This window comes from Podarcis muralis, chromosome 7 (assembly GCF_964188315.1).
Source record: "Podarcis muralis chromosome 7, rPodMur119.hap1.1, whole genome shotgun sequence".
NCBI lineage: Eukaryota > Metazoa > Chordata > Lepidosauria > Squamata > Lacertidae > Podarcis > Podarcis muralis.
This window is the reverse complement of record NC_135661.1, coordinates 87,487,628-87,557,958: the sequence shown is the minus strand read 5'-3', so window position 1 is coordinate 87,557,958 and position 70,331 is coordinate 87,487,628. Positions and strand designations below refer to the sequence as shown.

Sequence of the window (70,331 nt, the reverse complement as noted above, 5' to 3'; positions counted from 1 at the left end):
ATTTTGCCAAAGCCCTGAATACCAGAAATCCAGATTATTAGGTCAGGGTTCATAAATCTGTGGCAGGAAGGAGCGATTTGTTGCCTAGGGGGCTCAATTTACCCCCACCTGACTGCTTTATGCTAAGCAACCACAGCAATCGGCTGACTCCGTCTCTCCAGTTCATTGTGTAGAGTGTTCTAACTCGTGGGCCTTGCAGGGCAGAAGGCAGCGCTGGAATTTCTGAAGCGAAGGGAGGCTTTTGGAAAGGAGAGCCCAAGGACCCATGAGCATGTGCAAAGAGTCAAGGGTCACTTTTCCAGGCAGGCATAAGCCTCAGTGTGGTGCAGTGGTTAAGAGCAGTGGACTCGTAATCTGGTGAACCGGGTTCGCTTCCTCGCTCCTCCACCTGCAGCTGCTGGGTGACCTTGGGCCAGTCACACTTCTCTGAAGTCTCTCAGCCCCACTCACCTCACAGGGTGTTTGTTGTGGGGGAGGAAGGGAAAGGAGAATGTTAGCCGCTTTGAGACTCCTTCGGGTAGTGATAAAGCGAGATATCAAATCCAAACTCTTCTTCTTCTTCTCAGCACGTGCCTTTTTTGGGGGAATCTGAGTTTGCAAGAGGCACAACCTAAGGTCAGCCAAATGTGGTAACGCCCTTCCATTGCTCCCCTTCTTCTTCCCCCGCAGCTGTACAACATTTTCCCGGAGATCATGGAGAAGATCCCCGGATCCCACCACGCGGCCAGCAAATGTTCCCAGGGGATCATCCGCTTCATAGAGGAGAGGATCCAGATGCAGCAGGCCTTGCTGGATCCCTCTGACCCCCACAACTACATCGACTGCTTCTTAGTTAAGATGGGTCAGGTAAGGAATGAACTTCCTCATCTCCATCATCTGCCCCCCCCCCTAAAACGTGCTGTCTGCAGGTTTCAGAGAATGGTGGAATTGGAAGGGACCCCAAGGGTCATCTAGCCTGACCCCCCCCCTTCAATGCAGGCATCATAGCTGACCTCGATCTCTTGGCAGGAAAAGAATAATCCGGCTTCTGAATTTTGCATGGAGAATTTGGTCATGGCCACCTTCAACTTGTTCTTCGCTGGGACGGAGACGATCGGCACCACCCTGAGATATGGATTCCTCACTATGCTGAAGTACCCCCAGATTCAAGGTGAGGGCAGAAGGAGGAAACTACAGACCAGGCTGTCCCCAGGTGTGTCCACTGTCGCATGCTGACAGCTTCTGGGAGCCACAGGTGAGAGAAGACTGTTGGGTAGGGACCAGAGGTGGACAAAGTTGTTGGAATGCTGCCAGGGAGACGGAGGCATCAGGCAGGCCCCCAGTTGGACGATCTGGACGATCACCGGTCTCCCGTGGAACAGCATCACTCAATTAGCGACACGAGCCTCAGGTAATTTCCGAGACCTGTGCACACTCTGTCAGCAGAGTGTATACGTAATCCACAACGGAAGATGCAGACAGAGAGCATATTTACAGCTTTATTCAACGTACAGTGGTGCCCCGCAAGACGAATGCCTCGCAAGACGAAAAACTCGCTAGACGAAAGGGTTTTCCGTTTTTTGAGTCGTTCCGCAAGACGAATTTCCCTATGGGCTTGTTTCGCAAGACGAAACATCTTGCGAGTTCTTGCGAGTTTGTTTCCTTTTTCTTAAAGCCGCTAAGCCGCTAAGCCGTTAATAGCCGCTAATAGCCGCTAAGCCGCTAAGCCGCTAATAGCCGTGCTTCGCAAGACGAAAAAACCGCAAGATGAAGAGACTCGCGGAACGGATTAATTTCGTCTTGCGAGGCACCACTGTACCCCAGAAGGAGTAGGATGTGTCCCCAACCAGAGATACTACCACTCCCCTATCACTCCATACGCCCAAAAGGAGGGAAAGCCTATGGCATCTGGTATCTCCAAATGGTCTCCCATCCAAATGCTAACCAGGCCTGACCCTGCTTAGCTTCCAAGATCAGACACGGTTGGGTGTGTTCAGGGTAGTATGACTTTGATTGGCTGGCTAAGCCAAGTGAGGGTACCCTATGGGTCTCAAACCCTCGGTGAGTTAGCAGCTTCCCCTGCAAGCGAAGGCAGGCTCTGGCAGCTGGAGCGGACAAGATCAAGAGTGGGTTCAATGGTCAAATAGGCAGTTTCTGCATGTGCTTTAGAGGGAACTAAGGGGCATTGAGGGGATGCGGGTGGCACTGTGGGTTAAACCACAGAGCCTAGGACTTGCCAAGCAGAAGGTTGGTGGTTCATATCCCCGTGACAGGGTGAGCTCCTGTTGCTCGGTCCCTGCTCTTGCCAACCTAGCAGTTCGAAAGCATGTCAAAGTGCAAGTAGATAAATAGGTACCGCTCCGGCGGGAAGGTAAATGGCGTTTCTGTGTGCTGCTCTGGTTCGCCAGAAGCGGCTTAGTCATGCTGGCCACATGACCCGGAAGCTGGACGCCGGCTCCCTCAGCCAGTAAAGCGAGATGAGCACCGCAACCCCAGAGTTGGACCTAATGGTCAGGGGTCCCTTTACCTTTAAGGGACATTTAAATGACTTCTGATGGGTGGGAGAAGGGAATGCTTGCTAAAGAATGACAAGGGGAGAGTGTGTTAGATCACTGCCAGCTTTTGATACTGGGTAGTAGATGTTTTTGAATTCTGGTGCTGGAGGAGACTCTTGAGAGTCCCATGAACTGCAAGAAGATCAAACCTCTCCATTCTGAAGGAAATCTGCCCTGAGTGCTCACTGAAGGACAGATCGTGAAGCTGAGGCTCCAAGACTTTGGCCACCTCATGAGAAGAGAAGACTCCCTGGAAAAGACCCTGATGTTGGGAAAGATGGAGGGCACAAGGAGAAGGGGACGACGGAGGACGAGATGGTGGGACGGTGTTCTCGAAGCTACCAGCATGAGTTTGACCAAACTGCGGGAGGCAGTGGAAGACAGAAGTGCCTGGCGTGCTCAAGTCCAGGGGGTCACGAAGAGGCGGACACGACTAAATGACTAAACAACAACAACAAAGTAGCTCACAGCCTACTTGAAGTTGGACATTCCTGCCCTACACAAATCAGGAGTGAGGTCCCTAAGATGGTTGTATGGCACCTTGTACGTCACCTTCCTGCAACTCCTGCAGCCCAGCTGGTGCCAAACGTCTTGCTCTGCTTTCCTTTGGACCACATCAGGAAATCCGAAAGGGGGGTCTTGTCCTCTGGGCAGCCCAGGACCTCCAGACACGCTGCCCAGGCTTGCGCCCTGGGGAGGTCACTTTGGTGCTCCTAACACAGCCGTTTGACTTCACCCCGGTGGCACACTCCATTGTCTCTCAAGACAGTCAGATGCCAAGAACAGATCAAGCTGATGATGGAAGGCAACTGCCCAAACTTAAGTGCACTCTTCTCCATGGAGGGCTGGGTGGACCATGTACACCACCTTTATTTCCATGGAGAAAAAGGTGATCTATGAATGCAGTAAGATAAGTAAAGGTAAAGGTAAAGGTACCCCTGCCCGTACGGGCCAGTCTTGCCAGACTCTAGGGTTGTGCGCCCATCTCACTCAAGAGGCCGGGGGCCAGCGCTGTCCGGAGACACTTCCGGGTCACGTGGCCAGCGTGACAAAGCTGCATCTGGCGAGCCAGAGCCACACACGGAAACGCTGTTTACTTTCCCGCTAGAAAGCGGTCCCTATTTATCTACTTGCACCCGGGGGTGCTTTCGAACTGCTAGGTTGGCAGGCGCTGGGACCAAGCAACGGGAGCGCACCCCGCTGCGGGGATTCGAACCGCCGACCTTTCGATCGGCAAGCCCTAGGCGCTGAGGCTTTTACCCACAGCGCCACCCGCGTCCTGCAGTAAGATAAAGAAACAGGCAATTTCCACCCTCAAGGGAAGCCCCAAATAGAAGTGACTGCAGTAGTCAAGATGTGAGATTAACAGGACATGTAGTTCCGTCCTGGCGAGAGTAACATCATCTAGAAAAAGGTTACCGTATTTTTTGCTCTATAAGACGCACCAGACCACAAGACGCACCTAGTTTTTGGAGGAGGAAAACAAGAAAAAAAAAATTCTGAATCTCAGAAGCCAGAACAGCAAGAGGGATCGCTGCGCAGTGAAAGCAGCAATCCCTCTTGCTGTTCTGGCTTCTGGGATAGCTGTGCAGCCTGCATTCGCTCCATAAGACGCACACACATTTCCCCTTTACTTTTTAGGAGGGAAAAAGTGAGTCTTGTAGAGCATGCTCTGGTCCATGGGGTCACAAAGAGTCGGACACGACTAAACAACAACATAGAGCAAAAAATACTGTATACACACAGTTCCCAGACGAGAGGGATTTGTGCCCATGGCCCCTCCATCTTGTCCTCCCTCCATCCCGAAAAATGTCCCAGTGAAAGGGTGTCAAGAGGGAAAGGCACGGTGCTATCCTGATTGTGAACAGGTGCTCAGTCATAGAATGATGGAATTGTACAGTTGTAAGGGACCCAGTTGTAAGGGACGCGGGTGGCGCTGTGGGTAAAAGCCTCAGCGCCTAGGGCTTGCCGATCGCATGGTCGGCGGTTTGAATCCCCGCGGCGGGGTGCGTTCCCGTTGTTCGGTCCCAGCGCCTGACAACCTAGCAGTTCGAAAGCACCCTCGGGTGCAAGTAGATAAATAGGGACCGCTTACTAGCGGGAAGGTAAACGGCGTTTCCGTGTGCTGCGCTGGCTCGCCAGATGCAGCTTTGTCACGCTGGCCACGTGACCCGGAAGTGTCTGCGGACAGCGGCCTCTTGAGTGAGATGGGCGCACAACCCTAGAGTCTGTCAAGACTGGCCTGTACGGGCAGGGGTACCTTTACCTTTACCTTTTTAAGGGACCCAAAAGGTCATCTTGCTCAGCTCCCTGTGACACAGGAATTGTTCTCTTTTCCCCAAGAAAAGCTCCACGAGGAAATCGATCGAGTGATTGGGAGGGACCGGATCCCAGCCAGTGAGGACAGGAACAAAATGCCCTATATGGAGGCTGTCTTGCACGAGATCCAGCGATTCAGCGATATCATACCCATGAATCTTCCCCGCATGGCCAGGAAAGACATCCACTTCAGGGGTTATGTCATCCCCAAGGTAAGATTCCCAGCAGGGGTGGAGGGATCAGGATCCGGCCTTTGGGCCCTCCATGCAACTGGTCTGAAACTCCTGGGTCAGGGCGGGGACAGGATTTGAGCTCAGTGCCTCCCATGTCACACCTGGACTTGCCTTGGAAAGGCATTTATCCACAGGAGTCAGTTCTCCACCTGTGAAATGGGTATATTTCAAAGCTCCCAGGAAGCTGCCTTATCTGTCTGCCAGGCTGCTTGTCCTTCTGGAACTTTTTAATACTACTAAATGATGTAAAGTGCAGGGAAGATTTTGAAACAAAATCAACACTGGGTTTCTCTAGAGTTGGAATGCTGTGCTTGACAGGCCAATAATCATAGAATTAAAGAGTTGGAAGGGACCCAAAGGGTCACAGAGTTCAACCACCTGCAATGAATTAGTGGAATGAGGTCTGTGGGGGGCTAACTTTGAAGGTGACTAATCCAGAATGCGGCAGCTAGACTGGTGACTGAGAAAGGCTGCCGGGAACATATAACACCAGGCCTAAAGGATCTTCGCTGGCTCCCAGTATGTTTCCGAGCACATTTTAAAGTGTTGGTGCTTACCTTTAAAGCCCTAAATGGCCTCGGTCCTGTATACCTGAAGGAGCGTCTCCACCCCCATTGTTCTGGCTGGACACTGAGGTCCAGCTCCGAGGGCCTTCTGGTGGTTCCCTCACTGCAAGAAGTGAGGTTACAGGGAACCAGGCAGAGGGCCTTCTCGATGGTGGCACCCACCCTGTGGAACACCCACCCATCAGATGTGAAGGAAATAAATAACTACAGTGGTGCCTCGGGTTAAGAACTTAATTCATTCTGGAGGTACGTCATTAACCTGAAACTGTTCATATATATATATATATATATATATATATATATATATATATATATATATATATCATTTATTAATTTATTTAACATAATTATTACAAAATGTAAGCAAAATATTGCAAATACATACATATTTTAAATAAGCACACATATATAAAAAAGAGAAAAAAGAAGAAAAAAAGAAAAAATAGAGAGAGAAAAATCTACAAATATCTCAATATGAAAATATTAATAAAATTTCATTGATTGACCTGAAACTGTTCTTAACCTGAGGTACCACTTTAGCTAATGGGGCCTCCCGCTGCCGCCGCACCACTGGAGCACGATTTCTGTTCTCATCCTGAAGCAAAGTTCTTAACCCGAGGTACTATTTCTGGGTTAGCAGAGTCTGTAACCTGAAGCGTCTGTAAGCTGAAGCGTCTGTAACCCGAGGTACCACTGTATATGATTCTCCCAGGGGACCTACATCTATCCTTTGCTGAGCAGCGTTCACTATGACTCAGAGGAGCACTCCAACCCTCAAGAATTTGACCCGGGGAGATTCTTGGATAGCCAAGGCTGCTTCAAGAAGGTGGAGGCGTTCATGCCTTTCTCAGCAGGTACGTGGGGGGGAGCTCCTTCCATTCCAATGGGAGGGGAGGGGGGAGTGGCGTTGGTGGGTGGTCTCTCTCCTATGAGGTTCATTTCTGGACGGTCCTTCTCAGGAGGGTCAGAGAAAGGAAAGTTCTGGTCCTACTTGACTCGGCTTCTCGCAGGCATCTGGGGGCCACTGGGAGAACAGGATGCAGGGCTGGGGGGGGCTGATCCTGCAGGGCTCCCCTGCATTATACCTGCCATGTACAGCATGGGAGAGCGGCTGGGTTGACAACTTAACGACCTGTTGCTGCACACCCCATTAAAAGAATACATTACAAAAATCCCACCCACTGCAAGGGGCCACAGATAGAGGCCAAAGAGGAACATTTTTGCCCGGCACCTAAAGATTTATAATGAAGGCACCGTGTGAGCCTGCCTGTGTAGAGCATCCCAGAAATGGGGAGCCACTGCAGAAAAGGCCCTTTCCCATGTTGCCACCCTCTGCACCTCTCATGGAAGGGGCACTGTTTCAACCATGACTCTTCCAGCGTATCTTTTCACCTATCAGCCATTTAACACTTTCTTTTAATGCCTATGTATCATATTACAGTATTGATGTATTACAGTATTTTAATATTTTTTGGGAAGCCGCCCAGAGTGGCTGGGAAAGCCCAGCCAGATGGACGGGGTATAAATAATAAATTATTATTATTATTATTATTATTATTATTATTATTATTATTATTATTATTATTGGCTATTGATCAACGTACCTATGAGTAATTGTTCCCACTAAATCTGTTTGAAAGCCAGTGTGGTGTAGTGGTTAAGAGTGGTAGACTCGTAATCTGGTGAACTGGGTTCGCGTCTCCGCTCCTCCACATGCAGCTGCTGGGTGACCTTGGGCTAGTCACACTTCTCTGAAGTCTCTCAGCCTCACTCACCTCACAGAGTGTTTTCAAAAAATGCTTTATTGGTTTTAAAACCGTACAACAGAAATAATCCATAGATGTTAAAGGCGAAATAAAAACATACCATGGTTCATTCCTTTTTTTCTTCTTCTTCTTTTTATTGATTTTTAAAAAATAAATTTTATTAGTATTTTCCAAACAACAACACCACGAAAGATATCAAAAAATAACAATACACAACACACAAAAACCAGCATTTCAAAACTAAAGAAAGCAACAACAACAACAAAAAATCCATATCTTACAAGTTAATATTATAAACACTAAAACAACAACGACAAGACATTGACTTCCACCAATCCCAAAGCACCTCCTTTATCTCTCATTGTGTCTTCCTGTTTTCCTGTTTTCTTTATCATCTCTATCCTAACATCTAGATATAAATCCTTCATTCCTTAATTAATACTTGTTTCTAAAGGAAATTCCTAAAGCACCCCAAGAATGAGGCAGAAGAACGGAAACTTCTTTCACGGGGGGAATAAATTCGAGGGTGGGTTTCCTCAGAGCGCTCCTTCCACCTGCCCGACAGATTTTGCGTTTCTCTCTTGGCAGGGAAGCGCATCTGCATGGGCGAAGGGTTGGCCCGGATGGAGCTGTTCCTCTTCTTCACCACCATCCTGCAGGCCTTCACCCTCCAGTCCCCTGTGCCCCCCAGCCAGATCAGCCTCGCACCGGTGGCCGTGGGCGTTGGGAAGCTGCCCCCAAAATACCAGCTGTCAGCGTCCTGGCGCAAGCACTGATCTCACCCTTCCTGTGTTGCGGCGCAAGACGATATCGGTTTCTGTCTCAGTACCTCTGCACTCCTGAGAGGTTGGCCGTAAAGTAGGAAAGTCCTCTCTTTGAAGGCCTGCCCGTGCAAGGAGGAGGAGGAAGAACCCAACTCACCTGGTGGACTTGAACTGTTTTGCAAAAACGTGCTTCTTAGGCAACTGTCCATACAAAAAGGCAATGTTAGGAGAAAATTGCAATAAATGGTTGGTGAATTTTCAGGAAACCGATATGGAGGGCACCAGGTTGTGGAAGACTGGATTGGGGATTTGATTTTTCCTTTTAAAAAATTCATGTTATAATGTACATAAAACAGAGAGAACAGTTATAACAGGAGATGGGAATGAAAAGATGAAAAACAAAATTTTAAGAGAGGCACATGGGTCAGCATAACAAAGTCCAAGCAAAAAAGACTGACTTTCAAGGCTAGTTCCAGATCTGCCGGGCTGGGGAGAAGGGTTCTCTTGAGAAAGAGGCATCCTTTGTATAACAACAACAACAACAACAACAACAACAACAACAACAACAACAACTTATTATTTGTACCCTGCCCATCTGGTTGGGTTTCCCCAGCCACTATGGGCGGCTTCCAACAAAGATTAAAAATACATTAAAATGTCACACATTAAAAACCTCCCTGAACAGGGCTGCCTTCAATATATGCAATAAAGGAATGCCAAGTCATATGCCTTGTCAAAACTCTCAAATGATTCACAGCTTTCTTCATTATCGCTATATTCGACGGTCACCTCCAGACTGGATTATTGTAACTCGCTCTACGTGGGGCTGCCCTTGAGACTGACCCAGAAACTCCAGCGGGTGCAGAATGCTGCAGCGAGACTCCTTACGGGGTCTTCGCTGCGAGATCACATTCACCCGGTGCTATACCAGCTGCACTGGCTCCCGGTGGAGTACAGGATCAGGTTTAAGGTGCTGGTTTTAACCTTTAGAGCCCTATACGGCTTAGGACCCTCGTACCTACGGGACCGCCTCTCCTGGTATGCCCCACAGAGAAACTTACGGTCTTCAAATAAAAACATCTTGAAGGTCCCAGGCCACAGAGAAGTTAGGCTGGCCTCAACGAGAGCCAGGGCTTTTTCGGCTGTGGCCTCGATCTGGTGGAACGCTCTGTCACAAGAGACCAGGGCCGTGCGGGACTTGACATCTTTCCGCAGGGCCTGCAAGACAGAGCTGTTCCACCAGGCCTTTGGCCAGGGCACAGCCTGACTCCCTCCTTCGGCAATCTTCGTGGAGCTCTGGCCCAATGGCTGCCAGTGGCTTGAATTAATTAATTTTAGAATGAATGATTTTAGAGTGTTGTTTATGCTGTACTTTTGTACTGTTTTATTGTTGTTAGCCGCCCTGAGCCCGGCTAAGGCTGGGGAGGGCGGGATATAAATAAAATTTATTATTATTATTATTATTATTATTATTATTATTATTATTATTATTCCACAGTGAGCGTTGCCAAGCACCCAGTGTAAGATTTTGTAATGACTATTTGGTCATGAGTTAGACCAAACTGCGGGAGGCAGTGGAAGACAGGAGTGCCTGGCGTGCTCTGGTCCAGGGGGTCACGAAGAGTCGGACACAACTAAATGACTAAACAACATTTGAGCTGCCAAGATCATACATAAGACCAATTCCTTTGGCAATGTATCTGCATTGGTACCATCAAAAATATTCATGTTTTGGAGACAAGTTACACAGGAAATTTCAGAGATTGTAGGCACACCAGTGAATCTTGATGTCTGGTTCTGTTTATCATAAATATTCAAAGCTTGCAATGCAGAACTAGTTTGTAAAACTCTTTTTCTATATTTGTTGGCTGTGGATAGGTTGAGCATTGCTCAAGGATGGAGAAATAGGCCAGACTTTCCCCTTCACATTCGCTTTCAGAAGGCTCTATGTATCACAATTTCAGAAATGTTTGTTCATTTGAGGCGACGCGGGTGGCGCTGTGGGTAAAACCACAGTGCCTAGGACTTGCCGATTGTATGGTCGGCGGTTCGAATCCCCGCGGTGGGGTGAGCTCCCGTCTTTCGGTCCCAGCTCCTGCCCATCTAGCAGTTCGAAAGTACCCTTAAAGTGCAAGTAGAGAAATAGGTACCGCTTTCTAGCGGGAAGGTAAACGGCGTTTCCGTGTGCTGTGCTGGTGCAGGCTCGCCAGATGCAGCTTTGTCATGCTGGCCACGTGACCCGGAAGTGTCTGCGGACGGCGCCAGCTCCCGGCCTCTAGAGTGAGATGAGCGCACAACCCTAGAGTCTGACAAGACTGGCCCGTACGGGCAGGGGTACCTTTACCTTTACCTATGTATCACAATTTCAGAAATGTTACAGTTACAGATAGGTAGCCGTGTTGGTCTGCCATAGTCAAAACAAAAAAATTTCCTTCCAGTAGCACCTTAAAGACCAACTAAGTTAGTTCTTGGTATGAGCTTTCGTGTGCATGCACACTTCTTCAGATACACTTCAGAAATGTTTGTTCATTTGAGGCACCACCCAGCCTACGCTGTCATGTATATTTCTGACATATTTTAAGAAACAAACTCAGGGTTGGCACGGATTATAACCTGATATCCACTAGTACTAGCCATCTCTGGTCCTGTGAGATGAATAATCTTATTTCCTAGTCTGATTTCAGATTGAACCTCTTCATGTTCTGATGTTGTATCCAGACATGGATCTATAACAGCAAGTCACAAGATGACTATTTTTGTTTTGTTTTGTTTTAAAGCACAGCATGTGACTTTTGGGCAGGGTGCAGGACTGGCAGAAGTTCTGGCAGGCCCCGTCTCGGCCTCTTTTCCCACTGACCCTGCATCTGACTTGGCTTCCTCCAGCGCCTTGGCAGCCAGAAGAGCAGCTGGGCTCTGCTCCCAGGTGAGGCTGGTCAAAGATTGACGGAGATGGACCCCGGTTGACATCTATTGATTCTTTCCCCCGAAACGACCTTTAAGCTGGATGATTAGCCATCCATAAATTGCACAAGGCATTGTAGATTCAAGGGCTCAGTTGCTTGGCAAATAAAGGAACTCATAGAATCACAGAACTGTGGACTTGGAAGGGACACCAAGAGTCATCTAGTCCAGCCCTCTGTATGCAGGAATCACAGAATCCCTGACAGGTGACCATCCAAGCTCTGCTTAAGAACCTCCAAGGAAAGAAAGTCCTCCACCTTCCGAGTGCCAGGAGCCAGGGTGTTGGACAGCAATGAAAAAAACACAGTGTCAGTGACATCAATTCTTTATTCAAAGAAACCCAAGCCTAGTGTTACAACAACTCTTCCTTGTGGGTCTTGCCCCAGTGAGCTCCCTTAGACTCCTCCTCCCCTGGTTCCTTCCCAAACAATCTGAGACTTCTCCACCTTCTTTCCTTGGAGACTTCTTTCCTTGGAGGTTCTTAAGCAGAGCTTGGATGGTCACCTGTCAGGGATTCTGTGATTCCTGCATACAGAGGGCTGGACTAGATGACTCTTGGTGTCCCTTCCAAGTCCACAGTTCTGTGATTCTATGAGTTCCTTTATTTGCCAAGCAACTGAGCCCTTGAATCTACAATGCCTTGTGCAACTTATGGATGGCTAATCATCCATACACGGATGACGCTGTGGGTAAAACCTCAGTGCCTAGGTCCGGACTTGCTGATCGTAAGGTCGGCGGTTCGAATCCCCGCGGCGGGGTGAGCTCCCGTCGTTCAGTCCCAGCTCCTGCCCACCTAGCAGTTCGAAAGCACCCCTAAGTGCAAGTAGATAAATAGGTACCGCTTTATAGCGGGAAGGTAAACGGTGTTTCCGTGTGCGGCACTGGTGCTGGCTCACCAGTGCAGCTTCGTCACGCTGGCCACGTGACCCGGAAGTGTCTTCGGACGGCACCGGCTCCCGGCCTCTTAAGTGAGATGAGCGCACAACCCTAGAGTCAGTCACGACTGGCCCATACGGGCAGGGGTACCTTTACCTTTTTTAATCATCCAGCTTAGGGACATGGGTGGCGCTGTGGGTTAAACCAAAGAGCCTAGGACTTGCCAATCAGAAGGTAGGTGGTTTGAATCCCCGCGATGGGGTGAGCTCCTGTTGCTCGGTCCCTGCTCCTGCCAACCTAGTAGTTCGAAAGCACGTCAAGTGCAAGTAGATAAATAGGTACCGCTCCAGCAGGAAGTTATACGGCCTTTCCGTGCACTGCTCTGGTTCGCCAGAAGCGGCTTAGTCATGCTAGCCACATGACCCGGAAGCTGTATGCCGGCTCCCTCGGCCAGTAAAGCGAGATGAGCGCCGCAACCTCAGTGTTGGCCACAACTGGACCTAATGGTCAGGGGTCCCTTTACCTTTAATCATCCAGCTTAAAGGTCGTTTTGGGGAAAATAATCGATAGATGTCAGCCGGGGTCTGTCTCCGTCAATCTTTGACCAGCCTCGCCTGGGAGCAGAACCCAGCCATTCTTCTCGCTGCCAAGAGGCCAGAGGAAGCCAAGTCAGATCGAGCGTCATTGGGAAAAGAGTCCCAGACGGGGCCTGCAAGGACTTCTGCCAATCCTTTTTTGAATATTTATTGAATTTTATACCAATTAATGATACAAATCTCATTCATCATGCTATTTACAATTATTCTTCCTCCCCTCCTCTGGACTTCCCTCAACTCCCCCTCTGCTGAGTTATTTAGTTTTATTTATCATATCCTGCTTTTCCTACGCAGAAATAAAATCCCTTATCAGTTCTCTGAAATATCTGTTGCTCAAAAGAAGTTGTGAAAGTTTATTCAAATCCTGCCAATGAATCCAGTCCATTCTGTTGTCTCTGCAAATAAACTGTACAGTGGTACCCCGCAAGACGAATGCCTCGCAAGACGGAAAACCCGCAAGACGAAAGGGTTTTCTGTTTTGGAGGCGCTTCGCAAGACGAATTTCCCTATGGGCTTGCATCGCAAGACAAAAGCCCATAGGGAAATGCTGGCGGTCGGGAGCAAAGACTTTCGCCCACAGCCGGCCTTCAGAAGAGGACCTCTTCTGAAGGCCGGCGGGGGGCAAAAGTCTTTGCTCCCCCCCGCCTGCCTTCCCCCCGCCTGCCGGGGGCGATCTTAAAATGCTGGCGGGCGGGAGCGAAGCGTTCGCTGCCGACCCCCAGCATTTTAAAATCTCCAAGGGACAGCAGAGAAGTCTCTGTCCCGGGGAGGTTTTAAAATGCTGGGGGTCGGGAGCGAAGCGCTGCCGACCCCCAGCATTTTAAAATCTTCCCGGGACACGGGGAGATTTTAAAATGCTGGGGGTCGGCAGCGCTTCGCTCCCGACCCCCAGCATTTTAAAACGCTGTTCCGAAGGGGGGGGTGGGGACACCTGCCCCAGCCGCCCCACTTCGGAAAGCTGTTCCGAAGCGGGGAGGGAGGGCGGGGACATCTGCCCCAGCCGCCCCACTTCGGAAAGCTGTTCCGAAGCGGGGAGGGGGGGCGGGGACATCTGCCCCAGCCGCCCCACTTCGGAAAGCTGTTCCGAAGCGGGGAGGGGGGGCGGGGACACCTGCCCCAGCCGCCCCACTTCGGAAAGCTGTTCTGAAGCGGGGGGGGGGGCGGGGACATCTGCCCCAGCCGCCCCACTTCGGAAAGCTGTTCCGAAGCGGGGAGGGGGGGCGGGGACATCTGCCCCAGCCGCCCCACTTCGGAAAGCTGTTCCGAAGCGGGGAGGGGGGGCGGGGACATCTGCCCCAGCCGCCCCACTTCGGAAAGCTGTTCCGAAGTGGGGAGGGGGGGCGGGGACATCTGCCCCAGCCGCCCCACTTTGGAAAGCTGTTCCGAAGTGGGGAGGGGGGGCGGGGACATCTGCCCCAGCCGCCCCACTTTGGAAAGCTGTTCCGAAGTGGGGAGGGGGGGCGGGGACACCTGCCCCAGCCGCCCCACTTCGGAAAGCTGTTCCGAAGCGGGGCGGGGGCGGGAACACCTTCTGAAGGCGGGCGGGGGGCGAAAGTCTTTGTCCCCCCTGCCTGCCCTCCCAGGGGCTTTTAAATCGCCTCGGAGAGCGGAGAAGTCCTCCGCTGTCCCGGGGTTTTTTAAAATGCTGGGGGTGGGAAGAAAAGCCCTTGTTCCCCCTCCCCCCAGCCTTCAGAAGAGGTCCGGGGACAGACTGTCCCCGGACCTGGTCTGAAGGCGGTTTCCCTAGGAACGCATTAATTGATTTTCAATGCATTCCTATGGGAAACCGTGCATCGCAAGACGAAAAAACCGCAAGACGAAGAGACTTGCGGAACGAATTAATTTCGTCTTGCGAGGCACCACTGTAAATGGTTCCCAGACTCTTTGGAAGTCTTTTTTGTCCTTCTCTCGTAGTTTGTCTGTTAACTTAGCCAATTTTGCATAGTTCATCAGCTTTTCTTGACATTGTTCCTTTGATGGCATTTCTTCCGTCTTCCAATATTGTGCAATAAGGATTCTTGCCGCTGTTGTAGCACACATAAATAATGTTCTGCCAGTCCTGCGCCCTGCCCAAAGGTCCAAGGAGTTCCAAGGTCTGAGCAGGAGGCAGTCGAAGCCGAGACGCCAGGCCACGACGCCAGAGGCAGACAGAAAACAAGGAGCAAACAGAAGAAGTCTCTTTGGACCTCTGTCACACTGACCAGCTTTTGAAAACCCTAAACACGGAGATTTGAACTCCTGCCCACATGTTGAACCCTTGTCGCCTGACTATCCTGACTCCTTGGACAGTGGTACCTCAGGTTACAGACGCTTCAGGTTACAGACTCCGCTAACCCAGAAATAGTACCTCGGGTTAAGAACTTTGCTTTAGGATGAGAACAGAAACCGTGTGGCGGCAGCAGGAGGCCCCATTAGCTAAAGTGGTGCCTCAGGTTAAGAACAGTTTCAGGTTAAGAACAGACCTCTGGAATGAATTAAGTTCTTAACCCGAGGTACCACTGTATCATTAAAGCCCATCCCAAAGATTGATCCACGGGCATTGAAGACATATTCCTACATTTACAAAGAAGAGGGCTATCAATGGCTAAGCTCTTCAGCTCAAATCCTGATTGTGGGTTTCCCATAATGGGCATCTGTTTGGCCACTGTGAGAACAGGATGCCAGACTAAATGAAAAACCTTTGGCCTGATCCGACAGGTAGGCTCTTCTTATGGCACCTCCAGGTCCACGAGGCAGTTTATCTAGATTCCTAGATTCTTAGAGGTATTTGGCCACTGCGGGAACAGGGTGCAGGCCTTAGATGGGCCATTGGCTTGGTCCAGCAATCCCTTCTAATAATAATAATACAGTGGTACCTTGGGTTAAGTACTTAATTTGTTCCAGAGGTCCGTACTTAACCGGAAACTGTTCTTAACCTGAAGCACCGCTTTAGCTAATGGGGCCTCCCGCTGCTGCCTCGCTGCCGTGCAATTTCTGTTCTCATCCTGAAGCAAATTTCTTAACCTGAGGTAATATTTCTGGGTTAGCAGAGTGTGCAATCTGAAGCGTATGTAACCTGAAGCGTATGTAACCCGAGGTACCACTGTAATTATTATTATTATTATTAGTATTAGTATTATTATTAGTATTAGTATTAGTATTTATACCCCGCTCTCGCCAGCCAAGCCGGGCTCAGGGCGGCTATCACCAAGTATGTTGTTGTTGTTTAGTCGTGTCCGACTCTTCGTGACCCCATGGACCAGAGCATGCCAGGCCCTCCTGTCTTCCACTGCCTCCCGCAGTTCGGTCAGACTCATGTTTGTAGCTTCAAGAACACTGTCCCACCATCTCGTCCTCTGTCGTCCCCTTCTCCTTGTGCCCTCCATCTTTCCCAGCATCAGGGTCTTTTCCAGGGAGTCTTCTCTTCTCATGAGGTGGCCAAAGTCTTGGAGCCTCAGCTTCAGGATCTGTCCTTCCAGTGAGCACTCAGGGCTGATTTCCTTCAGAATGGAGAGGTTTGATCTTCTTGCAGTCCATGGGACTCTCAAGAGTCTCCTCCAGCACCATAATTCAAAAGCATCCATTCTTCGGCGATCAGCCTTCTTGATGGTCCAGCTCTCACTTCCATACATCACTACTGGGAATCAGGGCCGCTAACACCAAGTATAAAACAATTGATTAAAATACAACTTAAAAGCAAGATTAAAGTACAACATTAAAATGCAGCATCTTATGTTCTTAGGTATGAAAATGCAGCATTTCGTAAGAAATAAGAGGTTAGATTTGGTTACCGTTGTATATATGCTGTTTCTCAAGCCACTGAACGCAGAGCAAAATGGGCCTACATCTGGTCTTCATTGAGGGCTAAGCAGAACCAGCTTGTTTTCATTCCGTGTCTCTGCCAGAAATATTCCTCCAACGGCAAACATGAGGTTAGCAAATGACAGCGCAGGGCAGGCATTGTTTGCCAAGGGGAGCTTGTTCCAGCCAGTTAGAAGCTGGTCTCGCGGGCATCTATATAACATCCCCCTCCAGGCGAAATCACAGACACTGCGACTCTGCAAACTGCGGACGGCGAAATGGAGCTCTTCCTCTCCAGGATAGATTTTGGCGGGGTCTTTGGCATCCTCCTGGCCATGGTCGTCTCGTGCCTCCTCTTCCTCCACTTCTCGTCGAGAAAGAAGTTCAGGACCCTTCCTCCGGGGCCAGCCCCACTCCCCTTCATTGGGAACATGCACCAAGTGGACATCAAGGAGCTGATAAATTCCCTGAAAGAAGTGAGACCACGGCAGCCATGTGGGGGGTTGGAGGGTCGGGGGTGTTAATTTTACAATTTCCACATCAGGCATGAAAGCAGGATGGATTTGGGCTCTTCTTTTTTAAAAAATACATTTTTATTCGTTTTTAACACACAGTGGTACCTTAGGTTAAGTACTTAATTCGTTCCGGAGGTCCGTACTTAACCTGAAACTGTTCTTAACCAGAAGCACCACTTCAGCTAATGGGGCCTCCTGCTGCTGCCGCGCCACCAGAGCACGATTTCTGTTCTCATCCTGAAGCAAAGTGCTTAAACTGAAGCACTATTTCTGGGTTAGCAGAGTCTGTAACCTGAAGCGTATGTAACCTGAAGCGTATGTAACCCAAGGTACCACTGTATCAATTAACATTCATATAACAGAACTTTACATCTTATACATTATTATTTTTTTGGACTTCCATCAACGCCTCTGATGATTTTCCGTTCTGATTGCTTATTATGCATTTCTTAATTTCATATTACCTTTAGTTATCTTTAACTAATAATTCTCCTCATTGTCTTTTTTGGCAATATTTCAAATAATTCACCTTACAAAACTTCTTGCAAACCTACTAGCGTAATCTGTCCACCACAATTCCTTTTCAAATAGTCCGTAAATTTACTCCAGTCTTCTGAGAATCTCTGATCTCGCAGGTTGCGAATCCTTCCTGTTAGTTTATCTAATTCTGCATAGTCCGTCAATTTCATTCTCCATTCTTCTTTCGTCGGTAATTCTTCTTGCTTCCAGTTTTGTGCCAATAATATTCTTGCTGCCGTCACTGCATATAAAAATAACTTACACTCCTTTCTGTTTATATCCTCACCTACAATGCCAGGAGTTTGGTTCTTTGAGGGCAGGAGAAGCATAAAAAGGGGGTTTCAGCCAGAGAAACTGAGAAAGAGCAACGAAAGTGCCTCTGGCCATGCACAAAGCATCATTCTGTCACTGTAAGATCTTCAGAGCTAGTAGCAGCTCCTTGGGTACTAGGGACTAGGGTTTGTTGTTGTTGTTCTTGTTCAGTTCATCTTTTTATATTGTAATTTTATGTTGTTGACTGCCCTGAGATCTATAGGTATGGGTGGTATACAGATTTTAATAATAATAATAATAATAATAATAATAATAATAATAATAATAATAATTCTAAGCAGGCTTGAGCCCCAGTACTTGAAAATGAGCTCTTTCTGCCTCAGTTGCCTTTCAGTTCAAGTAAGAAGAGGCTGGGGCTGGAAGGGGCTGGAAGGGCCTTTTCTGCATTGCACGGAGACCAACTTTGGGGTCTTAGCCCAGGGGGAGAATGGGGAAAGGGAGAAGCTGTAAGGCTCAGCTTTCTGCCTGTAGGACAAGGAGGGGAGCGAGACAGAGGACTCGCCCATCATTACGTTTTGCCCTGCACTTTCTAGGCACAGCCTAGGAAAACCTGCTCTTTAACGATGAACAGAAACAAATGGCAATTCCAGTTTTTGGTGGATTGGTGGGTTTTCACGGAGGAAATGAGGGGCAAAAAAAATCCAAAAAACACTCTGACATGGAACTTTGAAACTCAGACTTGTGCCTAAAAATGCAGCGCAAGAGCATGTCTGGAGGAGCCCAGAGAAAGAGGACCTGGGACTTTCTACCTCCACAAATTTAAAACCGGCCAAGTGTCATGCTTTCGTGTGTAGTTTGCTCAGCAGCAAGACTAGTCAGCAGTCAATATGCAAGCAAATAAGTGTCGGCTGGGGGTGGGGTGGGACGCAGGTGGTGCTGTGGGTTAAACCACAGAGCCTAGGACTTGCTGATCAGAAGGTTGGCGGTTCGAATCCCCACAATGGGGTGAGCTCCCATTGCTCGGTCCCGGCTCCTGCCAACCTAGCAGTTTGAAAGCACCTCAAAGTGCAAGTAGATAAATAGGTACCACTCCGGCGGGAAGGTAAACGGCGTTTCCGTGCGCTGCTCTGGTTCGCCAGAAGCGGCTTAGTCATGCTGGGCACGTGACCCGGAAGCTGTACGCCAGCTCCCTCGGCCAATAAAGTGAGATGAGCGCCGCAACCCCAAAGTCGGCCACGACTGGACCTAACCGTCAGGGGTCCTTTACCTTTACTAGGGGTGAGGTGGGGAGGAATTTTATTCAATCACATTTAAAGATGAAACATCCAGATCTGTGCTTTCCAGAACAAGTTATGAACCGAATGACGGCTGTCCTCTCAAATTTGCACTACCATGAATTTTGCAGTGAAGTTCCCTGGCCAAGAAACGGGTGCAAAAAAATGCATGTCTGGGGACAGAGGGTGAAGTGTGAATTAAAAGGCAAATAATAGTGCAAATGACATGCGCAGACGCATTGCATTAGGGGAAATTGCATTGCCAAATTGTGTTTATTAGGCAGAACTGCAAACATGTCCACAGTAGGAGAAATTTGCACTAAAATGCTGAAGGATTTTCAGCAGGTATTTTTTTTATTTTTCTTTATATTTTTAAAGCATGCTGATGTGGAATGAAACCAGGCTGTGGAAGGCTGGATTAGTGTTTTGATTTCACACACACACACACACACACACACACACACACACATATATATATATATATATATATATGCAGGTTTTGGTGTCCTCGGGTGTCTTCCCGTGTAAAAGTTGGGGTGTCTAGGCGACGTTTCGACGAGGTCTCACTCGTCATCTTCAGGCTGGTGCTTTCGGCTTCTTGTTACTGGAACAGAGCAGGATCTCAGTGTTTGAGTTCCTATAAATACTGTTGAGGGGTGTGGTGTGTAGCCTCCAATGTTCTGGGCCGAGAGGAAGTTCCCAGGCTAGTGTGCCTTTTCTTCTTTTGTTCCTTAGTTGCTTGAGGGATATCTTGAGTGATTTCTTGAGTGATATCCTGAGTACCACTTAGGTGGGTCATTAGGTGTGGATTAGTTGCTAAAGCCTTTGTGTCTTGACCTCTTGAACTTTGTGAAGAGTTTTTCTGAGAAGATGGCTGTAGTTGTGCTCTGGCTTGGCTTCGTGTATAGGGGCGAGCTGTGGTTTTGTGGCCTGTGCCAGCCAGATCTGTGTAGGGATTGCAGGGGGGTGCAGCATCCGGAGGTGCCATCATGGTTTGGCTACTGGATGGTGTCTGTAATTTATCTGTGGAGAGGGTCTGGGTTTGGGTCTGGTGTGGTTGATTGGTGATGGCGTTCTGTGTGCCTCTGGATCTGGTGTCAGTTTTTGTGGGGAGGGCTAATTTCCACAAAACCACAGCTCGCCCCTATACACGAAGCCAAGCCAGAGCACAACTACAGCCATCTTCTCAGAAAAACTCTTCACAAAGTTCAAGAGGTCAAGACACAAAGGCTTTAGCAACTAATCCACACCTAATGACCCACCTAAGTGGTACTCAGGATATCACTCAAGAAATCACTCAAGATATCCCTCAAGCAACTAAGGAACAAAAGAAGAAAAGGCACACTAGCCTGGGAACTTCCTCTCGGCCCAGAACATTGGAGGCTACACACCACACCCCTCAACAGTATTTATAGGAACTCAAACACTGAGATCCTGCTCTGTTCCAGTAACAAGAAGCCGAAAGCACCAGCCTGAAGATGACGAGTGAGACCTCGTCGAAACGTCGCCTAGACACCCCAACTTTTACACGGGAAGACACCCGAGGACACCAAAACCTGCATACCTATACCCGTGAAAATCTACGAAAGCAAATATATATATATATATATATATATATATTCATAATGTACATAAAACAGAGAGAACAGTTGTAACAGCAAATGAAAATGACAAGATGGAAAACAAAACTATTAAATAGTTACACATAATGAGTACAGTTGCACATGGATTAAAATAACGAAATCCAAATTAAAAATATCAGTGTGATCATCGAATCTAGTTCCACGTTTGCCAGGCTTGTGACAAGAGCTGTCTTGAAAATGATACCTCTGCTGTATATGCAATAAAGGAATGCCAACTCACATAAAAACCATTTGGAGGTCCCAGGCCTTGTCAAAACCTCAAATTATGCATATTTTCCTCTGTGAGGGACATCTTGGGGCTGCTTTCCATTGAGCTGCCAAGATCATGCATAAGATGAATTATTTTGACAATATATTGGTATCATCAAAAAATATTGGGTATCATTAATTTTGAACAACAAGAAATGGTCTGTTTAGTAGTATCATTTCCATCAAGATTAAATTCCAAATTTCTCGCACCGATCTACATTCCCACCATAAGTGATCATATGTAGCAAGTTTATCTCAACCTCTCAGGCTATTAGGCAATGGAGAAGAAACCATTTTTGTTACATTTGCATGTGTGGTGCAATTTCAAGGAGCTTTCCCTAAGAAACAGGTTTTAAGGGTGGTTTTTTGGTTTCTGTTACTCTCCTCTTGCCCCAAGAAGACCCAGAAGATGAAGCCACGGCTGTCCTAAATTAGAGCTGCCATACACCTGAATTTCCCAGATAGAGCCATAGGAAACAGTGTCCAAGCGAAAAATGCTGAAATGTCCAAGAAAACTCAGGTGTATGGCAACCCGCAATGTCGATTTTGGCAAATTTCCTTAAAAATAGCTCAAAAACTTCATTTTTCTGAGTTTGCAAACCAAAAAGCTCAACAACTTTAGGGAAACTAAGAAAAGCTCAACATCTTTTGTGTCCAGATTTTCACTTTTTCAAATATGGCGACCCTATCCTAAACAACTTCCTGCTTCCTTCTCATCTTTGCAGCTTAGCAAGACCTACGGGCCAATGTACACCTTCCACCTGGGCTCTCGGCCTTGCGTGGTCCTCTCTGGCTACCAGGTTCTCAAGGAGGCTTTGATTGACAAGGCAGAGGAGTTCAGCGGCCGAGGAGACTTCCCCGCCGTCCAGATGTGGAGCAAAGGGAACGGTGAGGAAATGGGGGGGTCTGATTTCGAAAAGGAAGCGTTGCAGTAGCTCCCCAAGTAGGGGTGAGATTACCAAGGGGGTGCTAAGAGGCAAAGGGGCAGCAGAGGAGCCCCGGAAGTGGTGGTTTAAGACTCCTGGTAAGTGACTTTAAGGGACGCGGGTGGCGCTGTGGATTAAACCACAGAGCCTAGGACTTGCCGATCAGGTGGTCGGCGGTTCGAATCCCCGCGACGGGGTGAGCTCCCGTTGCTCGGTCCCTGCTCCTGCCAACCTAGTAGTTCAAAAGCACGTCAAAGTACAAGTAGATAAATAGGTACCGCTCCAGCGGGAAGGTAAACGGCGTTTCCATGCACTGCTCTGGTTTGCCAGAAGTGGCTTAGTCATGCTGGCCACATGACCCGGAAGCTGTACGCCGGCTCCCTCGGCCAATAAAGCGAGATGAGCGCCGCAACCCCAGAGTCAGCCACAACTGGACCTAATGGATCCTTTACCTTTACCTTTTTAAGTGACAAGTCAGAAAGGGAAGTCAGAGGCGATATGATAAAAAGGTAGAGTGGATGGTTAAGTCCAGTCAAAGGCGACTATGGAGTTGCAGCGCTCATCTCGCTTTCAGGCCGAGGGAGCTGGCGTTTGTCCACAGACAGTCTTCCGGGTCATGTGACCAGCATGACTAAACGGAGGACTGTGACGAGTGCCAGAGCGCACGGAAACACCGTTTACTTTCCCGCTGCAGCAGTACCTATTTATAGAGCCAGTGTGGTGTAGTGGTTAAGAGCGGTACACTCCTAATCTGGGGAACCGGGTTCGCGTCTCCGCTCCTCCACATGCAGCTGCTGGGTGACCTTGGGCCAGTCACACTTCCCTGAAGACTCTCAGCCTCACTCACCTCACAGAGTGTTTGTTGTGGGGGAGGAAGGGAAAGGAGATTGTTAGCCGCTTTGAGACTCCTTAAAGGGAGTGAAAGGCGGGATATCAAATCCAAACTCTTCTTCTTCTTCTTCTTCTAGTCGTACCTCTTGTTACGTCAGTCTCCGGTTGTGTTTTTTCAGGATACGAAGGCTGCAAACCTGGAAGTGTATACTTCCGGGTTTCGCCATGGGCGCATGCACAGAAGCGCTCTGTGCACCTCACGAATGCGCAGAAGCGCTCTATCGTGCCACATACGTACGCAGAAGCGGTGCTCTAGTTCCGGACTTTTCGGGGTGCAAATGGCACCCCGGAACAGATCGAGTCCATAACTAGAGGTACAACTGTATCAACTTGCACTGGTATGCTTTTGAACTGCTAGGCAGGCAGGAGCTGGGACAGAGCAATGGGAGCTCGCCCCTTCGTGGGGATTCGAACCGCTGACCTTCCGATCGGCAAAGCTCAAGAGGCTCCATGGTTTAGACCACGGCGCCACCATAGCAGGCTATAAAACGATGCCTGGCATGGAGAAATTGGGTAGAGAAAAGGCTTTCATTCCTCTCTGGTAACACTAGGATTCATGGGCACCTGGCGAAGTTAAATGTTACAGAGTTCAGTACACATAAAAGAAAGTCACGCAGCAACAGAGTTAAACTATGGAACTCACTGCCACAGGATGCAGGGGTGGTCGCCAAGTTGGATGGCTTGGAAAAAGGATCAGACATTGGAACAGAATTGGGGGAAAATGTTTAAAATATATTTCAGCAAAAAACCAGAAGCTGACTACTAGGAATCACAGATTCGGATATCCCTAAAAAAGGTTTAAATGACTATCAGACTTTGAAAAGCCTGTGTCATTGAAAAGCCTGTATCAAGTTCATCATTTTTTGTTGAATTAACTAAATAGTTTTAGCTGGAATTTAAATGAAAGTGCAAGCAATTGAGACTGTTTTGAATGTTAATGGATCATTATCTCCCTTAGTGAGCTGTGTAGACCACTATTTTGAATAAGGCTTTCGACAGAGTAGGGTGGATATGCTGGGGATGAGTTTATGGGACCAAGGGGGCTGTGGGCTTGAAAAAGTCCCGGAACGACTGGGTTAGGGGCTTCTCACTGGGGGTTCACGCCACTGGCCCTGGGCTTATCCTTTGCTTGTCCCTCAGGGATCGTGTACGGCACTGGGGAGCGCTGGAGGCAGCTGCGCAGGTTTGCCATCAGCACCTTCAAGAACTTTGGGATGGGGAAGAGATCCATTGAGGAGCGGATCAAGGAAGAGGCTCAGTTCCTGGTGGCTGAGTTCCACAAAACTGAAGGTTGATGGGGAAGGGGCTGCCCAGGGGGAGGGGAAGGGAGGAAAGGGATTTGCTCCACCAATTTCCCAACATTTTCTGGAACAGGGTTGCTGTGGGGATTGAACGGGGAAGAGAGCTGTGTATACCTCACCTCGAGCTCCTTGGAGGAAAAGCTGGGATACAAACGCATAAATAAATATTATGATAATAAAATCTGGTCCGAGAGAGAGAAAAGAAGCAGAAAATAAAGGAGTGTGTTCATTATTGGATCCTTCAGTAATGTTGGGCTCTTTGCCCCTACTGAAAGCAAACTGGTGAAAAGACTTCCTGTGATTCAAATTATGACGAAATCATAGGTTCATAGAGCTGGAAGGGCTCACCCCAGGGCTCATTTAGTCCAACCCCCTGCAATGCAGGAATCTCAACTAAGGCATCCATGACAGGTGGCCTTAGGTAAAGGTAAAGGGACCCCTGACCATTAGGTCCAGTCGTGGCCGACTCTGGGGTTGTGGCACTCACCTTGCTTTACTGGCCAAGGGAGCCGGTGTGCAGCTTCCGGGTCATGTGGCCAGCATGACTAAGCCGCTTCTGGCGAACAAGAGAAGCGCACGGAAACACCGTTTACCTTCCCGTCGGAGTGGTACCTATTGATCTACTTGCACTTTGACATGCTAGGTTGGCAGGAGCAGGGACCGAGCAACAGGAGCTCACCCCGTCGCAGGGATTCAAACCGCCGACCTTCCGATCGGCAAGTCCTAGGCTCTGTGGTTTAAGCCACAGTGCCAACTGTGTCCCATCGACAGGTGGGGTGGCCTTAGCTCATACTTTAAAATAAAGTATGGGGTGGCGGGTGTTAAATAAAAAGAGCCCTTCTTGCATAATGAAACCGTAGTTTAGGGATATCCAGATGGGTGGGATATAAATAATAAATAAAATTATTATTATTATTATTATTATCATCATCATCATCCCATTTCCGCCTTCACAAACCTGTGGCTCTCTGGATGTCTTGGGCTACAAAGCCCATCAACCCAGGCCAGCACAGCCATTGTAGAAACTGCAAACATCTGTAAACATCAGAAGAGCAAGAGGTTGCAATCATAGACGTGTAGGAGGGCTACCCAGGGGTCATCTAACCCAACCCCCTTCAATGCAGGAATCACGGCTAAAAAATCCCTGAGAGGGATTGGAGGAGAGTCCACCACCTTCCAAGGTAGTCCATTTAAAAGAGAAGGGTGGCTGTTGGGGCTGTTACTACAAGAAGTCTGTGAAAAGGTGATTTGAAAACAATAGATCTGCTTCATCTCGCTTTACTCCCAGGCAAACCCTTTGACCCCACCTTCTTCCTGAGTTGCGCCGGCTCCAACATCATCTGCACCTTAGTTTTTGGGGACCGCTTTGAATACACGGACAAGAAATTCCTCATGTTGCTGGACCTCATCAACAGCAACTGGAAGCTCATGAGCTCCACCTGGGGACAGGTGAGTCCAAGCCAGCGGGGGGAAAGCATAGCTGTCAACCGTCCCTTATTTGGTGGGAAAGTCCCTTATCCCAGCACCGTGTCCCACTGCTGTCCCTTATTGATGATGTCCCTTAAATTTCCCGGGTTTCAAAGGAAGCAGCTCCTCTCCCTCCCTCCCTGCCGGCCAGGGAGGAGGGGGGCTCCAACTGTGTTGCTTGGCTGCGTTGCTCACCCAATAAGGAGTCTAAGAACGACTGGGGGGTGGAGCTTGCATGCCTTGTGCCGATCAAATCGGCCGCGTTGCCTGGGGACTCGCTTTTGCTCAGCGCTTCCCAGCAGAGAGGTGACGGTGGTTTTCCTTGCTGCATCCCCTTTGCCGGGTTGCTGCGCTGTGGGAACCACCGCTTGAGGCTTCATTTGGCTCCTGGCTGGGCTTTCTGCCTTTGGCTCGGAGGGGCTCAGAAGTCAAACATACATGTGCCCCTTGGAAAATCCCTTATTTTGGCTGTTGATCCCTTATTTTCGAGGCTGCTGGTCCCTTATTTTCAAATCTGTAAGTTGAGAGCTATGGGGAGAAGGGGAACTGGGGCTGGGGGGTGTTAGTTAGACGAGGTGGGACTTTGGTCCAAAACAGCAGCCTGGCTCTCCAGGCTCCTCTTATGGGCACAATCAAAAGATTGGGGAATGCACTGTGCGTAAACTGGGCTCTTCTTCTCTTCTAGGGCTCTTCTTAGGGCCCTCGTATTTACAGGACTGCCTCTCCTGGTCTGCCCCGCAGAGGACCTTAAGGTCCATGAATAACCATAGTTTAGAGGTCCCGGGCCTAAAGGAAGTCAGACTATCCTCCACCAGGGCCAGGGCCTTCTCAGTCATGGCTCCGACCTGGTGGAATGCTCTGTCCCAGGAGACCAGGGCCCTGCAGGATTTAACCTCCTTCCATCGGGCCTGTAAGACAGAGCTATTCCGCCTGGCCTTTAATTTTATTTCAGCCTGATATTTTAATCCCCTACCTTTCCTTTCCTTCCCTCCCCCTCCCCCTTTTATGAAGATCACCCACTCTGAGACCCCACAGCTAATTCTCCCCTGGCCTCCTCGCTGTCCCAAGTAGGACCAATTCAGCCAGCTAGCCCCGGTGATTATCAAATTGATTTTTGATTTTTGGATTTTATTGTCATTCATGTTTTTATACTGTATTTTATGCTGTTTTTATAATTAAGTGTTTTAAATTTGTAGTTAGCTGCCCTGAGCCCGGTTTTTGAACCGGGAAGGGCGGGGTATAAATAAAAAAAAATTATTATTATTATTATTATTATTATTATTATTATTATTATTATTATTAGATGCTTTTCAGCTTCCCGAAGATCATGAAGTACGTCCCTGGGCCTCACCGCCAGATCTACAAAAATTACCTGAAGCTGGCCAAGTTTGTAGGCGAGCGGCTGGAGTTGAACCGACAAACTCTGGACGTCAACAACCCCCGAGATTTCATCGACTGCTTCCTCATCAAAATCCAGCAGGTATCCTCAGCGTCCCAAGGAGCTGCCGTTAATTCCAGATCCCTTCCCTCTTTGCCAGGAAGCCAGGAAAATTCCAGTTTTGTGAACAGGAGGAGGCTTCTATAACAGTGGTTTCTCAACCGACTACAATTTAGCTATTTTACTTCACATAATTTATATACCACTCGACTGCAAAGCAGCAGCAACAACCTCAAAGCGGTCTATCAAAAAAAGATAAAACTATAAGATCAGTAAGGAAAAAATCAGGAATTTCTTTTGAAAAGGAAAAATAGCAATAGACTAAAATTAAGACATGCACAAACTTTCTAAGCATCTGGGTAGTTTTGTTAAAACAAGCAATGTTTTTAGGAGGCTTCGAAAAAAGGACGGCGAAGGCGCCTGCTTGGTATCAAGTGGCGGGGAGTTCCAAAGTGCAGGTGCTCCCACACTAAAATATTGAGATCTTACAAATGCAGAAGGGGGGTTATTTGGCAGCTAGAACAGGGCCAGATCCACCGATCGAAGTGGTTGAGCAGGCGTATTTGGAGTAAGGCAATCTCACAGGTAATCTCAGGACGCTGGTGGCGCTGTGGTCTAAACCACTGAGCCTCTTGGGCTTGCCAATCAGAAGTTCGGCGGTTCGAATCCCCACGACGGGGTGAGCTCCTGTTGCTCGGTCCCTGCTCCTGCCAACCTAGCAGTTCGAAAGCACGTCAAAGTGCAAGTAGATAAATAGGTACTGCTCCGGCGGGAAGGTAAACGGCGTTTCCGTGCGCTGCTCTGGTTCGCCAGAAACGGCTTAGTCATGCTGGCCACATGACCCAGAAGCTGTACGCCGGCTCCCTCAGCCAATAAAGCAAGATGAGCGCCGCAACCCCAGAGTCGGTCATGACTTGACCTAACAGTCAGGGGTCCCTTTACCTTTACCTTTAATATCATCATAGTCACAAATCATCACAGGTGCAGAATGAAAATTATGCCCGGAGGGTCAGATGGTGGCATCCTGCATTGTATTCTTCACAAGTAGCATTGAAGCTGTCGAGGTTTCTCAGCCTGTCCCATATCCCTGTTGCAGGAAAAGAACAACCCGGACACACACTTCAACGAAGACACCATGTCGAAGACCACGGTGAACCTCTTCTTTGCCGGGACGGAGACGGTCAGCTCCACCTTGAGATATGGGCTCCGAATTCTCATGAGGCACCCTGAGGTGGAAGGTCAGTTTCCAAAAGCAAAGGGGGCCTGTTCTGTTCTCACACAGGAATGCCCTTGGGGAGGGGGGTGCAGTCCTACCTGCCCTCCAGGCATGGAAAATAATAATAATAATAATAATAATAATAATAATAATAATAATAATAATAATAATAATAATAATAATATACAGTGGTACCTCAGGATGCGAACAGGATCCGTTCCGGAGCCCCATTCACATCCTGAAGCGAACGTAACACAAGACTGTGTGTCTGCGCATCCGCGAGTCACGATTCACCGCTTCCGCGCATGCGCGTGACATCATTTTGAGTGTCTGCGCATGCGCGAGTGGCGGAACCCGGAAGTAACGAGAGCGCAACCCAAAAGTGCCTGGTGTTTTTTCATGAGTAGAATGTGTGCTTTTATTTAAAATGCATCTCTGGGTTATTTGTGGGGCATAGGAATTCGTTCATTTCCCCCCCCCAAAAAAATATAGTCCAGCCCCCCACAAGTTCTGAGGGATGGTGGACCGGCCCCATGCTGAAAAAGTTTGCTGGCCCCTGTTCTAGTCCAGTCTGAGGTTGCTCTGAACTGCCCAAGTCTCACTTACAGAAATGCCAAGGAAGAGCTAGAACCCTGAGTTTCATAGGCTCATGGAATTGCAGAGTTGGAAGGGACCCCAAGGGTCATCCAGCCCACCCCCCAGGGCTATGCTGGAATCACGCTCAATAAGCTCACTGAAATCAGTGGGTCAAAGGGGGCCTGTTCTAGGGCAGCTTTGTCTGCATTCGCCTTCCCAAACCCCTGCGCCCTCTCCCTTTCTGCTCCCACCCAACCACCCTCCACACGGGCTATTCCCGTCATTAACCCCTTGCAGACCACCACGGCCCATTTCCCTGTCCGTCACCGCATCTGGGACCCCTTTACAGCTTTCCCCGCCCTCCTTTCTTGCCGCAGAGAAGCTCCACGAAGAGATTGACCGGGTCATCGGGGTGAATCGCAGCCCCTGCATGGAAGACAGGAGCCGGATGCCCTACACGGACGCCGTCATCCACGAGATCCAGCGCTACGCCGACATCGTCCCCATGGCGGTGCCCCACACCGTCACGCGAGATGTCGAGTTCCGTGGATACACCCTCCCCAAGGTTTGTGGGGAACGGGGGGAGTGCACCCCATGGGCGACAGCGAAGGTCTCCTTCTGTAGGGGACCCATTGGCAGCTCCCTGCCTTGGCACCCGATGGGCTGCTGTCCTGAAGCCTGCTAGGAAGATCTCTGTCCTCTGAGCCTAGATGAGCAAGACCTGGCCATGCGTCCTTTTAGCAGAAGGCACTCCACACTCCCTCCCTTTTACATTATGATGTGGCCTTGGAAACAGGGCATTTCATAGAATCGTGGAAGGGACACCCAAAGGTCATCCAGCCCAACCCCAACGCCCCGCAATGCAGGAATCTCAACTCAAGCATCCATGGCAGGTGGACATCCAAACTCTGCTTGAAAACCTCCAAGGAAGGAGAGTCCACTGTTGAACAGCTCTTTCCGTCAGAAAGGTTTTCCATGTGTTGAGTCGGAATCTCCTTGAAGCCATGGGTTCGAGTCCTACCCTCCAGAGCGGGAGGAGACAAGCTTCTTCCCTCTTCCACGGGACAGCCCTTGAGATATTTATATGCCAGCTTTTCTTCCAAAGAGCTCAAGGCAGTGCAAAGGGTTCTCCTCCCCCTCCGCATTTCACCCTTGCAACAACCCTGTGAGGCAGGTCAAGGCGATGAGGTGGTGACTGACTCACCCAAGGTCACTACTAGGCTTCAGGACTGAGTGGGGATTCGAACCCAGGTTCCCCAGGTCAGAACCCACTGTTCTCGCCATTGTGCCACACCGAGCTAAGCTCAGAAGAGCTTTCCCTCGACTGAAGGTACCGTATTTTTCGCTCCATAAGACGCACCTGACCATAAGATGCACCTAGTTTTTAGAGGAGGAAAACAAGAAAAAAAAATATTCTGAACGAAACAGTGGATGTATGATTTTTGTGGTTCATGCTGTGGCCACAGACATGTGATCTGATGATGAATTTGGGGTGGCCCAATGCAAAAATCCTGAGGATCCATGTGGATCCGTGCTTTGTAACCACGCTTTTGCGCCATTGCGGCCCCAGGCAACAGTGGGTACATGATTTTTTTGGTGCAGGCTGTAGCCATGGACATGCTATGTGATCTGATGGTGAATTTGGGGTGACCCAATGTAACAATCCTGAGGATCCATCCCAGGCAGCCTCCATTAGTGTCCCTTATCTCTCTTCCGATCCTACTGATCAGCTGTTTCCTTTCAACACTCCCTTCCCTCTTAGTGTCTTTTCCTTAGCTGGGGCAGTTTTTTGCTCCTCCTTTTCTTCTAATTTCTCTCCTCGTTGCTTTAGTATTCCTGTTTTCCTCCTTTGCAAGTTTGCTGTCTTTACCTCCCCCCTCCCAGGCAGCCTCCTTTATCGCTAGAGTCCCTTTTCTCTCTCCCCAATCGGCAAACGATCAGCGGCTTTGTTTCAACACCCACTTCTCTTTTTCAAAAAAATAGCATGATCTGCTTTTTGCCCCTGGGCAATTCAGCTCCAGGGACCACACATTCACTCCGTAAGACGCACAGACATTTCCCCTTACTTTTTTGGAAGAAAAAAGTGCATCTTATGGGGCAAAAAATACAGTACGTCACTCACACATAGTAAGTGACTGCCACAGCGAGTCGGACCATCTGGTCTACCTACTTCAGTGTTGTCCACATTGGCGGGCAGCAGTGGTTCTCCTATTCCTACCCAGAGATGGAAATTGGGACCTTCTGCAGGCAGCACAGGTGCTCCTAGAGCTAAGCCCCCGCCCCCATGACTCAACACCTGTCTACCAGGGATTTCTTGCCCTTGGTTCTCAACCATGCCTTCCTCCTCTTCCTCCAACCCACAGGACCTCAACATCATCCCCCTGATCTGCACGTCTCAGTTTGATCCCACACACTTCAAGAATCCAACCTCCTTCGACCCGACTCATTTCCTGGACGAGAGCGGGCGGTTCAAGAAGAACGATGCCTTCATGGCTTTCTCGGCAGGTAAGGGCAGGACAGGGGTTCAGCTCCTGCCTGTTGGTTCTCCATCATGGGCATCTTGGCAGCCACTGTGAGAACAGGATGCCCGGCTAGTTGGACCTCCTTTGGCCAGATCCATCAGGCTCTGAGAATCATGGAACTGTAGAATTGGGAGGAACCCCAATTCAGTGCAGGAATCCCAACTCAAGCATCCATGGCAGGTGGTCACCCAACCTCTGCTTTGAAACCTCCAAGGAAGGAGAATCTACAACCTCCCCAGGGAGATCACTCGGAAATCACAGAACTGTAGAGTTGGAAGGGAACATCTAGCCCCGCATCTGGTCCACTCTTCTTATGGGCCTTTTTGGTGGTGGCTCCCCATTTGCGGAATGCTCTCCCCAGAGAAGCTCACCTGGCTCCAGGTGAAAACAGTCTCTTTACCCAGGCCCATGGCTATTAAGGCGGGACGCGGGTGGCGCTGTGGGTTAAACCACAGAGCCTAGGGCTTGCCGATCAGAAGGTCGGTGGTTCGAATCCCCGCAACGGGGTGAGCTCCCGTTGCTCGGTCACAGCTCCTGCCAACCTAGCAGTTTGAAAGCACGTCAAAGTGCAAGTAGATAAATAGGTACCACTCCAGCGGGAAGGTAAACGGCGTTTCCGTGCGCTGCTCTGGTTCACCAGAAGCAGCTTAGTCATGCTGGCCACATGACCCGGAAGCTGTACGCCGGCTCCCTCGGCCAATAAAGTGAGATGAGCACTAATGGTCAGGGGTCCCTTTACCTTTACCTAGAGGGGAGATTAAGCACCCCTTGGAAGGGATCCAAAGGGTCCTCTATTCCCTACGAAGGTCTGCTCCACTGTGGGCAACCTGGGGACTCCATCCCTAAGCCCACCTTCAAATGATGTCAGAGCGACTTCCGCTTGAGGCACCATGGAAGATGGCTGAAAATTCCATCGCTCCGGCTCCCAGGGGGCAATTAGAGGCTGAGATGGGAGTAATCAGCCTCCCAAAATTTTCCCAGGGGTATGGGAAGACACAGCCTCATCCACGGATGCCCAAAGAACCAGCCCCAAATTTGGAAGGAAGGAGGGGCTGGGGGCACTGGATGGAAAGCCCCCGAGAGAGTCTGGCTCTCCTGGATGCTGTCTCCGCGAGCGAATCAAGTTCCATTTCTTAAGATGAAAAATTGGATTTAGGTTTTGGACATGCTTCGAGCGAGGAGGGAGAAATTAGAGCCTCCTTTGCCTGACCCTCAAAGGCACAGAGGCCTTTTTCTGTCCCTCTTCCTTCTCACTCCCCCCCCCCTTTTGCAGGGAAGCGGGTGTGCCTGGGAGAAAGCCTGGCTGTCATGGAGCTCTTCATCTTCCTCACCACCATCCTGCAGAACTTCAAGCTGAAGCCCTTGATGAAACCCGAGGACATCGACATCACACCGGAGTCCACGGGGCTGGGGAGCATTCCTCGGCCCTACCAGTTCTGCCTCATCGCCCGGTAAAAGGACACTGCGCTCGAAGGCCAGGCTGCTCGCCCGCCCCCCTGCAGCCATAGAATCATGGAAGTGTAGAGTCGGAAGGGACCCCGAGGGTCATCTAGTCCAACCCCCTGTAAGGCGGGAACCTCAACTAAAGCATCCATGACAGAGGACCATCCAACCTCTGCTTGGAAACCTCCAAGGAAGAAGAGCCATCACCTTCTAACGGAGTCTGTTCTACTGTCAAACAGCAATCTTTGTTTTTTTTCTGAATGGCTGTGGCAATCCATTATGGAGGGGCCTCTCCCTCCCTCTCCCTCTCTTTCATCTATCTCTTTTCTCATCTATCTCTTTCTCTCTCTCCACCCTCTTGCTGCGGTCTGTTGTCCTGCAGTCACCCTGCAGTCTGTCATCTGTTCTCCCTGACCAACACTCTGGGGTCAGCATTGAGGTCAATAAACTTGCCATAGCTGTCAACTGTCCCTTATTTGGCAGGAAACTCCCTTATCCCAGCACTGTCCCTTATTGATGATGTCCCTTAAATTTCCCGGGTTTCAAAGGAAGCAGCTCCTCTCCCTCCCTGCCGGCCAGGGAGGAGGGAGGCTCCAGCTGTGTTGCTTGGCTGTGTTGCTCACCCAATAAGGAGTCTAAGAACGACTGGGGGGTGGAGTTTGCATGCCTTGTGCTGATCAAATCGGCCGCGTTGCTTGCGGACTCGCCTTTGCTCAGCGCTTCCCAGTGGAGAGGTGACGGTGGTTTTCCTTGCTGCATCCCCTTTGCCAGGTTGCTGCGCTGTGGGGACCACCGCTTGAGGCTTCGTTTGGCTGCTGGCTGGGCTTTCTGCCTTTGGCTGGGAGGGGCTCAGAAGTTGAACATACCTGTGCTCTGAAAATCCCTTATTTTGGCTGCTGATCCCTTATTTTTGAGGCTGCTGGTCCCTTATTTTCAAATCTGTAAGTTGACAGCTATGAAACTTGCCCACCCCTCCAAGGCCTCAGCTGAGAATGTCAACATCTCAGTTATCTCGTCTACGCCCTACACAACCATGAAAGGCCAGGTTGTCATGGCACTCTGGGTTTTTTTACAAATAAAATATTTGCTCTGCAAAGGGTTGCTTGAAAATGACTCAGCCATTTCAGTCCCGGGTGAAACAAAGGCTGATTCCAGTTGCCACAACTGTTGTGGGTTGGGATTCAGTCACATGCCGGCAGATTCAGGTGAGGCAATGTTTACAGGGGTCTTGTGCCACTAACCCCTCTTCCCTGCAAAGACCTGACTTTTTGCCTTAAGGAAAGAGAAGGGGAAATCCACTGGGAAGTGTGGAATATTCCTTGCTTTGATGCAACGTAGGTAAACTGTGGAACTCCCACTGACAGGAGGCTGTGATAGCCACCAGTTTAAGGTAAAGGTAAAGGGACCTTTTTTAGGGACACAGATGGCGCTGTGGGTTAAACCACAGAGCCTAGGACTTGCCGATCAGAAGGTCGGCGGTTCGAATCCCCGCGACGGGGTCAGCTCCCGTTGCTTGGTTCCTGCTCCTGCCAACCTAGCAGTTCAAAAGCACATCAAAGCGCAAGTAGATAAATAGGTACCGCTCTGGCAGGAAGGTAAATGGCGTTTCTGTGCGCTGCTCTGGTTCGCCAGAAGCGGCTTAGTCATGCTGGCCACATGACCCGGAAGCTGTACGCCGGCTCCCTCGGCCAATAAAGCAAGGTCCACTCATGACCGACTCTGGGGTTGCGGCGCTCATCTCGCTTTATTGGCTGAGGGAGCCGGCGTACAGCTTCCGGGTCATGTGGCCGCTTCCCCGTCGTGGGGATTCGAACCGCCGACCTTCAGATTGGCGAGTCCTAGGCTCTGTGGTTTAACCCACAGTGCCACCCGCGTCCCTTAGCCACCAGTTTAGATGGCCACCAGTTTAGATGTCTTTAAAATAGGATGGGACACATTCATGGTGCAATTAGCCTGATCCAACAGCCAGGGTCTTGTTATGGAACCTCCAGTTGCAGAGGCAGTCTATCAAGATTCCCAGGTCACCGTGAGAACAGGTGGCTGGACTAAATGGCCCAACCCAGCAGGCTCTCCTTACGTCTTTATGTTCTTGTGTCCTTAACAGCATCTAACCCCCACCCCCCGCTCACAAATCAGAATGAGTGTTCCACAAACAGGCCACCTGGAAGTGCCCTGAATACCAAGATGCAGAAAGGGAGTTGGTCCACGGCTGGCAGAAGCCAATTCCAGTGGCATAGCGTGGATTGCCAGTGCCCGGGACCATGCATTCAACTGCCTAACAGTGTCCTGAGTCGCCCAGGAGATCGCAGCCACAAAGGTAAGAAAAGAAGAGTCGTTGTCTGGAGAGGCCACTTCCAGGCACACATGGTGAAGCTGTTTCAACTGAGAACAGGGAAGGAAGAGAGCAGCTGTATTGAGGCACTGCTGGGTGTTGAAATTTTGCAGCAACCGCCCCGTGCGCCCCCCACTCCATGCTACACCACTGGCTGGCCCCTTATAAGGCACAGCACCAAATGTTGCCACCAGCCCATCGATGGGGCAGCAAACACCAGACCATCAGGTCATCTGGGAGCAAAACCTGCCCTGTCCTGCTGGTGAGCTCCTGCGCTCCTGCCACAGCCCTCCTGCTGCTGAAGACATGCCCGTCTCGGCCTGGAGGAGGCATTTGCAAGGACCAACCCAGCTCTCAGCCCTTGGAAGGAAGAGTCCTTTATTAGTAAACGCTTACACCGACTTCTTGAGAAAGAGCACACCTGAGATTACCCGACCTAATATTTCTGCTGGGCAGGGCAAGAATGTGGAGGTGCAAGGGGAATCTGGACACGATCCCAGTCTGTAGTTTCCAGAAAGCAATAAAGGCTCTCCGAGGGAAGGAATTCGTACCCCAAAGCAGTATTTGGGCAGAGGGTCCCGGGAGCCGTTGTCACGTTGCAGAGGATTCTGGGGTGCTTTTCTCAAGATTGGCAATGTCCCTTTAAAATGTCGCTGCCTGGGTGAGCTCCTGGCAAGCTGGGGTGTGTAATGCGGGCCTGCACCAGATTAACCCCACCATTTTGAAAATGAAAGCCGCCCGCGCCCCGACTTGTGCCTGCCCCACCTCAGGCATGCAAAGCTGCATTGGCACCCCTGGAACTGCCTGCCACTGAGTCAGGCCAATGGAGCATCTAGTCCAAGTCTCTCTTTTCCTTCATGGGGGTGGGCACATTCAGAGCCCTGCACCCCCTTCTGCATCTTGCATTGTGCTAAGAAAATGCCCAATTCTCCCTCCCCCTGCAAAAGATCCAGCCAGCTTCCAGCTATAGGTAAAGAAAGTCACCTTGGGTACGGTTGGCAAGGAGGGCAGAGCCTTCCCCAAGGTGGCGCCCCCAGAAACACCGGGAGAGCCTCACCCCGCCGGGGAAGGCTGTTCTGGGGAGATGGGGGGCAAGCGGCAAGAGGGGCAGCTCAGCGGGGGATAATGCGGCATCTGTAGGGGCGAGGGACATTCCCTGTGCCGCTGGACAGGGGCGAGAGGTCCAGCTCCTCGCGGGGGCAGGTGGGCTGGAAGGTGAAGTGCTGGAGGAGTTTGGTGAGATACAGGAACAGCTCCATGCGCGCCAAACCTTCTCCCAGGCACAAGCGTTTCCCTGAAGAGAAAAAACAAACAAACCAGTCAACAGTTCCTTTGAGGCTTTGCATTCATGAGCAAGAGTTTCAGCATCTAAATTTCTGTACATAAACTGCTCTCTAGCGTATGGTTACCAGACGTCCCCGTTTTCTGGGGACAGTCCCCGGATTTACAAATATGTCCCTGGACAAATTAAATCTCCGGAATGTCCTTGGATTTCATTAATCTTTAACGAAAGGCCCAGATCACATTTCTTGGCCCAGAAGATTTTGTTGCTCAACCCTAATTGCTCAAGGTAATACCTCTTCTCGGAATAAACGGACTCACCCTTCTCTTCCAGATTTCACCCTGTTTTGGCAGGACTAGAAAGTTGTTGTGATGCCGCCCAGGGTGGCTGAGGCAACCCAGTAAGATGTGCGGGGTATAAATAGTGAGATTATCATTATGGAATGGGATGTCCCTACTTTTATCAGAGAAATGTTGGTGTATGGTTACTAGACGTCCCCATTTCCCAGGGACAGTCCCTGGATTTACAAATCTGTCCCCAGACAAATTCCATCCCCGGAATGTCCCCGGATGTCATTTAATGTCCCCGGATTTATATTTGAAGTGTTGTAGATTTATTAGTAGGGAATGAATGTTGCGTGATGTTGTTTAGTCGTTTAGTCGTGTCCGACTCTTCATGACCCCCTGGACCAGAGCACACCAGGGACTCCTGTCTTCCACCGCCTCCCGCAGTTTAGTCAAACTCATGCTGCTAGCTTCGAGAACACTGTCCAACCATCTCGTCCTCTGTCGTCCCCTTCTCCTTGTGCCCTCCATCTTTCCCAACATCAGGGTCTTTTCCAGGGAGTCTTCTCTTCTCATGAGATGGCCAAAGTACTGGAGCCTCAGCTTCAGGATCTGTCCTTCCAGTGAGCACTCAGGGCTGATTTCCTTCAGAATGGAGAGGTCTGGTCTTCTTGCAGTCCATGGGACTCTCAAGAGTCTCCTCCAGCACCAGAATTCAAAACCATCAATTCTTCAGCGATCAGCCTTCTTTATGGTCCAGCTCTCACTTCCATACATCACTACTGGGAAAACCATAGCTTTAACTATAAGGACCTTTGTCGCCAGGTGATGTCTCTGCTTTTTAATCTACTTTACCTGCATATAAACACACGGACAATAGTCCCACTTCACGGAACACAGGAACACAAACATCCTGTCTTCGTCAATTCCCACTTTGTGGAGTCAAAACATATACCGTCATGTGAAAGACAACAATCCCATGACTGCAATCACAGAGGAGGAATTCTAATGGGCTCTTGGATACCCCATAAGGGGAAAAGGGCAGATTTTGTTTACAACACAACCCAGGGGGGCAAGACGAGGGCCCACAGCCTATCTTGCCACCCCCCGACTAGGAACTCACCAGCAGAAAAGGGCATGAAGGCATCGCTTCGGCGGAAGCTGCCTTTCTCGTCCAGGAAGTGGGTAGGGTCAAAAGCTTCGGGGTTCTTGAACTGGGTGGGATCTTTGTGGACAGAGTGTAGGAGAGGCATGATGTTGGTGCCCTGTTGGGAGAAAAGGGGAGAAGCATGTTGGCGAGGCCAGAAACGCCCCAGGATGTGGGCTCCCAGCCTTGTAGGGCCACACCAAGTGCTGAGAGCACCCTCGTGCCACTTTGACTGCTGTCGCTGCATTCAGTTCTGGTCACCTCCCCTGAAAAGGACTGCAGAGCTAGAAAAGGTTCAGAAAAGGGCCAATGCCCATCCGACTGGGCTTCCCCAGCCACTCTGGGCGGCTTCCAACAAAATATTAAAATACAGTAATACATCAAACATTAAAAGCTTCCCTAAACAGGGCTGACTTCAGATGTCTTCTAAAAGTCTGGTAGTTGTTGTTCTCTTTGACATCTGGTAGGAGGATGTTCCACAGGGCGGGTACCACTACCGAGAAGGCCCTCTGCCTGGTTCCCTGTAATTTGGCTTCTCAGAGTGAGGGAACTGCTAGAAGGCCCTTGGCGCTGGACCTCAGTGTTCAAGTAAAATGATGGGGGGGAGACGCTCCTTCAGGTCTACTGGGCCTTTGAGGCCGTTTAGGGCTTTAAAGGTCAGCACCAACACTTTGAATTGTGCATGGAAACGTACTGGGAGCCAATGTAGGTCTTTCAAGATCGGTGTTATGTGGTCTCGGCGGCCGCTCCTAGTCCCCAGTCTAGCTGCCGCATTCTGGATTAGTTGTAGTTTCCGGGTCACCTTCAAAGATAGCCCCACGTAGAGCGCATTGCAGTAGTCCAAGCGGGAGATAACCAGAGAATGCACCACTCTGGCGAGGCAGTCCGTGGGCACATAGGATCTCAGTCTGCATACCAGATGTAGCTGGTAAACAGCTGCCCTGGACACAGAATGGACCTGCGCCTCCATGGACAGCTGTGAGTCCAAAATGACTCCCAGGCTGCGCACCTGGTCCTTCAGGGGCACAGTTATCCCATTCAGGACCAGGGAGTCCTCCACACCCGCCTGCCCCCTGTCCCCCAAAACAGTATTATTATTATTATTATTAGCTTTCCAAAAGAAATACTACCCCTGCCTTGGGAGGCCCTGCTGCTGCTACCAGAGTTCTGGTACTGCAATGCGCTCTACGTGGGGCTACCTTTGAAGGTGACCCGGAAACTACAACTAATCCAGAATGCAGCAGCTAGACTGGTGACTGGGGGCAGCCGCCGAGACCATATAACACCAGTCTTGAAAGACCTACATTGGCTCCCAGTAAGTTTCCGAGCACAATTCAAAGTGTTGGTGCTGACCTTTAAAGCCCTAAACGGCCTCGGTCCAGTATACCTGAAGGAGCGTCTCCACCCCCATCGTTCTGCCCAGACACTGAGGTCCAGCTCCGAGGGCCTTCTGGTGGTTCCCTCATTGCGAGAAGCCAAGTTACAGGGAACCAGGCAGAGGGCCTTCTCAGTAGTGGCGCCCGCCCTGTGGAACGCCCTCCCACCAGATGTCAAAGCGATAAACAACTACCTGACATTCAGAAGACATCTGAAGGCAGCCCTGTTCAGGGAAGTTTTTAATTTGTGACATTTTAGTGTAATTTTTATCTTTGTTGGAAGCCGCCCAGAGTGGCTGGGGAAAGCCAGCCAGATGGGCGGGGTACAAATAAATTATTATTATTATTATTATTATTATTATTATTATTATTATTATTATTATTATTATTATTATTTTCTCCACCGCCTTTCTCTAGAGGCGAAGTCTTTCTCTCCAGGAGCCACCCTGGAGTGGCACAAAGGCTCAGAATTTGACCCTACTCTAGACGGGCAATAGAGTTCAAAACGAGGCCACTTTCTTTGGAAGGGGGGGTTTCTCCTCATTCTCTCATGAAACAGCAGCTCCATTCAGAACCATCTCCAAGCCACAACTGTGACCTGAGACAGGAACAAAAGGATGTCGTATTTGCGTGAACACAGCCAGCACCAATCAGAAAGCGTTTGTTCCCCATCCCACCATCAGCAGCCCAAAGATAAACTTCCCATCTCTTGGGAAGGGGGGATTCTTTATTCCCAAGCACCTTTGGGAGCACAAAGCCATGGAAGTGGGTGTCCTTGGTCACAGCATGGGGGACCCCCAGGGGGATGAGATCAACGAATCTCTGGATCTCGTGGATCACGGCGTCCGTGTATGGCATCTTCACCCGGTCCTCAGTCGATGGGCTGTGGTGAGGACCAATGACCTTGCTGATCTCTTCTTGGACCTTGGCTGCGGACAAAATAAATAATAATAATAATAATAATAATAATAATAATAATAATAATAATAATAATAACAATAATAAAATTATTACGAAGGTCTGAGAGAAGGAGAGACCTGAGTACAGTGGTACCTCAGGTTAAGTACTTAATTCGTTCCAGAGGTCCGTTCTTAACCTGAAACTGTTCTTAAACTGAAGCACCACTTTAGCTGCCGCCACCAGAGCACGATTTCTGTTCTCATCCTGAAGCAAAGTTCTTAACCCCAGGTCCTATTTCTGAGTTAGCGGAGTCTGTAACCTGAAGCATCTGTAACCTGAAGCGTATGTAACCCGAGGTACCACTGTACTCGCAGGAGGAGTGCTCACCTTTGGGCGAAACAGGGAGGTGAGTTGTCGGGGGATCAGGACCGGCCGCTACCCCGACAAAGATAAAAGGCTGTCGGACCCCGCCCCAGGTTGCGGGAGCAACATTGCTGTTTGCCAGATCCTGCCTGAGATCCTGCACCTGTCCTTGCCTGGTTTCCTGCTTTGGCCCTGTCGGACTGACTCCTAGCAGAACCTTTGGATTCTGGACCGGTCCTGGACCATGTTTCACGGGTTACCCCCGGACCCAGCACACTAGCCTACCTCACAGGGTTGTGGTGAGGATAAATTGGGGAGGAAGACAACCGTGTGCTCATCCACCTTGAAAGAAGGTGGGGTGTGAACATGGTCAATGGACATCAACGCTCAACGCAACCGTGGGACCTTCCCAGCTCACCTGCGACCTCCGGGTGCTTCATGAGGATGAGGATCCCGTAGCGAAGGGTGGTGCTGACGGACTCCGTTCCCCCAAAGAAAAGGTTGTGGGTGGTCATGACAAGCGTGTTGGTGTGGAAGTGGCTGAGGGGGTCCTTCTTCTCCTGCGGAGAGAGGTGGAGATGCCCAGGGCATGAGTCTTACAAAGGGACAAGGTGCGGGGCGTTTATCAGCTCTCTGTGACCTCGCCAATCGAGTTGCGACCTCGCCCTGCTAGGCTTGCACGTATTTCCTGTGAAATATAATCGCCTGGGCTTTGGACCCTGCAGGTGTTTCCTCCTCCATGGCAGGAAACTCCTATTAAACTCATTTTTGCTAGATCTTTATGCGCCCCCTTGCCCAGATTGTCCGGAGCTTTGGGCTGGGTTGTCACCAATATGCGGATGACACTCAGCTCTATCTGCTGATGGATGGCCACACCGACTCGGCCCCGGACACAGTGACCAGATGCTTGGAAGCTGTGGCTGGATGGTTTCGTGGGAGCCGATTGAAACTAAATCCTTCGAAGACAGAGGTCCTCTGGCTGGGTCGGGATGGCATGGGGATGAGGGACCAACTCCCTTCACTTGCAGGGGCCTAATTAGTGCCATTGCCTTCCGTTAAGAGTCTGGGTGTAATCCTTGACGCCTCCCTTTCCATGGAGGTGCAGGGTACAGTAACAGCCAAGGCAACATTTTATTATTGATTGTTAGCCGCCCTGAGCCCGGTCTTGGCTGGGTAGGGCGAGGTATAAATAAAATTTATTATTATTATTATTATTATTATTATTATTATTATTATTACTACTACTACTACTATAGGTTGGCAGCTGGCATAATCTGGCCATCTTGCCTTCGTTGCTGGCCGTTCCTCTCCCTCTTGGGATGCCTCACGGAAGAAGTTTGGATGGACTGCGATGGAGGGAGACTCGCTGTTTCCAAGAGGGAGGAAGTCACAGACCAGCAAATTTGGGTTTCGCAATTAAAGCTGATTTAGCCAATTTAGGTTGCACGATTAAGGCTGATTTAGCAACAAACAAACACACACACTCCCCAAAACATTCCAGACTTTAAAAGTTGTAAAAATATTCTGTTTACTTGACAGGAAGCACTTCTAATTTGTTTGCGATCTATAAGGTAAAGGTAAAGGTACCCCTGCCCGTACGGGCCAGTCTTGACAGACTCTAGGGTTGTGCGGCCATCTCACTCAAGAGGCCGGGAGCCAGCGCTGTCCGGAGACACTTCCAGGTCACGTGGCCAGCGTGACAAGCTGCATCTGGCGAGCCAGCGCAGCACACAGAACGCCGTTTACCTTCCCACTGGTAAGCGGTCCCAATTTATCTACTTGCACCCGGGGGTGCTTTCGAACTGCTAGGTTGGCAGGCACTGGGACCGAGCAGCGGGAGCACACCCCGCCGCGGGGATTCGAACCGCCGACCTTTCGATCGGCAAGCCCTAGGCGCTGAGGCTTTTACCCACAGCGCCACCCGCGTGCCTTCATTTGCGATCTATAATACCTGGCAAATGAGCTTGAAAGATATGTGAGCTGTCTAACGAAAACAGGTGCCAGCGGTGTCCAACTTTTGACACTTTATGAAAGTGTATTTATTCACACACCCCAGGGCCTTTGCTGGTCTGGGGCACCAAGGCCATGGATAATTGTTTGGTCATAGTTGAATAAACTGGATTTTAATCTTTTGCTTGTCTTGTCTTGTCTTATCTTGTCTTGTCTTGTGCTGGCAGTCTTGTATTGCCTTGAGGATTTAACGGAAGGCAGTATTCAAACATTTTAAATCAACACATTATGCAAGAGCGTCGTGTTGCAAAGGAAGCTATTCATCTCAGTTTGCCTAAGGCATCCTGAGTTACACACATTCCTCTGAAGTGATAGTTTGCGGAGGTTGCGGCGCACAATTAAACTGTGGAACTCCCTGCCACAGGAGGCAATGAAGGCCAGCAACCTGCGTGGCATTAAAAGAGGACTGGACAAATTCATGGAGGAAGAAAGGGCTGTCTGTGGCTCCTAGCAAGGACGGCTCTGCTCTGCTTGCGCAGTTGGAGGCAGAAAAGCTTAAGAATCTCAGTTGCTGGAAAACCCAGGAGGGGAGAGGCTCTTGTGGTCGGATCCTGCTTGGGGGTGTAGCACCCTGCTTGTGGTTAACGCTTAGCTGGAATGAAATATTCAACGCAGCAATAGAGAAATTAAAATAATAATTTATTTGTCAGACAAATAAATGAGAGGCACAGTGGTATATGGTTACCAAGCTCTGGCCTGGCCTCCTGCCATTATGGCCAGCACTTATATTCCCTTAATCCAGCCCCCTTTGCTCCTCCTGTGGCTGCATCTGTCCAATCAGCCTGGTTGGATTTCCTATTGGCTGCCTGCTATATCCAATCACAAAAGATACACCCATATCCTCCTGTCCTTATAAGGGAGACAAAGAGCTATATATTGTTACATCTATAAATGACAAATAAGTAGTAATATATCTTACATGTGTCTCAACAAGGAATCTTAATTACCAGCTCACCTCTTGCCCTCCTTGCCCTATTGCCTTCTAAAACAAATGGTTAATCTTAAATTTTTATCTTAAACATATGTCAAGGATCTTGAGTTTCACATCAACATTGAAAGATCTCCTTCATTTGAAGGTTTCTAAACAAATGTCTGACAACTATATATCAGGAGCGCCCAGATGGCGTCTTCTTGTCTGGCAGGGGGGCTAGGCTGGTGGCTGACTTAATTTCAGGATAAATACAACTCTTACAACTATATGAAATAAGAATCTAGCATTTCTTAAATCCTTTGCATAATTACATTTAAGCCAATATATTTAAGCTAATATATTTCATACATTATCATAGGTAACCTTTTAAAAGAATAAAGCTTCTCAAAGTAGAAAGGAAGGAACTCAGTAAAAAAACAGCTTTTAAAAGGAACCCCTTCAGTTTACCCCCCCTTCAGCCATCTGCTCTCCTCTTTAGCTGTTCCCAATATTTATTGCTCTTTTAACTCTCTCAGTTTAAGAAACAGCTTTTGAAAAGACTTCTCAAAAAAATACTCTTTCTGCCAGCTTTCTGCTCGTGGCTTTTTTTCCCCATTTGCCTCTGGCCTTAGAAAATACAGCTCAAGGTTTAAGAGAGGCCCATGGTATCATTTTACTATTTACTCATTCCTAATTATGTTTATCTCTGCTTTTTTATCTTCTGTAACATGTAGGGTCAATGTCCTCGCTCTTAGTCTGTAATTCCAGCTTTTACGACTTTGAGAATTGTTTTCTGCTATAAATCAAGGGGGCCCCTTGTCTTAGGAGAATGGCCAAGGTTTTCTCTGCCTGGCATGAAACATTTGTGAATTCAAGCCCTTTTTAGACTTTATGAACCTGATCAAGATATAAGTCAATATAAACCTTAATTAAAAATACAGTCTATATTCAGATGCCTCATTCCCCCCTTTCAAGCTCAAGGACCTTCATACCAAGTGTCCTTGATAGCTTGACCTTCATCATGTTCCTGAGGTAAAGCTCTGTATAGGGCCATGATATGAGGTAGAGTTTCATTTGAAACCATCTTGCTAATTGTACTTCTAAAACATGAAATGATACATGGCACCATACATAAAACCATTACCACTACTGTCAAGAAAAACAAGCAAGACAATAGTATCCCTTTGAGTCCTGTGACATTAGGTAACCAATTGGTGAGCCATCCCATATCCCATCCTTCCCATGTTTGTACTGGGACATGTGCTATATTCTCCATCTTTGTAGCCAACACACGGATTGCCTCACCATTATCAGAAATGTTAAAGCAACAGGCATTCCCTGTCAAGTTCAAGACTCCACATAGGCCTCCCTGCCTGGCAAGTACATAATCCATTCCCATTTTCAGCTGCAAAATGGCGGCTCTACTTTCATCCAACTGTTGTGCAATAAGTCTCAAACTCTGGGCCGTTGCATTGGTTACAAGTTCCACTACTGCTTGCAATCGAATTATTCTGTTTAGATTATAAATAGGATCCCGTGCCCCTTGTATGAGCTCACCAGGATTCCAGGAGGCAGGATCATAATAGGCTATAATGCGCTCTGGCGGCCAATCATCAGTACCGCTCCAACTTTGGGTACTTCCTCCTGCTATACGAGAAATATCAGCATTCCTTCGTGTTCACTTGGCCGAACTAGTGGGCATAATCCACATTGGTGGTAATACCCATCCCAGGAAACAAGTCCCACTCCATTTGGAAGGGAGTTTCTTGTATGCCCATTCTCCACATATCCACCACAACCATCGGGTCTGAGGTTTTTGGTACGTGGAGTACAGAAGGCGAAATATCAAAAGAGGTAGAGAGTTCACAGTGCAGTATGTTAGATTGCCTTTTTCTGTCACAGTTATGTTCCATACCACTTTCCATGCATGAATAAAAGGAGGTGCACAGGGCAAGGTATTCCGAGTTCGATAGGTAGTACCGTGTGCCCAGGTATGACTATTCTTAATATAATCCCAAGTATAGTGACAATGAGAAGAGCCTATCATGGTAGAATCAGCTGCATCTGATGATTTATGTACACAGAATTCCCCTTGTACAGGTATAACTCGTAATGGTTTAGTTGAGTTCCATCCGGGGAAATTCTGTATTTCTGTTTGGTGTGGCATTTCGCTTACCATACCAATGGCATCTAATGGTATCGGTAATAAGGGCATACCTCCCTCTGAATCATCTGGCCCAAGAGAGCAAACAAGGCAATTGGTCCTATTTGCAACATTGGCTACCATTTCAGCTAAACCTACCCACATATTGTGGTCATGGCTGAATCCATATTTAGCAAATTTGGTCAGATTCAAGGACCCTTCCCCTTCCCAAGGGATCAGGATTAATAATAAAATCATGTTGATGTCTAGCATATGCATTCCTTCCACAAAAGATTACCTTATTGTGATAGCATAAAACTATTAGTCCCAATATAATTCCCCCAGTGACAGAAATGGGGAACCACCAAGACCAAAACATATATCCCGAGGATCCCCAATGAGTAATATCTCTGATAATTGTTCCACAAGGGGGGGCAGTCAATCAATTGTATAAGAGAATCTTCCCTTTCACAATCGCTGGTTCAGATGCTCCTCAAGCTTCAGGCGTGCGCAGGTCAGCCAGCTTCCAGGTTGTGGCTGCAGCAGGCCGGTCGTCTAATGTTGCCCGTGACCTAGCCCGTTCCCGGTAGGGCTAGATACAGGGGTTTTTGGAGAGAGTCAGTTTTAAAGGATTAGAGGGGTCACCTTTGCACGTCCAACTGCCTTCGGACTTCTTCAAACGGGAGTGATGAATCCAGGGGGTCACCTCAGCTACCTTCACCGCTGTTGGAGTAGAGAGCAAGACGGTGTAAGGTCCACGCCACTTAGGTGCAAGTGGATCACGTTTCCACTCTTTCACCCATATGCTATGCCAGCCTGGAGCTGATGAATCTGCTCAGCAATGCTGCACGGCGTGTGCTTGAGGGCCCACCTGTTAAGATAAAAAAACAAACAAACACGGGAGAGAGACAAAAACACGGGAGAGAGATTGCACTTGTCCCTGTGTCACATGGTCTCCTATTTGTTTAAGGTCAGCTGGAATATCCTGAACAAAGGAGGGCGGTCTCCCATACAGGAGCTCAAAAGGTGACAACTTAAGTCTTTTTGTGGGTGCACACCGAACACGAAACAGTGTTATGGGTAACACATCTACCCATCCCAATCCCGTTTCCTGGGTTAATTTTGCCAATTGGGTTTTCAGAGTCCGATTCATTCTTTCAGTTTTCCCTGAACTCTGAGGCCTATATGCTGCATGCAGTCTCCATTTCACTTGTAGGACTCGACATACTTCTTGTACTACTTGATCAATGAACGCTGGCCCATTATCACTTCCAATGCATCTAGGTAATCCAAACCTCGGGATCAATTCAGTGAGGAGTCTCTTAGTTACCTCTCGTGCCTTTTCAGTTCGGGTGGGAAAAGCTTCAACCCATCCGGTAAGAGTGTCTACAAACACAAGGAGATACTTGAATCCCTTAAAAGGGACCAGCTCTGTGAAGTCCACAATTAGACTTTCCATGGGGACATATCCCACATGTTGGATTCCAGGAGGTTGTACCGGTCCCTGCCTGGGATTGTTTTTAGCACAAAGAACACATTTCTGTGAAATGCAAGTTGCTAATTGTGATAGGTTAATAATATACAACTTCCGACTGAGACTCTCTCTGGTTGCAGTACCGCCAAGGTGAGTAGATTCATGATAATTTCTTACAATTGTGCCTGCTAGATGATGAGGTACATAAATCCTATTGTCCGGCAGGATCATCCAACCGTCCTTCACAACTGCTCCTTCCTGTTCAGCCCACTTCCTCTCTTCTGGGGTATAGTGAGGTTTAACTTCTTCTGGAGCTACCTCTGGTATGAGGGCTGCTATAAATCCTCCCACAGGCTTTTGGGCTGCCTCTCGGGCTGCTTTGTCAGCAGCATGATTTCCTCTGGTTATTGGATCCCTTCCTCGTCCATGACCTTTGCAATGCATTACAGCAATCTGTTCTGGAGCCCATACTGCTTCTAACAGGATTTCTACTTCAGGTCCATATTTCAAGGCCTTCCCGTGGGCTCCTATTAGACCTCTTTCTTTCCATAGAGCTCCATGTGCATGCAGGGTTAAGAAGGCATATTTAGAATCAGTATAGATGTTTGCCTTACATCCGGCTGCCAATTGCAGAGCTCTAGTTAAACCTATAAGTTCAGCTTTTTGTGCTGAGGTGCCGGCAGGCAAAGCTTCAGCTTCCACAACTTCCTCATTGGTGACCACAGCATACCCTGCTCGTCTGGCACCTTCATGCAGGTAACTGCTACCATCAGTATAATATACAACATCTGGATTTTTCAATGGTTCATCTTTCAGATCGGGTCTACTGGAATAAACTTCATCCATTATTTGGAGACAATCATGTGATTCTTCATCATCTACCTCTGGTAGGGGCAGCAAAGTCGCTGGATTGAGCATATTCACTACTCGTAGATGAATCCTGGGATTTTCACACAATAGGCCTTGGTATCTAGCCATCCTTGGGTTCGTTAGCCAATAACTACCCTTATATTCCATGAGTGTCAGAACAGCATGAGGTACATTCACATACATCGTTTGGCCGAAGGTAAATTTATCAGCTTCTTTGACAAGGCTTGCAGTGGCCGCTACTGCCCTTAGGCATGGAGGCCATCCTTTTGCTACTGAGTCTAATTGTTTTGACAAATAAGCTACTGGACGGTTCCAACTTCCTAATCTCTGGGTCAGGACTGCCGCTGCAATCCCATTCTGTTCATGTACATACAGCTGAAAGGGTTTTTCCGAATTAGGCAGTCCAAGGGCTGGGGCCTCCATAAGTCGTTGTTTGATAACTAAAAAGGCTTGTTGCTGCTCAGGTCCCCATACGAATGGGTCCTTTTCTGCACCTCGAGTGCTTTCATGTAAGGGCTTGGCCAGACTGCTGAAATCAGGTATCCATAGTCTACAAAACCCTGCTGTTCCCAGGAATCCTCTAAGTTGTTTCCTTGTGGTAGGTTCCTTGATAAGGCAAATAGCTTCTTTCCTCTCTGGTCTCAATGCTCGTTGTTGGTGTGAGATGTCAAAGCCCAAATATTTGACCTTTTCTAAACATAACTGTGCCTTTTTCTGGGAAACTCGGTAGCCAGCTTGCCAGAGCAAGTGGAGCAGTTCCTCTGTCCCTTCTTTACAGGTATCAAAATCCTTTGCTGCTAGTATAAGGTCATCTACATATTGCAGAACCACCTTTTCTCCAGGTATTGAGGGGTAACTTGTTAGATCCTTCGCCAAGGCAGTGCCAAATAAAGTTGGGGAATTTTTAAATCCCTGGGGCAATCTTGTCCAGGTTAGCTGGCCTTTTGTTCCTGTTAAAGGGTCTTCCCACTGGAAGGCAAATATAGGTTGGCTCTGTGGTGCCAGCCGGCAACAGAAGAATGCATCTTTCAAGTCCAATACAGTAAAAAATGTTGCTTCTGGTGGGATCAAACTCAGCAGGGTATATGGGTTTGGTACATTTGGGTGCAAGGTCTCGATAGCCTGGTTTACGAGCCTCAAGTCCTGTACTGGCCTGTATTCATCTGTCCCAGGTTTCCGAACAGGCAAAAGAGGTGTGTTCCATTCTGATTGGCAGGGCTTAAGCAGACCATATTTTAATAGGCGGTCCAAATGTTTCTGGATGCCCTCTGCTGCTCGCCGGGGTAAAGGATATTGCTTTACAGATACAGGGGTAGCCATAGGTCTTAAGGTTACTACAATTGGAGCTATATTCTTGGCCATTCCTGGTGGGCTATTTTCGGCCCATACTCCTGGTGGCACCTGTAGGGTTCGGAGGAGCTTGTTTAATTCTGTATCCAATGTGGGTTGGACTTGCAAGGCTGACATTAGGCGCCATGATTGTTCCTTAGGTACTGAGAGGGTAATTATTCCTGCTGCCTTTGATGGCAGTTTCATTTCTGGACCTCGAGGAGTGAAGGTGATTTGGGCCTGCAGTTTGGACAGCATATCTCTACCTAAGAGAGGTATTGGACACTCAGGTATATACAAAAACTGATGGGTTAAACGATGTCCCCCAATCTGGCATTCCAAAGGTTGGAGGAAAGACCTCTTAGCTGACTGACCAGTGGCACTTTTAATGACTACACTTTTGGATGCCTTTTTCTGCAATAGTTCTGGGAGTACTGAGTATTCAGCCCCAGTATCAATCATAAAGTCTATTAAATGGCTCCCTAATTGAATCGTGACCGTGGGCTCCTGGAAGCCTAACTTTATGGAGTCCGGTCGTTCCTAGTCTTGGGTAAAATCCTCCTCTGCCAGTCCAATGAAATTGTCTCTACTCTGTCCTTGTCCAGGTCTCTGATATCTTCCATTTCGGATCATTCCCCGTCCCCGTCCCTGGTTTCTTGGGCCGGAGCCTGGGCCTGGGCCTGGGCCTGGGCGTACTTCTTCCAACCTCAGGGGTTCAGGACACTCCCGCTTCCAATGACCCTCCTTCTTGCAATTCGCACATTGATTCCTTCCCAGTGGTGGATTCCTTCCCCGCCCTCTTCCTCCATTTAAGGGGCGGTAGTCTTGCTTCACTGCTGTGGCTAGCATTACCATCTTTTCCTTCTGCCACTTCTTCTTCTCTTGCTTCTCAGCCTCATCCCTATTCCGATAAACTCGGCGTGCAATGGCCATAATTTGGCTCATCAGCATCCCTTCCCATCCTTCTGATTTCTGAATTTTCTTACGAATGTCAGAAGCGCACTGGGCCACAAATGTAGCAGTAATCATTCTACTGTTTTCAGGGGCTTCAGGGTCAAAAGGAGTCCATATACGATAGGCTTCCTGCAGCCTCTCTAAAAAGTCTCCCGGACTCTCATTTGGTTTCTGTTCTACTTCTGAGACTTTAGACATATTAGTGGGCTTCTTGCATGCTCTGCGAATACCTTGCACAAGCGTCTGGCGGTAGGTGGTAAGTCTGGCCAGATGAATTGCATTGTTTGGATCCCAATTAGGATCTTCCAAGGGAAAGTTATCTTGGAGATGACGGTCAATATTAAAAATATTTCCCACTCTGGCCTGCTCACGCAAATATATCTGTGCCTTTTCAATTATGTCTCTTCTTTCCTCAGTGGTGAACAGAGTATTCAGAAGCTGGCGACAATCTGTCCAAGTAGGACTATGAGTATTTATTATTGAAGTCACCAAGTCCATCATAGCCTGAGGTTTTTCTGCGAAAGATGGGGTGTGTGTTTTCCAATTCATCAGATCCGTAGTTGTGAATGGAATGTACTGAAGGGTCGAAGTTCGAGGTGGCCTTGGTCCGGGTTGCCCATTAACCAGCACAGGCTCCTCAAGTGCATCAAATACTCTTCTAAGAGGGGCTACTACGTGACCTTTTTCTTCACTTTGCTCTAGGGGCCTCAAATCATAGGGGGTGGTATTTGTCCCAAGGCGTTCTTTTAGCAGCTTAATACGCCTGGCTGTATTGCTTGCTGACCGATTAAGGTCTCCCTGTAACTTCTGTAATAATTCTCTAGGACTTGGATGTACAGGGGTTTGGGGTAGGCAATCAGTTGTTCCACTAAAAGAGACTGTAGATGGAGTTCTACTGGGACTCACAGATGGAATAACCACTTCTGCTTGGGCTTCATTATAGGACTCCAATGCCTCCTGAAGATATTTATCATAATCTATCAAGGAGTCAAGTTCTGTGTCTCTACCCCCATTATTCGTTCCACTTTCTTGCCTTGGGGTTACAACTGGTGGAGGGTTTGGATTAGGCTCCCTTCGATGTGGAGCATAGGGTGGAGGTGGAAGCACCTCTTCCTCTGGTCCCTCAAAAATGGGTTTGAGTTTATTTGGCAAGATTCCTTTCCTAGCTTCGGCTTTTACAGCCAATAATTTGCATCGTTGGACTTTGCATTCCCTTATCCATGGAGGATTTTTATTTAATGTGCTCAGCCAGGAATCTATATATGAAAATTGTTCTGGGCACCCTCCAGTTTCTTTGGTGATGTTAGACCAAAGTTTGCTTACTAAATTTATATCAAAAGTTCCCTGAGATGGCCATCCAGTATTTTGTTTTGGCCATTCTAGTTCACATAACGTTCTCAAGCGCTCTGGCGTCATTTTGACTCCATATGCCCCTGAGAAGGCTTTCTTAAAATTATTTAACATACATTCAAGAGGTGTATTTCCCCCCTTTGAACCCCCAACTCCCATTGTATGGCCCTGTGAAGTATCCACTCAGTCACTCACACACACGCTTCGTGGGGTTTCTTGCCCAGATGGAGTCGCCTCACTGGGAACCGAAGTACTACCCACTCCACACTCAGGTCAGCTACAGATTGCTCTGTACTTTCTCACACATACAATGCGCAAGATACTTCACCACACTCTACCTCCCATTCTTCCCTTTTCCCCCACCAGACCACCATCTGATATACCCAACCACCTAGCGTACTCAGTTCCCACTTACTGAGACGCAGAAGTTTGATCAAGACTTCTCTTCCTCCCAATTAATTGGAGGGCCAAAAATCCCTTTGTGCACTTACCCCTTGGTTGGTTCCGTTTCCCCCCGGTCCGTCGCCGCCAGTGAGCAGGGTATCAGACAGACGAGACTTCTGCGTTCCCCCTGGAAAAATTTATCCAGTGCGCGCTGGGTAGCAGTTTAGAGATCCTCTCTCTTGTACCCTGCTCAGTAGAGCGAAGGGGCTGCGTTCCAGCAGACCACTTATCCGAGTCACAGGAGCACCATAAAATGTAGCACCCTGCTTGTGGTTAACGCTTAGCTGGAATGAAATATTCAACGCAGCAATAGAGAAATTAAAATAATAATTTATTTGTCAGACAAATAAATGAGAGGCACAGTGGTATATGGTTACCAAGCTCTGGCCTGGCCTCCTGCCATTATGGCCAGCACTTATATTCCCTTAATCCAGCCCCCTTTGCTCCTCCTGTGGCTGCATCTGTCCAATCAGCCTGGTTGGATTTCCTATTGGCTGCCTGCTATATCCAATCACAAAAGATACACCCATATCCTCCTGTCCTTATAAGGGAGACAAAGAGCTATATATTGTTACATCTATAAATGACAAATAAGTAGTAATATATCTTACATGTGTCTCAACAAGGAATCTTAATTACCAGCTCACCTCTTGCCCTCCTTGCCCTATTGCCTTCTAAAACAAATGGTTAATCTTAAATTTTTATCTTAAACATATGTCAAGGATCTTGAGTTTCACATCAACATTGAAAGATCTCCTTCATTTGAAGGTTTCTAAACAAATGTCTGACAACTATATATCAGGAGCGCCCAGATGGCGTCTTCTTGTCTGGCAGGGGGGCTAGGCTGGTGGCTGACTTAATTTCAGGATAAATACAACTCTTACAACTATATGAAATAAGAATCTAGCATTTCTTAAATCCTTTGCATAATTACATTTAAGCCAATATATTTAAGCTAATATATTTCATACATTATCATAGGTAACCTTTTAAAAGAATAAAGCTTCTCAAAGTAGAAAGGAAGGAACTCAGTAAAAAAACAGCTTTTAAAAGGAACCCCTTCAGTTTACCCCCCCTTCAGCCATCTGCTCTCCTCTTTAGCTGTTCCCAATATTTATTGCTCTTTTAACTCTCTCAGTTTAAGAAACAGCTTTTGAAAAGACTTCTCAAAAAAATACTCTTTCTGCCAGCTTTCTGCTCGTGGCTTTTTTTCCCCATTTGCCTCTGGCCTTAGAAAATACAGCTCAAGGTTTAAGAGAGGCCCATGGTATCATTTTACTATTTACTCATTCCTAATTATGTTTATCTCTGCTTTTTTATCTTCTGTAACATGTAGGGTCAATGTCCTCGCTCTTAGTCTGTAATTCCAGCTTTTACGACTTTGAGAATTGTTTTCTGCTATAAATCAAGGGGGCCCCTTGTCTTAGGAGAATGGCCAAGGTTTTCTCTGCCTGGCATGAAACATTTGTGAATTCAAGCCCTTTTTAGACTTTATGAACCTGATCAAGATATAAGTCAATATAAACCTTAATTAAAAATACAGTCTATATTCAGATGCCTCAGGGGCTCCCCTTTCGGGCGTCTGCTAAAGAAGGCTGGGCTAGAGGGGCCCTTGGCCTGTTCCATCAGGCTCTTCTTATGTCCTTGTTTGCTGGCTTTTAATCTTTGCAGCCGTAATACGCTTTTATTATTTTATAGTATTGCATTGATCCAACTTGTTGTTCGTCCTTCGCAGGAGAGGGATTTCAGGGCAGGTGTGGCACCTGAGCTTTGCAAATGGTGCTGCACAACACACACACACCCCTCTTTGGACATGTCCCAAATCCAGGGCTTACCTGGGACGGGGCTCAGGTTACCCCACACCCGCCCCTGTCTTGGCCTCCACCAAAAGACGGGGAGATTATCTCCAAGGTGAGCAAACAGGCAGCAAGGCAAGGCCTCCATTGTCCATGGCAGAACACACCCTCGCCCTTGATGAAGCTACCAGGAAGCTGCCCTGGTGCCCCCAGCCAGGAACGCCCCCTCTGCCCTTTCCCTGCCGGCCCCAGGTGAGAAGAAGCACGTAGACAAGGACTTAGCCCCCCCCCTCCAAAGCCCAAGGGCTCACCTCTTGCATTTTGAGCAGGAAGCTATCGATGAAGTCGCGAGGGCAGCTGGGGTCGAAGGTCGCCTGGTGCTCCTTGACCATCTCCAGAATGAAGAGGCGCAACTTCTCAAAGTTGGCGAAAAGTTGCTTGTGAGGTCCGGGCAGGTAGCGCAGGATGTGGGGGAAAGTGTTGTACAACTAGGGAGGGAGGAGAAGACAAAAGGTGGAAGGCCCCGACCCTGCAAGTACTCGCTTGAGTGAGAGGGCAAGTGTTGCAGGGAGAGTCTCCCTTCCACAGTCCAGCTTCAAAACAAAATCCCCAGGCATGTCAAAATGGGAAAGCAGAGATGTTTTTGAGAAATGAATGAATCGAGAAACGCCATTCCGTCAGAAGAGACTTGCTTCCACTTTGCTGAGAAAATACACAAGGGAGGACTTTACTAGGCTTCAGGGGAGGGAGGGAAGGAAGGAAGGAAGGAAGGAAGGAAGGAAGGAAGGAAGGAAGGAAAGAAGGAAGTTCTGGATTTGTGGGGGAAGCTGCAAAGGAATCCTGTCTACACCCCCTTAGGACAGAACATGAGCGTTGTTGTTGTTGTTGTTGTTGTTGTTGTTGTTTATACCCCACCCATCTGGCTGGGTTTCCCCAGCCACTCTGGGCAGCTTCCAACAAAGTATTAAAATACAATACGGTAGTCTGTTAAACATTAAAAGCTTCCCTAAACAGGGCTGCCTTCAGATGTCTTCTAAAAGTCTGGTAGTTGTTTATCTGTTTGACATCTGGTGGGAGGGCATTCCACAGGGCAGGTGCCACCACCGAGAAGGTCCTCTGCCTGGTTCCCTGTAACTTGGCTTCTCGCAGTGAGGGAACCGCCAGAAGGCCCTCGGCGCTGGACCTCAGTGTCCCGGCAGAACAGCATCCAGGTGTTTTCAGTCAGCCTTCACCCACCTGGTGTTTTGGCAGAAGTAGGAGCTCCAAACATCTGGAGGGCATCAGGCGGGTGTGGCCTGACTTAAGTCCACGTGCTGCTTTTATAATGGTCATGGAAGATGAGGAAAGGAATGGAAGTGGCTGTTTCTCTAACTGCACACGAAACACGCTCTTTGAAAAAGTGCCTTCTCACCCGAGCCACCCTTTGAATGAAAAGGTGCCCACATGGGGGGCCCACAGCAGTTTTATGCTGAAAGTCCCCCAAGCGTCAGTGGTGGTCCCCAACCCAGATGGCTTCAAAAGAGGATCAGACGCATTTGTGGGAAAAGAGAGAGCTGTTGAGGGCAGGTCGCCAGGGTTTTCAGCAGTATTTCTGAATCTCAGTTGCAGGAAACCACAAGAGGCGAGAGCTGCTCTTGCATTCCTGCTCTGCTTGTGGGTGTCCCTTGAGGGCATCTGGCTGCTCCCCGAGAGAAGAGGTTGCTAGACTAGATCCTCTGGCTCTGCACTTTTGCTTTGCTCCAAGGGACGGAGACTTTGTCCCTCTGCCTCCATTGCTCTTCCGGAAGCAGTGATGGGACTTCTCCATCTGCAAACCCTGAAGGGCACCCCCTCTCTGTGTCCCTTCATAGAGAAGGGGGCTATCAACATAGCTGTCAACATTTCCCTTTTTTTAAGGGAAATTCCCTTATTCCGAATAGGATTCCTTGCAAGAAAAGGGAAAAGTTGACAGCTATGGCTATCCAGGGCTACAACATCAGCTTCATTGAATTGGTCGTGTTGTGCCTGATTATCGTCTTCCAAAGCAACTACTCTACTCCAAACTTAAAAGTAGAAAGCGTAATGCTGGTGGTCAACAAAAGAGGTTTAAAGACGCTCTCAAGGCAAATCTTTTAAAAATGTAATATAAACACCGACAACCAGGAAACACTTGCCTGCGAGTGCTCTAGTTGGAGAACAGCCTTTACCAAAGGTGTCCTGGGCTTTGAAGACACTCGAACTCAGGACGCAAGGGAGAAACATGCTAAGAGGAAGGCATGCTTGGCAAATCCACACCGTGATCAACTCCCACCCAGAAATCAATGTCCCCACTGTGGAAGAACGTGTGGATCCAGAATTGGCCTCCACAGTCACCTACGGACTCATTGTTAAAAACGTGTTTATGGAAGACAATCTTACTCGGCTACAAGGGATCGCCAAAGAAGAAGAAGAAGAAGAAGAAGAAGAAGAAGAAGAAGAAGAAGAAGAAGAAGAAGAAGAAGAAGAAGAAGAAGAAGAAGAAGAGTATCCCCCACTTTCTTAATTTGGAGTCGTCCCCCCCAAAAGGGGACGTCGTATACATGGGGGGGGGAGTGTTCTACACAGAAAAATATGGTACATGGCAGCCTAGGCCATTGGCTGGGCGGTGCCTTGAATGAATAAACATTTCTGAAATCGTGATACATAGAGCCTTCTGAAAGCGAATGTGAAGGGGAAAGTCTGGCGTATTTCTCCATCCTTGAGCAATGGTCAACCTATCCACAGCCAACAAATCTAGAAAAAGAGTTTTACAAACTAGTTCTGCAGTGCAAGCTTTGAATATTTATGATAAACAGAACCAGACATCAAGATTCCCTGGTGTGTATACTTGGCTACGAGTGATTGCCAAAGAAAGAAAGAAAGAAAGAGAGAGAGAGAGAGAGAGAGAGAGAGAGAGAGAGAGAGAGAGAGAGAGAGAAAGGGAGAAAGAAAGAAAGGGAGAAAGAAAGAAAGGGAGAAAGAAAGAAAGGGAGGGAGGGAGGGAGAAAGGGAGAAAGGGAGGAAGGGAGGAAGGGAGGAAGGGAGGAAGGGAGGAAGGAAGGAAGGAAGGAAGGAAGGAAGGAAGGAAGGAAGGAATATCAAGGGTTCCTTGCCATAATGGCTCTGTTCACCCGCCTCTGTCAGCCTCTGAATGCCACTATCTGGATATTGCAAGTGGAGAAAATGAGGCTCTCGCACTCAAGTCCTGCTTGTGGACTCTTCCCCTCAGTGCACCCAGCTGGCCACTGTGGGGACGCCGGGCTAGAGGGGACCCCTTTGGCCTGATCCAGCTGCCAGGCTCACCTGGCTTTCTGCCTTCCAAAGGGATCGGGACTCACCTGGGCACAAGGCGAGCTGAAGATGCGGAAGTTGTCATTCATCAGTCCCACCAAAGTCAGGAATTTCTTGTCCTCGTAGTCAAACCGGTCCCCGAAAACGATGGAGCAGATGACGTTGGAGACGGCATGGCCGAGGGTGAGGGTGAGGTCAGAGGGCTCTCCTGCAAAAGGGACAGGTGGAAAGGCCAGAACTTCGCAGGTGTGCGTGGCCCCGCCCAGCCCCACCTGCCCCAAGGAACGGCAAACGCACCTTTGGTCTTCGCCAGCTCTTGCACCAGGTACTGGGCCTCCTCCTGGATTCGCTCCTCAATGCTGCGCTTCCCCATGCCAAAATTGCGCAGTGTGTGTATCGTAAAACGGCGCAAGACCTTCCATTTCTCCCCTTGAGACAGGGAAATCCCTATGGACAGGGGGGAGAAGACATTGGCTAGAGACATCGCTCAAAGAGATAGCAATGGCTGGAGCCCTTAAGAGTGTGGACAGTATCGGGCATAGCTGTCAACTTTCAGATTTGAAAATAAGGGATCAGCAGCCTTGAAAATAAGCGATCAGCAGCCTCACCTGTCCCAGGGACAGTCTACAGGATATCTAACAATCCAGGATAGCAGCAGGAAGCCGCGGGAAATGGTGCTGGAATAAGGGAATTTCCCGCAAAAAAAAGGGAAGGTTGACAGCTATGGTACCAGGGCAGCAGAAGCAGATCCTCCATCATCATCATCATTATTATTATTATTATTATTATTATTATTATTATTATTATTATTATTATTTTAAGACAAGGTGAGCCCATCCAGCCCAGCAGGTACCTCCACGAAGCCCTCAGGCAGCACACAAAGCCAACAGCTCACTCCCACTGTCGCTCTCCAAAGCAAATGGCATGCAGAGGTAGACTGCCTCTACACATGGAGGTGCCACAGAGTCCCCACAATCACGCCTCCCGCCTCCTCTCCACCACCTTGAATTTCTCCATTCCTTTTCTTTCTTTTTTTATTTTTTTTAAACTTTTTTTAATATTTTATTAAGGATTTTCTTGTTTTACAGAAGTAAGTGTAATGCCTCGTTTGTTTTTTTCCATGTAACATTTTTACAAATCCGTTTCATTTGTTGTGGCATTAGGGGGAGAAGAAAAAAAAGAAAAAAGAAAGGGGGTGGAGAGAGGGAAGATGGGTGGGGGTGGGGTGGGGTGGCGGTGTTTCTATTATGTTTAATGTATGTAGAGTTTGGTGTCAGTGTTGTTTGTGTTGTTCACTTGTGTTCCTTTGGTGGTGAGAGAGGTTGGGGTTGGCCTAGGTTGTGATTGTTTGCTTGTGATTGGCTGTGGTGATCTTTGTTTTCGTGTGTGAGTGAGGTGGGTGGGTGTTTTGGATCAGGTTAGCCATATTGATTTGTATGCTGTTGATGGATTGTTGTCATTGTCCTGTTGGGCTGTGTATGTGATAAAGGGGAGCCATACCGGGGTGAAGGCGTCTTCTTCTGTTTGTCCCCGTGCCAGTTTCAGTTTATTGGTTAATTTTTCTAGTAGGGCTGTTTCCCATACTATTTGGTACCATTGGTCCATGCTTCCTCCTGACAGGTCTCTCCAGTGTCTGGTTATGGTGTTTCTGGCTGCTGAAAGTAGGTGGGTTATCAGTTCTTTGAGGTGTAAATTCTCCATTCCTTTTCTGAAGTCATCTAAGCCAGTGGCGCGTGGTGAAATTTTTCATAGGGGAACATTTAAGCGCTAGCTTGCGAGGGGCGTGAGATGCCATGTGTGTGATGTTGTGACGTCCTGACGTCGCACACCTGAGCATCATGCCTCGCTCTCTGAGCTGGGCAGAAGCGTCCTGGGCTTTGTAAAGAAGGTGCCAGGGCTCTGGCAGGATGCTGGAGACCTGCTGCCTCTGTCCAAAAGCCGGGTGGAATTTGGGAAGATGGCAGGATGGATTCTGGACCCATCACAGCCTCGTTCCGCCCTCCCTAAACTGGACAGAAGCTTCCTGGGCTTTGGGAAGGAGGCACCAGGGGGAAATTTAGGGGAATAGCCTAGAAATTGCGAGCCAGTGTGGTGTAGTGGTTAAGAGCGGTAGTCTCGTAATCTGGGGAACCGGGTTCGCGTCTCCGCTCCTCCACTTGCAGCTGCTGGGTGATCTTGGGCCAGTCACACTTCTTTGAAGACTCTCAGCCCCACTCACCTCACAGAGTGTTTGTTGTGGGGGAGGAAGGGAAAGGAGAATGTTAGCCGCTTTGAGACTCCTTAAAGGTAGTGAAAGGCGGGATATCAAATCCAAACTCTTCTTCTTCTTCTCTAGTCCTCTTAGTCCGATGACCGCACACCCCTGATCTAAGCTATTTGCCGTCACTACATATTGGGGCATCCTGAGGAACCAAAAACTCTGCCCTCCTCCCCCTTCATTTTATATAGAACTATAGTTGGAAGGGACCCTAAGGGGACATCCAGTCCAACCCCCTCCAATGCAGGAATCTCAACTAGATCATACATGACAGGTGGCCATCCAACCTTTGGTTAAATGTCCCCAAGGAAGGAGAGTCTACCACAGGGGTGGGCAAACTTTTTCAGCAGGGGGCCGGTCCACTGTCCCTCAGACCTTGCGGGGGGCCGGACTATATTTTGAAAAAATAATAAATGAATTCCTATGCCCCACAAATAACCCAGAGATGCGTTTTAAATCAAAGGACACGTTCTACTCATGCAAAAACACGCTGATTCCAGGACTGATTTAGAAGGCGATTGGGCTGGATAGACAACTGACTTTAAGAAGACATCTGAAGGCAGCCCTGTTTAGGGAAGTTTTTAATGTTTAATGCCGTATTGTGTTTTTAATATCCTGTTGGAAGCTGCCCAGAGTGGCTGGGGAGACCCGGCCAGATGGGCAGGGTATAAGTAAATAATAATAATAATAATAATAATAATAATAATAATAATAATAATAATAATAATAATAATTGCAGCAGATAACAAACTTCCTCCACCTTGCACAGGACAACCTTTCGATGTAAAGAGGCTATCCTGTTCCTGTCACCTGTCAATCTCCTCTTCTCCAAGTGAAACATGCCCAACTCCCTCTCTCTGATCCTATGCCTATGCTTTTGCCCAAACTGAGAAACATTAGAGGCTTTCTCCAGGAGAGGTGTTCAGACCCTCCTTCGAATCTCATCGCCCTTTCCTGCCCCTTCTCCATCCCTGGACCTCTCTTTTTAGGAATTAGCACACACACACACACGCTCAGACACACCCGCCCCACCTGCAAGCGGAGGAAGCAGGCAGGCTTACCATCCCCTCGGGTGAAGTCGAAAATCACCGGCAAGTCTCCGCGGGCACTGAACTCCTCGGCTTGGTCCACCAGGGCCTCCTTCACCACTTGGTACCCGCAGAGAACCACAAAGGGCTGAGAGCCCAGGTAGATGGTGTAGATAGATCCGTAGCGCTGGCTGAGCTGGAGGCAGAGGGAGAAAAGGGGGGGAGGGAACAACGGGGTGCAGAAAGGACGTCGGGATGTAAGAAGAGCTTGCTGGATCAGGCCCAAGGGGGCCCGGCTGGTCCAGCACCCAGTTCCCACAGGGGCTGGACAGTTGCCTCTTTGGGGAAGCCAGCAAGCAGGATTCGAACTCAGGTTTGCCCCTCCCTTAGCCTCTTCTCAATTGCAAACAGGTGTCTTCCTAAAGGATCGCAGCAGCATTTAGCTGACCCCCCACCCCACCCCAAGGGGCTGACCTTACCTCCAACATTGACTTCACCGTGTTCTTCATGTCCAGGAGGAGCAAATTGCCCACGATGGGCAGCGGCCGGGGTCCTGGGGGAAGATGACCCCTTTTCCCCTGCCTGCTCCCTTTGAAGAACATCAGCAGGCAGGCGATGCAGATAGCGAGAAGGGCAGCCGTGGCTGCGCTGAACTCCATGCCAGCCTCCTTGCCCAACTCAGAAGAAGGCTTCTGGTCGGGCTTGGGCTCAGATGCCAGCCTGCCTCATGCCAGGTGTGCCCACAAAACCTGATCCATGGAGAAGGAGGCGGGCACAGCCGACAAAAGAACCGAGTGGCAATTGCGTAATTCCACACCGAGGGGGTCCAAACCTCGAGCTGTTTGCCGGGCGAACTACAAGGGGCTGCAGGCTAAGTTCACTGCGGAGAGTCGCAACTATTCTTAGCGTTTTACTTTTGGGACGCCATCAAACCAAAAAAACCCCAGATCAAACGTAGCAACAATAAGGAGGGGGGAGGGTTTGTTTCGTCTGGTTATGTAAGGCGAGAGTTCGTAGAATTTGGATTGCATAAAATTTCTAATTGGGAAATTTGTCTGTAGCCCATCTAAGAAGACAGATTGCACTTTCTGCTTCTCCGTCTCCTGCCTCGATCTTCTTTTCCACATTTTTTACAAATTAATATAACATTATTACCATTTTAGTTTGGGGGCATTTATAGATTTATACAAAAGTAAGAAAAGGAATTTATCTGAAAGCCTTTCCTCCTTTTTTTTCTTTTTCTGTCTTCTTTGGGATTTATTTTTTTAAATAAACTCTTCTTATTACTAGGTTTAGAACAATCTTGTGGATGGGGGAAAAAGAAAAGAGAAACTCAGACCCGTGTTTTCTACGCACGAGACAAGCAGAATTTGGGTGAGCCTTTGCTGGCCCAAACTGGAGGGAAACCCCTGCAAGAGCTCAAAGGAAGTTTGGGTGGGTTGTTTTTTAAGCAGAGGTTGGGTGGACATCTGTCATGGACGCTTAAGATTCCTGCATTGCAGGGGGTTGGACTAGATGACCCTCGGGGTCCCTTGCGGCTCTAAGATTCCATGATGCCCAGCTCACCATAAGGGAGCTGGGCATGTTTAGCCTGGAGAAGAGGAGGTTAAGGGGTGATATGATAGCCATGTTCAAATATATCAAAGGATGTCACATAGAGGAGGGAGAAAGGTTGTTTTCTGCTGCTCCAGAGAAGCGGACACGGGGCAATGGATCCAAACTACAAGAAAGAAGATTCCACCTAAACATTAGGAAGAACTTCCTGACAGTGGAATTTGCTGCCAAGGAGTGTGGTGGAGTCTCCGTCTTTGGAGGTCTTTAAGCAGAGGCTTGACAACCATATGTCAGGAGTGCTCTGATGGTGTTTCCTGCTTGGCAGGGGGTTGGACTCGATGGCCCTTGTGGTCTCTTCCAACTCTATGATTCTATGATTCTATGATTCCATGAAGGGAATCCGCAGAAATTCTCTTTAAAGGAACTCTGTCGGATCTCCTCCTCTTGTGACTTTTGCAGCCAGGTTGCCTCGTGCCCTACATGTCTTCTGCATGTAGAAGATCTTCCCCCGGAAGGAGGCAAAATTAGAAGGCAGGAGACACACACACACACACCCAAAAAAACCCCTCCAGGGAGTAAATGACCTCTAACCTGCAGTGCTTTTCTGGTGGTACTCAAGGGTACTTAGTACCGTCAGCTGAAGCGGCGCGAGGAAGAAGAAAAAAGCAGTTGAAGGGAACATAATATAAACAAGTCTGCACTCGGAGGTGGAAAGATGATTCGTGTTTTTTGACACCTTGAAGATCGCAGAGCCAGAGGCAAAGAAGTTTGGAGAGGTAAAATCGGATATGGAAATATCATGAGAGGCAGGACTGAGAATTCGGAGTTGCTTTGAAGTTCAGGCCGTGGGAAACTGTAAAACCAGAACCAAATGCGGAAGATAATTGGATTTTTTTATATATTGGTTTTAATTTTTATTGGATTATGATTATGATTTGAATGTTAATTGGATGTTTTTATTGGAAAATTAATAAACGCTCTAACAAAATCAAAAATAAAAAGGGTACTTAGTACCAACACCTTCCCCCCCCTAAAAAAAAGCACTAAAATGGCGGCACTTACATTAACAACTTCATGCAGACCCTCCAAGTGTCCTTATTTTCCATGGACAGTCCTGGATTTACAGAAGCCATCCCAGGTTCTGATTTGATCCCAGAATGTCCCACTTTTCCTTAAAAAGGTAAAGGGACCCCTGACAGTTAAGTCCAGTCGCGGACGACTCTGGGGTTGTGGCGCTCATCTCACTTTACTGGCTGAGGGAGCTGGTGTTTGTCCGCAGACAGTTTTTCTGGGTCATGTGGCCAGCAGGACTAAGCTGCTTCTGGAGAAACCAGAGCAGCACACGGAAACGCCGTTTACCTTCCCGCCAAGAATGGTCCCTATTTATCTACTTGCATGTGACGTGCTTTCGAACTGCTAGGTTGGCAGGAGCTGGGACCGAGCAATGGGAGCTCACCCCGTCACGGGGATTTGAACCGCCAGCCTTCTGATCGGCAAGCCCAAGAGGCTCAGTGGTTTAGACCAAAGCGCCACCTGCGTCCCTATTTTCATCGGAGGGAATGCATCATGGGGGGGGGGGGGTTCTGGCACCTTTTCCCCCTCTTTTTAAAAAAAAGCATTGTGAACCAGGATAGACAAACTGAGTGGGGGATAACTGTCAAAGCCTCCGTACGACCGAGCTGTAATGGCTACTCCTCCGGCCGTATTTTCGGAACCCATCCAGGCTCTCCTCCGACGGTGATTAACGACCTAAGCCTTTGAATGAGACTTCAGGCATGCTCTCCATTGCACAGAGTACCCAGACAGCAGCAGAAGAACTAGAAATATTTGCTACTTTATTTCTAACTACGCAAGACAGAAAAGAATATGCGTCTGCTCTCTGTGAGAGACAGAAAACAACAGGACAAAGAAACCAGTAACATCAACATCTGTCTCCCGTGAGACTTCCAGCAGTCTGGAATGTCAACAGAGTCTTGTGACTCCAAGAACTGCACAGTGGCATAACAGAAAGCTAACAATAACACCCCTCCTTCAGGGTCTTACAACTGACACATCAGAAAAGGCAGGACGGCTGCACCGATTGATTCAGGACAGAATCAGGAAAAGTCCAATGCTTTTTTGGCCACCCCAGAAACAAATATGGCCTTATTTGGGTTACCCATTCAGCTTTCCATACCCTCCAACATTTCTCCGATGAAAATAGGGACGTCCCATTCCATAACAATTTATATCCCACACATCTTACTGGGTTGCCCCAGCCAGTCTGGGCAGCTTCCAACATATGTAAAAACATAATAAAACATTAAGCATTTAAAAAAAAAAAAAAAAAAAAACATCCCTGTACAGGATTGCCTTCAGGCAGTTCAGGGGCCGAATAACTTCATACCCTCCAACATTTCTCCAATGAATATAGAAACATCCTAAGGAAAAGGGGGACATTCCGGGATCAAATCAGAAACCAGGACGGCTTCTTTAAATCAGGGACGTCTCTGGAAAATAGGGACATTTAGAGGGTCTGGCTTCCCAGACTGCATTTAAAACTGCATTTTGCACTTGGGCAAAAAAATAATAATGAGAGGCACAAATACAAGATGGGTGACACCTGGCTTGAGAGCAGTACATGTGAAAAGGATCTAGGAGTCTTGGTTGACCACAAACTTGACATGAGCCAACAGTGTGACGCGGCAGCTAAAAAAGCCAATGCAATTCTGGGCTGCATCAATAGGAGTATAGCATCTAGATCAAGGGAAGTAATAGTGCCACTGTATTCTGCTCTGGTCAGACCTCACCTGGAGTACTGTGTCCAGTTCTGGGCACCACAGTTCAAGAAGGACACTGACAAACTGGAACGTGTCCAGAGGAGGGCAACCAAAATGGTCAAAGGCCTGGAAACGATGCCTTATGAGGAACGGCTAAGGGAGCTGGGCATGTTTAGCCTGGAGAAGAGGAGGTTAAGGGGTGATATGATAGCCATGTTCAAATATATAAAAGGATGTCATATAGAGGAGGGAGAAAGGTTGTTTTCTGCTGCTCCAGAGAAGTGGACACGGAGCAATGGATCCAAACTACAAGAAAGAAGATTCCACCTAAACATTAGGAAGAACTTCCTGACAGTAAGAGCTGTTCGACAGTGGAATTGGCTGCCAAGGAGTGTGGTGGAGTCTCCTTCTTTGGAGGTCTTTAAGCAGAGGCTTGACAACCATATGTCAGGAGTGGTCTGATGGTGTTTCCTGCTTGGCAGGGGGTTGGACTCGATGGCCCTTGTGGTCTCTTCCAACTCTATGATTCTATGATTCTAAAAAACAACAACCAGGAAAAGGAAACGGTGATGGTTTTACATTAAGGCCTTCCATGCAACCATATTTGAAGGCTGAGGAGAAGCTGAACTGAGCTTCATCCACAGTGAGCTGTTAGCACCCCGATTACCAGGCGCCATTTTCACAATACAGTGGTACCTCGGGTTGCGAATGGGATCTGTTCCAGAGACCTGTTCTCAACCTGAGCAGAATGCAACCCGCGTCTGCGCGTCTGCGCATGCATGGGTCGTGATTTGCCGCTTCTGCGCATGCGTATGACATCATTTTGAGCGTCTGTGCATGCGAGAGCGGCGAAACCCGGTAACCCTTTCCGGTACTTCCAGGTCACCGTGGGACGCAACCATCTTTAACCGGAGGTATGACTGTACCTCGGGTTACAGACGCTTCAGGTTACAGACTCCACTAACCCTGAAATAGTACCTCAGGTTAAGAACTTTGTTTCAGGATGAGAACAGAAATCGTGCAGCGGCAGCAGGAGGCCCCATTAGCTAAAGTGTTGCTTCAGGTTAAGAACAGTTTCAGGTTAAAAACAGACCTCCAGAAGGAATTAAGTTCTTAACCCAAGGTACCACTGTATATCTGACATTTCAGGATCAGAAATATATACAGTGGTACCTCGAGTTACAGATGCTTCAGGCTACAGACTCCGCTAACCCAGAACTAGTACCTCGGGTTAAGAACTTTGCTTCAGGATGAGAACAGAAATCGTGCTCCGGCAGCGCGGCAGGCCCCATTAGCTAAAGTGGTGTTTCAGGTTAAGAACAGTTTCAGGTTAAGAACGGACCTCCGGAACGAATTAAGTTCTTAACCTGAGGTACCACTGTACAGGGTGCCCGACATGCCACCTGAAATTAAATATACCTATGTTTTCTCCTGTGCAATGGAAGTCAAAGATGTGTGTCTAGGGAGACGCTTAGTAGAAAAAGTCGGCTGCCTTCTGCTCTGGATTGAGTGGCAACCTCTTTGACTGCACCTTGCGAAAGAAAAGGGTGTTTGGGGAACTGCCACGTGACAGAGGGACACATGGCGCTGCTTGGCCCTCGTCCCGTAGCCAAGAGCCCCTGGGAAGCTGCTAAGTATTTGGCTGTGTCTGCATGTTGTTCCTGAGAAGTTGTTGAGCTGAACTTGCTTCTCAATGGTATTCTATTTGCTTAACTTCCCTCTATGTTTAATTAGTTCCAGTTATGCAACAGAAATTCTGAGGGGAAATAACCGTTGTTTTGCATCTTTTGAAAATCTGGAATCGGCTTTGGCAGTGATGCCGAACCAAGAGCGGGTTTCCAAGCCAAGAAATGTCCCCTCTGCCTGGAGTTCAATGTACGAAGTAATGTAATAGCAATCTTCTCTTGAGAAATAGGTTGGAGCTGATCTCTGAGGGAAGAAGGGGAGGAGGGGAGGTAAACCACCTTGGCTGTGAGTCCGGGATGACCCACTCCACTCCCACCAGATGTCAAAGAGAAAAACAACTACCAGACTTTTAGAAGACATCTGAAGGCAGCCCTGTTTAGGGAAGCTTTTGATGTTTGACAGACTATTCTATTTTAATATTTTGTTGGAAGCCACCCAAAGTGGCTGGGGAAACCCAGCCAGATGGGCAGGGTATGAATAAATTGTTCATAGAATCATAGAGTTGGAATAGACCACAAGGGCCATCGAGTCCAACCCCCTGCCAAGCAGGAAACACCACCAGAGCACTCCTGACATATGGTTGTCAAGCCTCTGCTTAAAGACCTCCAAAGAAGGAGACTCCACCACACTCCTTGGCAGCAAATTCCACTGTCAAACAGCTCTTACTGTCAGGAAGTTCTTCCTAATGTTTAGGTGGAATCTTCTTTCTTGTAGTTTGGATCCATTGCTCCGTGTCCGCTTCTCTGGAGCAGCAGAAAACAACCTTTCTCCCTCCTCTATATGACATCCTTTTATATATTTGAACATGGCTATCATATCACCCCTTAACCTCCTCTTCTCCAGGCTAAACATGCCCAGCTCCCTTAGCCGTTCCTCATAAGGCATCGTTTCCAGGCCTTTGACCATTTTGGTTGCCCTCCTCTGGACACGTTCCAGTTTGTCAGTGTCCTTCTTGAACTGTGGTGCCCAGAACTGGACACAGTACTCCAGGTGAGGTCTGACCAGAGCAGAATACAGTGGCACTATTACTTCCCTTGATCTAGATGCTATACTCCTATTGATGCAGCCCAGAATTGCATTGGCTTTTTTAGCTGCCGCGTCACACTGTTGGCTCATGTCAAGTTTGTGGTCAACCAAGACTCCTAGATCCTTTTCACATGTACTGCTCTCAAGCCAGGTGTCACCCATCTTGTATTTGTGCCTCTCATTTTTTTTGCCCAAGTGCAATACTTTACATTTCTCCCTGTTAAAGTTCATCTTGTTTGTTTTGGCCCAGTTCTCTAATCTGTCAATGTCGTTTTGAAGTGTGATCCTGTCCTCTGGGGTGTTAGCCACCCCTCCCAGTTTGGTGTCATCTGCAAATTTGATCAGGATGCTCTTGAGTCCATCATCCAAGTCGTTGATAAAGATGTTGAATAAGACAGAACCCTGTGGCACCCCACTAGTCACTCTTCTCGAGGATGAAGAGGAACCATTGATGAGCACCCTTTGGGTTCGGTCAGTCAGCCAGTTACAAATCCACTGAGTGGTAGCATAGTCAAGAGCGCATTTTACCAGCTTCTTTACAAGAATATGTTGTTGTTGTTGTTCTTGTTCTTGTTGTTATTGGCTTACAGGCCTTTTCCACCTGGCCTGGGAGGGCAGAACCTGGACTGACTCCAGCTACAAAAGCAGAGGCGGCTGGGTCAGGTTGGGTAAAGGCCACACGGCACAGGCTGTCCCTCCTTTAGGGTTGCCAACAACTTTCTCTGGGTGATTTCCCGAAAGAAAGCTCAACAACTTTTTGTGTCTGGATTTTTACTTCTTGAAATGTAGCAATCCCATCTTCCTCCAGTCCTGGGAAATTGCCTTTCTTGGGCAAGGTTCTTGAGCAGGAGCTTGTGGACCAGATTCAGGTGCTCTTGGAGGAAACTGGTTTTCTAGACTGAAATATACTCTGAGTATATTTCTTTATTCAGCTCATAGTGGTGAGGAGGAATGGAAGTTCCCCCAGAATGTCTGCTTTATATACATTATTTACACAATAGGCCCCGCGTGATTGGCTAATTCCGGGATTCACCTGTAGGCCAATCAGCATGTGGATTCACTTCCACCTGGAGCTGGATTGGGTGGCTGCTGTGGACCAATCAGACTGCTGCATTCTGGACCCTATTGTTCTAGGACCAATCAGACTGCTGCATTTTGGATCCTATTCAACTCAGTACGTAACATAGATCCACTTCAACCATCAGTTCTGGCAACCCCATTACTGGGAGCCAGTCTGTAGGTTTCTCTCTTTGTATTCTGCTTCCTTAAATAGAGAGAATCCACTTTGCTGCTCATCTCTGAGTCTCTGTGCTGACCTGCAGCTGAACCAGCCCTGACGGTGATGGGGAGTCACCACTTCACAGTTTCTTCAGGCGCCCAAATGTCTTGGGCCAGCTCTGGTTGTATGTGTTAGAGATCAGCAACTCAGCATAGCAGCTGGGGCTTGCCACAAGGGCGAGGCTACAGGTTCCAGTTAAGCCCATCTTAACTGAGGATAAAACCTCACCCAGAGTTTCTATTATATCCCAGGAACATCTCTAATCCATACACTGGCATGAGGGAGCTCAACGTGTCAGGTTCTGCACTTAGGCAGGAAGAACCAGATGCAGAAATATAGGATGGGGAACATCTGGCTTACTAGCAGTACATGTGAAAAGGATCTAGGCATCTTGGTGGACCCCAAGCTGAACATGAGTCAACAGTGTGATGCAGCAGCAAAAAATGCTAATGCTATTCTAGGCTGCATCCACAGAAGTCTAGTGTTCAGATCAAGGGAAGTCATAGTCCCACTCTATTTCGCCTTGGTCAGACCAGACTTGGAATACTGTGTCCAGTTCTGGGCACCACAATTTAAGAAGGATCAGAACCAGTGAAGGTGGTGAAGGTCCTGTGTGAGTGTCTTGAGGCGGTTGGAGGATGGGTGGCAGCTAACAGATTGAGGTTGAATCCTGACAAAACAGAAGTACTGTTTTGGGGGGACAGGAGGCGGGCGGGTGTGGAGGACTCCCTGGTCCTGAATGAAGCAACTGTGCCCCTGAAGGACCAGGTGCGCAGCCTGGGAGTCATTTTGGACTCACAGCTGTCCATGGAGGCGCAGGTCAATTTTGTGTCCAGGGCAGCTGTTTACCAGCTCCATCTCGTACGCAGGCTGAGACCCTACCTGCCTGCGGACTGCCTCGCCAGAGTGGTGCATGCTCTGGTTATCTCCCGCTTGGACTACTGCAATGCGCTCTACGTAGGGCTACCTTTGAAGGTGACCCAGAAACTACAACTAATCCAGAATGCGGCAACTAGACTGGTGACTGAGAACGGCCGCCGCGACCACTTGAAAGACCTACATTGGTTCCCAGTACGTTTCCAAGCAGAATTCAAAGTGTTGGTGCTGACCTTTAAAGCCCTAAATGGCCTCAAAGGCCCAGTATATCTGAAGGAGCGTCTCCACCCCCATCGTTCAGCCCGGACACTGAGGTCCAGCGCCGAGGGCCTTCTGGCGGTTCCCTCCCTGCAAGAAGCCAAGTTACAGGGAACCAGGCAGAGGGCCTTCTCGGTAGTGGCACCTGCCCTGTGGAACACCCTCCCACCAGATGTCAAATAGAACAACTACCAGACTTTTAGAAGACATCTGAAGGCAGCCCTCTTTAGGGAAGCTTTTAATGTTTGATGCATTATGGTATTTTAATATTTTGTTGGAAGCCGCCCAGACTAGCTGGGGAGGCCTGGCCAGATGGGCAGGGTATAAATAATAAATTATTATTATTATTATTATTATTATTATTATTATTATTATTATTATGTTGACAAGCTGGAAGGTGGGCAGAGGAGGGCAACCAAGATGATCAAGGGACTGGATACAAGCCTTATGAGGAATGGTTGAAGGAGCTGGGTATGTTTAGCCTGGGGGGGGAAAGAGACTGAGAGGAGATATGAGAGCCATCGTCAAATATCCTAAGGGCTGTCACATGGAAGAGGGAACAAGCTTATTTCCTCCTGCTCTGGAAGGTAGAACATGAACCAATGGCTCCAAGTTGCAAGAAAGCAGATTCTGACTAAACATTGGGAAGAACTTTCTGACAGCAAAATCTGTTTGGCAGCTCATATATACTCAGAGTCAAGTGTGGAT

The 70,331-nt window shown here is 48.5% G+C and overlaps 3 protein-coding genes across 3 annotated transcripts in view; 2 read left to right on the top strand and 1 right to left on the bottom strand.

Moving 5' to 3' along the window:
* Positions 1-8,725, top strand: part of LOC114601982 (cytochrome P450 2F3-like) — a 16,791-nt gene extending 8,066 nt beyond the window's left edge. The window contains exons 5-9 of the mRNA XM_077932371.1: positions 670-846; positions 1,009-1,150; positions 4,878-5,065; positions 6,365-6,506; positions 8,007-8,725. Coding sequence (XP_077788497.1) covers positions 670-846; positions 1,009-1,150; positions 4,878-5,065; positions 6,365-6,506; positions 8,007-8,194 — 837 coding nt within the window. The 3' untranslated portion in view covers positions 8,195-8,725. The remainder of the gene's footprint in view (positions 1-669; positions 847-1,008; positions 1,151-4,877; positions 5,066-6,364; positions 6,507-8,006) is intronic.
* Positions 8,726-16,635: 7,910 nt separating this feature from the next.
* On the top strand, positions 16,636-33,113 carry LOC114603162 (cytochrome P450 2F3-like). The gene is made up of 9 exons (XM_077932360.1): positions 16,636-16,871; positions 21,594-21,756; positions 23,826-23,975; positions 25,275-25,435; positions 26,757-26,933; positions 27,988-28,129; positions 29,061-29,248; positions 31,047-31,188; positions 32,479-33,113. The coding sequence occupies exons 1-9, from the start codon at positions 16,674-16,676 to the stop codon at positions 32,658-32,660; spliced, it is 1,503 nt and encodes a 500-aa protein (XP_077788486.1). The 5' UTR covers positions 16,636-16,673; the 3' UTR covers positions 32,661-33,113.
* Positions 33,114-35,341: 2,228 nt separating this feature from the next.
* On the bottom strand, positions 35,342-61,191 carry LOC114603158 (cytochrome P450 2F5-like). Its single transcript, XM_028741952.2, has 9 exons — positions 60,665-61,191; positions 60,219-60,381; positions 57,198-57,347; positions 56,948-57,108; positions 53,924-54,100; positions 40,751-40,892; positions 39,811-39,998; positions 37,670-37,811; positions 35,342-36,274 (listed from the first exon to the last, which is right to left on the bottom strand). Exons 1-9 carry the CDS (start codon positions 60,842-60,844, stop codon positions 36,093-36,095), a joined length of 1,485 nt encoding a protein of 494 aa, XP_028597785.2. The 5' UTR covers positions 60,845-61,191; the 3' UTR covers positions 35,342-36,092.
* Positions 61,192-70,331: the final 9,140 nt, after the last annotated feature.

Coding starts and splice junctions, on each gene's coding strand:
- LOC114603162 (XM_077932360.1), top strand. CDS start 16,674: ATGGAGCTCTTCCTCTCCAGGATAGATTTTGGCGGGGTCTTTGGCATC. Junction 21,757..23,825: donor GATGTGGAGCAAAGGGAACG/GTGAGGAAATGG, acceptor CTTGTCCCTCAG/GGATCGTGTACGGCACTGGG. Junction 31,189..32,478: donor CTTCATGGCTTTCTCGGCAG/GTAAGGGCAGGA, acceptor CCCCTTTTGCAG/GGAAGCGGGTGTGCCTGGGA.
- LOC114603158 (XM_028741952.2), bottom strand. CDS start 60,844: ATGGAGTTCAGCGCAGCCACGGCTGCCCTTCTCGCTATCTGCATCGCC. Junction 54,101..56,947: donor TCAGCTCGCCTTGTGCCCAG/GTGAGTCCCGAT, acceptor CTCCCTCCCTAG/TTGTACAACACTTTCCCCCA. Junction 39,999..40,750: donor GAAGCACCCGGAGGTCGCAG/GTGAGCTGGGAA, acceptor TTTTGTCCGCAG/CCAAGGTCCAAGAAGAGATC.